This window comes from Camelus bactrianus, chromosome 12 (genome assembly GCF_048773025.1).
Source record: "Camelus bactrianus isolate YW-2024 breed Bactrian camel chromosome 12, ASM4877302v1, whole genome shotgun sequence".
Taxonomy (NCBI): Eukaryota; Metazoa; Chordata; class Mammalia; order Artiodactyla; family Camelidae; genus Camelus; species Camelus bactrianus.
In genome coordinates, this window is record NC_133550.1 from 60,663,379 (window position 1) to 60,733,080 (window position 69,702).

The following is a 69,702-nucleotide window of genomic DNA, read 5'->3' on the forward strand; positions in this document are numbered from 1 at the left end:
TTGCAGTGTGATGTTTCAATGGCTCTTCGATGTTTATAGATGCTTGTAAGTAGCAGATGGGGCTATTGAGCCTTGGTGAAGTTATATGCGTGGAATTTGCACAAGGTTACACTCTGAGCAGCAGTGGAGGTGGGAGCCCAGCCAGGTCCGTGTGGCTCTGGGTTCTCACCTGCTCTGGTGTTGCAGCCTCCTCCCCCTACTTCCCCCCGGGGGGTCAGGGACGGCTGCGTAGGGGGTACTTTGCATTGCCCTGACAGAGGATGCATGATTTCCAGGGAGACAAAGTGTAGAAGGGAGGCGTACTTCTGGCAGAAGGAATAACATTCGCAAAGTCACATCTCAGGAGAAAAAAATGATATCTCGGCGTCCACAGTTCTAAGAAGCTGGGCAATCTCGTGAAGAGTCGCTTGTGCAGAAACAGGCCAGGGCCGGCATCGCTTCCTCTTTCTGCTTTTCTGTTTCCTAACGACGTCAGCATAAATAGGAAGCCGGAGAGACTCCGGGCTGCCTGGAGACTCCAGCAGGAGGTTGGTCTGTCCTGGCACAAAGAGGTATGGCTGGTTTCAGGGGCAGGCTGAAGGGTGGGGTGGGGAGCAGGGCAGGGTGGGAGTCTGGGATGGAGAGGACAGGGAGAGCTGGGGGGTGTGGAGTGGGCAGGTGTGTTCTGGGGACTTGGGCGGTTAGGGCTTGGCCTCTTGGGAAGAGGCGAACCCAGACTCCTCGGGCAGCCCGTGGGCGAGGAGACAGCGGGTGCCGGCTGGCCTGGTGTTGTGTGAAGAGCTCTTGGGGGGCTGGGCCTCACAGGCAGATCTGCCTGTCCTGGCAGAGGGGTGGGGGTTGCCTGGGGTGGTGGAGTGCTCAGGCCTGGGAGTCAGTCACCTGTGTACTGTCCTCTTTGCTTTGTCACTAAAGTGTCACTAAGGTGTTGGTGGCAGTGAGAATATCCTGTCCAGGGCTTCTGTCTCATCTTTGGAACGGGGAGGGAGCGCCAATATTCTCTGACATCCTGGTTTAGAAAGTGTGTATGTGTGTGGTGTGTGTATGGTGTGTGTTTGTGTGTGTGTGTACATACGTGGGTGTCCATGGGGATGCAGAGAAACTAGGAGGCTGAGGATGAAGCGAGAACCTTGCTGCGCTGGAGCCCAGAGCTTGGTGCTCCTTGAGAAGCTCACTTTGGAAGATAAGAAGGGGCCCAGTCCCTTCCACAGAGACATATTGTCCCCTCTCAAAGAATGGTTTCTTTACTGTCGTGCTCCACTCTGAGCCGCAGTTGCCTCGTTGGGTTTGGGCCCAGGTGCGTAGTCCTGTACTGATGTGTGTTGGCTGCTGGTGGGCATCTGGGGGTGTCTGCATCAGGATGTGTGCACTTGCCCTGTGGATGGGTGGGCAGGTGTTTCTGTGGGTCCCCTCTGGGGTATGAACCCATGGGGACTCGCCAGACAGGCTCCAGCGACAAGTTGCAAATATGCGATGTTTAAGTTTTCAAAGGCTCTGCTGTTATATTTTTGCATAACTAGATTCTAATTTTCTCTACTTATCATCTTCCCTGCTTTCTGATAGTTTTATAACGAGTAAAACCTTTCCTATTAATTTTTGGTCACTCCTTTTCCATCCATCCATTTTCCTTATGTTGTGCTGTATCTACCAACACTATGGGATAACTAATGAGTTCTTCAATCAACGCATTTAATATTAAACAAGTAAGGGTGGAGGGGATGTCTCAAGTAGTAGAGCGCATGCTTAGCATGCATGAGGTCCTGGGTTCAATCCCCAGTACCTCCTCTAAAAATAAATAAACTGCCCTCTCATCTGCCAAAATAAGATAATTAAATAATAGAATAATAAATATTAAACAAGTAAATACATGGATATATGCTTTGTTAAAAATTAAAATGATGCAGAATTATGTAGTTTAAAAGACAAAATCCCAATCATTTCAAACCCCTAGTTGTCTCATATCCATTCTTTTACAACATGTATTCTTTCAAAACATTTTCTAAGCATGCTGCAACTATGTAGGTTTTGTGTGAGTGTGGTTCATAAATGAGATTATCACATACATATTATTCTGTGACTTGATTTTCCACTTAATATTACATTTTGGACAACTCCCCAGAATAATACATATAGACTTAACCCATTAATTCGCCCCAAGAAACACGTGGCATTTATTAGTATAGGCATGCCACAATTTACCCAGTCCCATGTTGCTAGACACTTAGGTTGTTTTCAATTTTTCCACCATTGAGAGTATTTCTCCAGCTCAGATTCCTAGAAGCAGAATTGCTGGGCAAGAGATTTTACCTTTAAAATAGTAATAGATATTGTCAAATCATCCTCAAAATAGCTGAATTAACATAACCTCCACCGCTGTATGTAAAAAGGCTGATTTCTCTTTAGGGAAGCGATTCATCTTTTAATTGTTTCATCCAGTGCAATGGATGAAAATTATCTGGTTCTGGCTTGGATTTTTCCCTTCCCTGATTATAGGTGAAACTATGCATCTTCCATACGTTTATTGGCCATGTGAATTCCTTTTACGATGTGCATGGAAATGTCCTGTGTCCATTTCTTGATGGGTTCTTTGTCTTTTATGTATTATTTTTGGAGTGATTCATCTATTATTTGTATTAACCATTTATTTGCATATGTTGAAAATCGACTCTTCCAGATTACCACTTGTTTTTATTTTTTATTTTTTTTGACATGTTTAAGTTATCTTGCATCACATGAAGATGTGTTAGTTGCATTTAAGTCAAATCTGTCAATTTTTACTTCATGCTTTCTGGATCTGGTGTCTTGTTCAACCCCTAAGATTAAAGAAATAATCTTAATGCTTTTATCATTTTAGTTTTGACTTTTAGATCTTTAATCCATCTAGAATTTGGAGGTGTGGATAATAGGTAAAGTAATAATCTAACTTAAAAAAATGATTAACTAATTGTCTGAATATCATTAATTGTGAGGATACAGCCCATGCTTTCCTCAGTGACTTGAAATGCCATGATTTCTTCCTAAATTCCTACTTGGTTATTTTCCTTACTGTTTCCTGTTCCATCTGTCTACTCTTATATTCCTTATTATTTTTCTAGCTAACAGAGCAAGTCTCTCATGTTTGATTTTTTATAATCTAGACTCTGATGTTGCCACAGGTTTCCAGTAGACCCAGAAATGCCAGCCTTCCCCTCACTTCCTCATTTACTAAGGTTCATTCTTCTATTTGATCAGGAATGGCTTTTGTATCATCAAATATTTAGGAGCATCTGTCGAGATAAACTTATTCTTCTTTTCCTTTTAATCAGTTGATTTTTTTTTTTTTTTTTGGTGTGTGTGTGTGAAGGTAATTAAGTTTGTTTATTTGGTTATTTAAGTTTTTAAATGGAGGTACTGGGGGTTGAACCCAGGACCTCGTGCATGCTAAGCATGTGCTCTACCACTGAGCAATGATCTACTTCTTTTTATCATGAATAGATTTGATGCATTCTTCTTTTAAAAGTCCTTGTCAGATTGTCCTAGGAAATTGTTTTTGTCCAGAGTGAATGTGCTTTGATTTATTTTTTTCCTTTTCCAGTTTTTATTTTTAGCATTAAATTGCTTGATGAATTGGGGGTTATTTTGAGTGAAAAGGTGTTTGGCTCTTCCCTTCTCTAGCTCCCTCTTTCTTTTGCCTTTCCCCCACTCTGTCATCCTCTTGCTTCCATGCTTACCCCTCACTCTTAGTGATTTTTACTCCTTACATTTTAAACACACATATTTAACTTATATTTTCCATCAGCATTTGGGCTTAATGAGTGTATGTACACTCCTCTAAAATGAGACAAGATCTTTAAACAAGCTTTCAGTTCTCCTCCGCTTTCCCCCTCTCACCTCACAGCCAACTTCCACGTTACAATTATGAGTTTTACTTCAATATTGTTATCATGTATTTATTTTCACTTTATATGGTAACGATTCTCTACTTAGCTATAAGCCCTGTTGGTTTTCTTCTCTCAACACTGATTCCGGTATCACAGGCTGTCTCACCTTCTTGGACTTTTTTTTTTCTTTCTGGAAAAGCACCCTAATTCTTTTTTTTTTTTTTTCATAAATGATCTGAAAAGCTTTCTCTGTTTATGCATTTCCAAAATGTTGTGGTTTTCTGCCCTTGGCTTTTGGTAATTTGAGTTTCCAGCATATTTTCCTCTCAGTCTTTTCAAGACATTGCTATCTATTTAGAGTTCAGGGTCACTTATGTGAAAATCTTGCCAACCTGATCTTTGTTTCACTGAAAATAACCTGTTTGTTTCCTTCTGGAAGCTTCTAGGCTTACCCTTTTATTCTTGAAAGACAAAGTTCATTAGCATGTGACTGAGCATGGCACTATTAAAAATGAATCTTGCTTTTCACTTAGTGGACTATCGTCTCCTTTAAAGCCCTGTGAAGCTTTCTTCTATTTCCAATTGTATCTCTTTGGTTATATAAGGAAAATCCCCAAATAACAGTGGCTTAACAACAAAGAAGTTTATTTTTCCCTCGCATAAAAGATGTCCAGAGGTAGACAGTCTTGGGCTAGTGTGATTGCTCCACAGTGAAAAGAGGGATCCAGGTTCCTCTTTTTCTGTTGCATATGAGTTCCATTCTCAAGGTAACCTTATAATTCAAAATGGCTGCTGGAGCTCCAGCCATCACTTCCAAGTTGCAGGCTGGAAGAAGAATGAAAAGCAGGGAGGCAAAAATGGACTCCTCCTGCCTTAGCCAACTACCTTTCAGTAGCCTTTTTTGGAAGGCACACCCAATGACTCCACTCACATCTTCAGGGATAACGTTGAGTTACATGATCATAACTAGCAATAGGAAAATGTAGGAAATACACTATTCTATCATATACTCTTCTGTCTATACAGCAATAAGCCCAGCCAAAACCTGAGCTTCTGTTATCAAGGAGGAAAGGAACTGCTAAGTAGCTGACACTGCTATTCCTGAACTCAGTTCTGTCTGTCCTCTGCTTCTAGATGTTGGAATTCCTGGATTTCTTTCCCAGGTCTCAGCTTTTCTCTAAAACTTTCCATTTCCTTGCCTATTTGCTCTGTCTTCAATACCTACCTTTGTGACACGATTATTTTATATGGTTAATTCTATGATTTAGCCTTATTGAGTTTTGGGGGTTTTGTTCGTTTGTTTTTTATGGATTTCATACCTCCAAATTCCAAGAACTCTGTTTATTTGCTCTTTGCATAGCAGTTTGTTCTTAAATGGCTATGATTTCTCAAATCTCCCTGAGGTCGCTAATTAAAAATTTTTTAAAAATCTTTATACAATATTTAGGGGTTACTTCCCATTTACAGTTATTACAAAATCATTGGCTATATTCCTTGTGTTGTACAAGACATCCTTGAGCCTATGTTGCACCCAATAGTTTGTACCTCCCAGCCCCCACCCCTGTACAGGCCCTCGTCCCTCCCACCTCACCCATTGGTAATCATTACTTTGCTCTCTGTAGCTGAGTCTGCTTCTTTTTTGTTATATTCACTAGTTTGTTGTATTTTTAAGGTTCCACACATAAATGATATCATACAATTGTCTTTCTCTGTCTGATTATTTCACTTAGCATAATGCCCTCCAGGTCCATCCATGTTGCTGCAAACGGCAAAATTTCATTCTTTTTTATGGTTAAGTAGTATTCCATTGTGTGTATTACATCTTCTTGATCCATTCACCTGTTGATGGACATTTAGGTTGTTTCCATGCCTTGGCGATTGTAAAAAATGCTGCTGTGAACACTGGGGTGCATGTATCTTTTCAAATTAGTGCTTTTGTTTGTTTGTTTTTGGATATATACCCAGGAATGGAATTGCTGGGCCATATGGTGGTTCTAATTTTAGTTTTTTGAGAAACCTCCATCCTGTTTCCCACAGTGGTTGCACCAATTTAATCAAGACGTTTTAAAGTTTTGTTTTGTTTTTGCTGTATCTGTGCAAGTCTGTGGAAGTGTCTGTTGGATCAGCAGATGTCAGAAAAGACACGTATGATGCCAGAAATTGGGAAATAGAACCACCATTGGCATAATGGTTAAGGGTACAAACTCTAAAGCCAGTCTGCTGTGGGCTTCAGTCCCAGCCTCTTCCTAACTAGCTGCGTGATCATGGACCTTATATCTTTATCCTCATCTACAAACCAGGGATTTTAACCCACACACTGAGGTATCAATATCTGGATAGCCCTTTGAACAATGCCTGGCTCATGGTAAACATTTCAAAATTGTTAGCCACTAATAGGAATTCCCTACATGTATGTGACTTTTATGCTCATATCCTTTGATGACATTAGCTTGTTTGAACTATGTACAATGTAAAGATAATCACCTGTCCTCCTTGCTTCTGGAACAAACTTTTTTTTTTGTACTTTGTCCTTTGCTTTCTGGTTCTGTCATTTTTATAAAATACAGAAGATTTCACTTTTGTGCACTTCTATGTCAGCCTTTGTCCTGATTTCTTCTGGTGCTTTGATGCTTAAGGAGTTCAAAGATATTCACTTCTATGGTTTGCAAGTTTAATATGATTTCCTGCCTACATCTAAATTTTTAATTGACCTTGTATTTGGGGAATGGTGGGAGATAGGGATGTAGGCTGATATGTTTTATGTTGTTATTCAATTATCTCAGCACTTTTTATCATTCCATCACTTCACAGTGATATGTGGTTCGTCCTTCATAACATAGTACATTCTCCAGTGAAACAGAGTTTGTGTGGTCAGTATGTCCATTAATCTATTGTGTGTGTGTGTGTGTGTGTGTGTGAGCAACCCATTGCTTTCCTTATCAGATCTTTGTATCAATTTTGCTATTGGATAGAGACTCCTTATTTTTAAAAACCTCATTAACTGTCCTCACATATATATTTTTCTTCTAAGTTCTTGCAAAAAGCATCATGTTAATTGTTGATTAGAACTGTGTTAAACCTGTAACTTATTTTGGGATGAATTGCCCCCTTAAGGTAAGACCCAAAGAGGAGCCCTGAGGTTTTAGGCTCATCCCAGGTATGCAGAGGAAGCTGCATCAGCTCTCCAGACTCTCCCACGCCTGCCCCACGGCATTGCCCCCACCTGCGGGAACTAACAAGGACCAATACTCTCCCCTAGCCCCAGACACACCTGCTCTTTTCTCCTGAGCTTTCCTGAGCTAGTTACCCTGTTACATCATCGTGTGTGGTTCTCCTCACCACCGCCATGTGAGATTCACCAGGTTGTGCCCATTTTACAGATACAGAGAGCAAGGTTCAGGGAGCATTGGTGAGTTAGCCCAGGCCATCACCATGGGAGGGGCAGAGCCTGTGCTGAAAGTCCGTTTGGCTGAGCTCAGAGCCACGCTTTTCCCAGCAAGACAGCTGCTGGTGTGCATGCATGTATTTGTGTGTGTGTGTGTGTGTGTGTGTGTGTGTGCGTGCGCATGTGCAGTTTGAACGAAATCTTGGACAATCTTACGGGCAGTAAAGGAACCACGGTCTCTGTTCTGCTCTCCTGGGTACTTCCCGGAGCTGGATGAAATGAAAAAAGGAAATCCCCAGGCTTCTGCGGAGAAAAGGGAACTGGCCTGTCACAGAGTGGTGTGGGAGGAGTGAGGTAAATGGAGGAGGGCGGGGAGAGCATGAGGCTCCTGTGAATGTGAGTGTGTGCATGAGTCTGCGTGTGCTCATGCCCATGGAAGGATCACACCCCCCATAGTCAGTGACCCTCCACCAAGAATCCGCAGGGAGCTGGAGACTAACCCAATACCAAGCCTCCCTCTCAGGGGCAGTGCACAGGGGTACCTGATGTGCGACCCCATGGGAACCACCATCTTCAGAGGCTGTTAAGTGTATCCCCCTCAGCCTCATCCCAGGCACTGAGGCTAAGGAGCAGGGACTGTCCCGGGTGCTGGGCTGAGGCAGCGCTGAGGGCTGGAGTCCATATACCAGGGCCCCTCCTGTGTTCATCTCACCATGTGGGCCAAGTCCCATGGGCTGATGCCTCCTTCAGCAGGCCTAGAGGAGGCAGGGTCCTGGAGAGAGGATTCACGAAAGCCAACGACATGGGTCTGCCCTGGCCTCCAGCCAAGGAGGAACGCAAGATTCCAGGACACTGAGGAGCCCAGACCCCACCTATACCTGGACCCACTGGAGCACCCTGCTTATCAGAGCTGACCCCGGAGATGGCACAGACCCTCCAGCTGCTCCCCATCGCCCTGCTGGCGCTCTGCTGGGGGCCCAGCATGGCAGGGGCCCAAGGTGAGCCGATGGCTTCCCCCCTCCCCATCCCCCTCCTCACTGCTGGGCCCCAGCCCCTAGGACGCTCCCAGACCCCAGGGCTCCAGTATGCCCTCCCCCCTCCCCGCCCCTCCCCTCCTCATTTCTTCTCTCTCCTGATCTTCCCTTGGTCTTCCCTCTTCCCTCCTCCCTCACTCCCGCTCATTCTTCTCTGGCTTCCTGTAAACTCCATCTCCAGCTGTGTGGCTTCTCTGCCCACACTTCTCAGTGAGGCATTCAAGGCCTCTAACCTCCAGGCAGCCAGTCCAGTCTTTTCTCTGCCCCTCCTTCCCTGCAAAACATTCTGCTCCCCTGAAGGTCTTGACCTGTTTCCACCCCTGTGCCTTTGCTTCTGGGGACCCTCAGCCTGGGGGGGTCTCTCCTCCTGCCTGGAGGCTCCTTGGGCTCCTCAGGCCAGTGAACCCCACTCCCCAGGGGCTCCCAGAGAACTTGGCTCCTCTGATGACTGGGGGAACCACACTCCCTTTCCCAGCGCTGACCAAGAGAGCAGGCACCGAGGTCCCAGAGGAGGCCCTGCCCCTGGGTGCGGGGTCTGAGGGGTGGGTCTGTGCCTCCGCTCCCAGGCTGCACCGAGGGGTCCCGGGGCAGGGCCTGTGCCTGAGGCCCGTCTCCATCCCGGGGTTGGGGGACCCTGTTCCAGGGGCAGGGCAAGGCAGGGGCTCAGAAATGTGCTGTGAATCAACTAGAATATTGTGTTTCTGTCCAGCCAGGAGGGCCCACAACTGGCACCCTCCCACCTGCAGGGCCCCAGGGACCTCTGTCTGGAAGTCAGGAGCCTCCACGGGACTCTGGGAGACCCCGTGGGAGGCACCCAGGAGGTGCTGGGAGGGGCGGTGACAAGGGGCATCTGGAGGGGGTGTGACCGCCTTCCTGCCTCTCCCCCGTCAGGGACGGTCCCACTGCAGACCCTGCGCTGCCATAACGACTACACCAGCCGCATCATCTGCAGGTGGGCGGACACCCAGGATGCCCAGCGGCTCGTCAACGTGACCCTCTACCGCAGGCTGGACGAGTGGGTGATGTGGGGCCCCGGGCGCAGGGCGGGCGGGGCGCTGCTGCGGGGGGCTGTGCCTGGGCCGGGGCTGGACGGAGGGCACTGTGGGGAGGCCCCTGGAGGCCGCCCTGGGGAAGGAGCCGCTCTCACCTCACAGCATCATCATGGTTCTGCTCTCTGTCCTGCTCTCCTGGGAGCCTCCATCTTCCTTGTCCACTGTCCTCAGCCCCCACCCCTACCTCCCCCCTCCAGCTGTTACCACTCCTTCCTGCACTGGGACAACAGACACCCCCAGAAGAGAAGGTCCCCACCCCACCCCCACTGTCCCCACCCATAGTCTGCCACCTCCCTGAATCCGTCCAGCAGTGACGACCTGTCCCAGGCCTGTCTGAGTCCACCACGGGGTCCCACCTGGTCTTGCTGACCAAGGACATCCCTGCCACCACAGTCCCCAATCTTCTTGCCATTGACGGGCCCTCTTCTGGGATCCAGTTACAGATGCCAACCACCTGCAGTCCTGGGGCCTCCTGAACCCCGTCTCCTCAAGCCAGCCCTTCCCCTTCTTCCCTCTGAGGCGACCCCCTCTGAAGTGTTGTCTAGACCCCTGTATCCAATGCCTTTCCAGTTACCTTCTCCTGTACCCACTCCCCCAGGACTCTGCTGCCCCCACCAGGTCACCCGAACTCTTCTGGCCAAAGAACTCAGCAATGCCCTTTGGTGCTAAGTCAGTGATCAGTCCTGGCCTTCTCCCAGGGAAACCATGGACAGCACCTGACTCGGACTGACCAGTCCTGAGCCTGGCATCCTGCTGCGGCACCCCAGACCCTGACCCTGGCCAGTACACCTGGCTTTCCCTTGTGTCTCCCCGGCTTGCCCTTTCCTGTCTCCTTGTCTGCTCTCTTCTTGTGTCTCCTAGTCAGAAGGGTAAGATGCCCCAGGGCTCTTAGACTTCCTCTCCTTTGTATCTGGACCCAATGGCAGAGATGCAGCCTCAGGCTTAGTTGATGACGCCCACATGCTCTTTCCAGCCCAGACCATCCCCCAAGTTCCAGACCAACATATGCACTTGCCTCTCCACATCTTCCCTTAGATAATGGGTATCTTCAACCCCAAACATCCTAAACCAAATTCCTGCTCTGTCCCCCAAAGACGCCTCCTGTTCCAAGTCTCCATCTAAATGGGAGCTCCAAGTGGCTCAAGCCAAACAAGTGGGAGGGGTTTTTCTTTAATTTCTGGTTTTTGTTTTTCACTCTCCTTTCCTTCCTTTTCGTCCCCACTGCAAAATCCAATCCATCAGCAAATGCCGTCAACTTTATCTTCAAATAGAATGTGAACCTGGCTAACACTAACACCGCCACCCTGATTCAAACACCTCCAAGCACTGAGATATTCTAGAAGCCCCAACCCAATCTAGCCACAGCCCAGCAGCCAGAGGAGTCCTTTCAAAGCACGTGTCAGACTATGTCACTCCTTTGCTCAAAATTCTAAATTTCCCCCACTTACAGTAAAATCAAAATTCCTTAAATTCCTTTTAAGTGCTGGTCTCCTGTCACCTCACTCAATGAGGCTCCTAGACTTCCCACCCTTCACATTTCTACTCTTTGCACACTGGTTAACTACCTAGTCATACAACACTACAATCCTGTGCCTACCCCAGGACCTTTGCACTTGCTGCTCCCTTTACTCGAAATCCTCTTTCTCCAGAATTTGTATACTCCCTGCCTCACTTCCTTCAAGTTTCTGCTCAAATGTCACCTATTCCATGAAGCCTTTCCTGCCTCTCTTATTTCAAGTCGTATCCCCAACCCAGCCTTTCTGGTCTCCTCATACCTCATTTCTGCTTGATTTATCTATGTAAATCTTTCTCCGCTTGACATGTGACATAGTTTATTCAGTTGCTTTGTGTGTCTCTCTATATTAGGATGTTGATTCTGTGGACAGGATCTGAGTGTTTCATTCCCTGCCAGGCCCCTAGTCCTGGACAAAGCCTTACACATAGAAACTACTCAATAATTTTGGTGAATAAGTGATTCTTCTTCACTCTGAGCTAACCTGTGTCCTCTCCTGGCAGGGACCTTCCACAGCCAGTGTCCTGCGATCTTAGTGAAGACATGCCCTCATTAGACGGCCCTTGTCCTGGCTGTGTGCCCAGAAGATGCGTCATTCCCCATCAGGTTTTTGTCATTGCCAACTCTGACTACTTCTCATTCCGACCAGACCGGCCTCTGGGCACCCATCTTACTGTCACTCTGACCCAGCACGGTAAGGCTTGGGGCCCCTGGCCAAGGGTGGTACCCTGTGTGGAAAGTGGGCCCCAGGGTTGTCCAGGCTACAAGAGGTGGGCCAGGGAGTGAGCACTTTCAAGGGGTGGAGACAACGGCTTGAGTTGGGTTTGGTTCTTGGGAGTAGAGGATATGGTCTCTTTGGTCTCCGTGGAGGCTTGGGGGCGGGTACAACTGGAGGCAGTCAGGCCAATGCCTAATGCTCCACCCCCTCCCCTGATGTTCCACCCTCTGCCCTGATGCTCCACCCCCTCCCCTGATGCTCCACCCTCTGCCAAGCCGTGGCTTCCCAGCACTGAAAGAAGAACCGTCCTTCCTATTCAGATACAAACTTTGTAGCTTGAAGATTCTTTCATCAATACGGTCTCATGCAATGTCTGTGACAATCCATTTTATGGATGAGGCACTCGAGACCCAGCGCAGTTACGTAACTTTTCCAAAGTGCCGCCATGAGCATTCCTGATAGTGATGGGCCGGACTTGCCGAGTGTTTCCTGCACGTTGGAGCCGGAGGTCATCCCCGAACTGCCCCCGCTGCGTGTTACTTAATCATTACAATAATGTGTGGCGTCCTGTACTACTTTTGACCCCATTTTACTGATGATGAAACAGGCTGAGAGGGCAGGAGCTTTCCCAAGGCCAGTTACTCAGACGCTGGTGTCTTTAACATCCGGGATCCCAAACACGGAGCCACCTGCTGCTCCTTGCAGATGTGAGATGGGGAGGGGGCTCCGGCCTGAGAGGGTGGATTAGGCCGTGGTGAATTCACTCCAAACAATGTCTCAGCACATGCGTTTGATGGATAAGAAGGAGTCCCGTCCTGCACGAAGCTCAGAGCTTACAGAGCAGGAAACATCAGATGTTGTGTGGTGTGATCACTTACTGAAGGCGGGTGTGTGCCACGTGCCACGGGGTAGTGGACAAGGAGCCCCCGGGAGGTCAGGGCAGGCTTCCCCGAAGAGAGAGCTCTGCAGGGAGATCCGAAGAGAGAGTGGGAGGAGAGAGCAGAAAGAGCATCCCTGGCAGAGGAAACAGTGCGTGCAAAGGCTGGGAGACTCGGGAGCGTGAGGCAAGATCAGGAAAAACGCTAGTAACTGTGTCCCAGGAGCATCAACATCAAGAAGGCTGGACAGCAGGAGGAACGAGAGGGGCAGGGAAGCCAGGGGCTTGACCTGGAGGGGCTTCTGTGTCCTGCAACAGAGTTTAGGGGTCAACATCTAGGCAATGGAGTGGAGAGCCACTGAAAGGGCATGTCATGATCAGATGTGGGTTTGAGGATGCTGGCGGTAGGTGATGTATGAGGTAGATAGGGGACAGGAAGTAGTGGGAGGATGAAGCCCAGACTGTGACCTAAGACATTGTCCCACAGACATGATGGGGATTCAACTGGAGTGTGGCGAAGGGATGGGAAACTGGAGGGATACAAATCAAAGTTGGGGTATGCATGCAATTCATTCATTAATCTGTTCTTCAGTTGAACACCTGCACATACCAGGAAAACAGTAAACAAGCCATCAGTATCCCTGGTCCTTTGAAACTTACCCGGCGACGACAGAACTTGTTATTATGAAGATGGAGCCCACTAAGAAATGGGGAGGGGAGTGTGGTATTTGCTTGCTGGAGCGTATGTTAAGTGGGAAGTTCGGTTCTAGCCCAAACCATTTTGGCAACGAATCAGGGAGGCTCTGAGGTACTGGGAAGGGACAGATGTGCATCTGATCTGCTCTGAAGCTCCCACGTGTGGTGATCTGGATGTCACTTCCTCTGTCAGGGTCTCTATCTGTGACATGAACTGGTAGGCTAAATCTCTCTGGTTGAATGAATAGGTCTTCCAATGGGTTCCCATTCTGTTCAGTTGGTAGCAGCTTCCTAGAGCTCCATGTTGAGAAGGACCCCCACTCCATGTCCGGCTCAGGGGCTAGGAGTGCAACAATGGATTAGTAATGCCTGCTGTGGCTGTGGGTGGGGCAGGGGTGCCCTGGATCTGCCATTCAGGACTTAAGATTTTCTGAAGGCTCCAGCCCTGACATGCTCTACCATGCCCTGTTCTGAGTCCAGCAAAGAACATTTACAACTCTTTTGGGCTCTTACCAAATTTTTGTGTTGGGAAGTCACCTCAGTATTCAGACACAGACGCTTCGGGAAGCCAGGAGTCATGCTATTCATGGATGAATCCGCTCAACTGACCCTGTAGGTCCCGGCAGGTGTCTGCTTGCTGTTGGTCATGGGTGTTTCCATAAAAAGCCTCTGAAGGTGGCCCACATGTGTTCATTCATTGATTCCTTCACTTTGTCCCCCACAGTCACAGAACCACTGATCTCAGGACCCAACCCCTGCAACCCACAAGCTTGTGAACTCCATGGGGAGGCAGACCTGGAAATACCTAAATCCTCCAGGGTCATAAGGACCGTTCACAGGGCTGTAGTGGGACAGGAAAAGGAGCAAGGGGCTCTGCCTAGGGGAGGGAGATCCAAGAAGGTCCTAGAGGAGGAGCACGTGTGCTGGGCACTGAGAGGTGCAGGAGGACACTGGGCGGTGCAAACAAGGAAGGGGCTGGACAGCAGAGGAAGCAACATGAGTCACAGCACCCTCTTTTGGGAAGGAGGCCACACAGCCTCCACATGGTCACTGGGGACAGAGGGAAGTTCCCTTGGGATTTAATCACTAGCATCTTTTATGGGGCTTCTGTTCTCTGTGAACAACAACCTGCAGAACCTTCATTCCCATTGACTCCCCACGATTTAGCAGATGAAGGTCTGAGGTCCACAGAGGAGAGGGGTCTTGTTCAAGGTGCTGGGCCTGGAACCCAGGTCTGTCCACACACGAGCCACGCAGGCCCTTAACCTCCCGCATGGTCGTCCAGCCCCTTACGGACCCTTGACTTCCTCTCCTTCCAGTGCAGCCCCCCGCGCCCAAGGACCTCCGCGTCAGCCCTGACGGGGACCGTTTCCTGCTGTCCTGGAATGTGACCCATGGGGGTTCTGAGAGCCACTGGCTGTCCAGCCTGGAGTTTGAGGTGGTCTACAGGCGGCTTCAGGACTCCTGGGAGGTAGGGACCCCCACCAGCTCTGCCCTGAGCCCACAGGGACCCGGCCCAGCCGGCCCTTCTCTAGCAGCCCCTGTCTCCCACAGGACGCCCCCACCATCTACTCCAACTCCTCCCGGGCCATCCTGAGGCCGGAGCACCTCACCCCCAGCAGCACCTACGTGGCCCGAGTGCGCACCAGGCTGGCCCCAGGCTCGGGGCTCTCAGGACGGCCCAGCCAGTGGAGCCCGGAGGTTCGCTGGGCCTCCCAGCCAGGTAACAGAGTCGGACTCGGGGGGCAGTGCCGCCCCGTGGGGAGGGCGGCTCATTGCAGTTCCCGGCCAGAAGGAGGCCACGGTCACACCACAGGATTCACGGTGGCCCTGCACCATGTGTTTAGAGAGGCTCCCCTGGGCCCACCCCGTCCCTGCTGTGACTCTGCAGAGGCAGCGGCTGCATCTTACTCACTTCTGAGCCCCAGTTGGCTGCCCACTTTCTGGGGAGGAGCAACTGCAATTAAATCACAGTGGCGCATGAGCAGCTGCGCTTTGGGGAGAGCGGCGCCACGTGCGGACAGACAAGCGTGATCGTGTTTCCTCCCCGAACGCCGGGGCTGAGATGCCCTCCCCGTCTTGCACAGGGGGCGCAAAGTCTCACAGAAGTCCCTCCCTGACTGCGGCCGCACAGCGGGCGGGTCAGGCTGAGTCAGCCCCTGGGTTTTGGCCCCGACGCCCGCGGTCCCTCTGTGATGAGACTCATGGTGGGCCCACTGAGAGGGACGGAATGAATGAGCGAGGACTGAATGAGGGGCTGTCTCCTCCCTCCCAGGGGACGAGGCCCAGCCCCAGAACCTCCAGTGCTTTTTCGACGGGGCTGCCCTGCTCAGCTGCTCCTGGGAAGTGAGGTCCGAGGTGACCAGCTCGCTCTCCTTCACCCTCTTCTACAAGCCCGGGCCCCATGCAGGGTGAGTGTCCCCTGCCTCTGGCCCCTCCCCTCCTCTAGGCCTTGCCCTCTCCAAGCCTCCTCCTGCCCCTGGGGGCCCAGCCGAAGCCACAGATCATCCCGAGGCCTCATTCCCCGTGTGGCCCTGCCTCCCGATGCACTCACCTCTGCCGTGCTCCCCAGGGAGGAGGAATGCGCCCCGGTGCTGAGGGAGGCAACCAGTAGCCCCTACGTCCAGCACCGGTGCCGGATTCCCGTGCCCGACCCCAGGAGCCACAGCCAGTACGTCGTCTCTGTTCGACCCAAGGAGGAAGAGAAACTCATCAAGAGCTCCGATAACAGTGAGTCTGTGCCCAGCCTTCTGTGTAGAGTGTCTTGTGTCAGCACAGTTTTGTTTGTAACCCATATAAACTCAGGGTTCCTCATGGCCCAGTCTTCATATTTGTCACTTTCAATGAAAGGCAGTCAAGGGAGCAAATTGAACAAAAATAATTCCAATCTTTTTCCAGTCAAAGTGCTCAAGCAGCAATAATACAACAATGACAATGGCAAATAACGTGAAGGAAGATGCAATCGATATTCTTTAAGAACATGCCTTTGAAATCTTTTTACCTCATTATTTTAGCTCTAATTCCCCCTCCAATTCTGCCGCTGCTGTGAAACTCCACTGCCTACCATGGCCTCCTGGTCCTTCCATCAAACTTTCCCTTTCATCTCCTGTTTGGGTTTTTTCTCTCTCAGGTTTCCAAAGTCCTCCCCTGACTGATGTTTTCAGTCTTCAAAGTAATCGATCTATGATTTACTTCTTCAACTGGGGACGAGTGCATTTGCAAATAGACTAGTTTCTTGCAGGTTAAGATCCCTGATTCCTGTTATGCAGCAAGTACCTCATGCAAAGGAATCTCCTACATCGCTTCATGATGGCCAAGTTCTTCCCTCCGCTCTAGTGTGTGTCAGAGGCAGCAGCCAATCTGTCTTAATCGCCTGGGTTTGAATGCACTACTTACTATCTGGGATCGTCCAGATTGCAATCTTTGTCCCTGCCACTTGTTACTGACCTGTCCTTGTCAACCTATTTTCATTCCGGGGCTCAGTTCTTTGTCTGAAAAATTCATTAAGTGTACCTACTACATAGTGTTTTTGTTGAAATGGAGTGAAATTGCTCATGTAGATTTAGTATGTATAATAGTGCCTAGAACATTGTCAATACTCTAGAATGGAATAAATTAATAGTAGTTTTATTTCTACTTAAATACTAGGAGTAAATCGTGCTTTGGGTCACCTCACTACAAAACAAGTGTATCTCAGCATCTCCCGAGAGAAGGGGGTCTTGGGTCAAAATGGATGACATGATGAAGTGGGGGTGCAAATACCATGAGATGAGTGGGACCTGGGGTCCTGTGTCAGTGGAGAGAGCGTCTGTCACCAGCATGGAACACAAGGAACGTTCCATGGGAGGAATATTAGGAGCGATGTTCCCTAAAAGTTCCCCTTCCTCCAGTCCAGATGGCTCCCCCGACCCTCAACGTGACCAAGGGCAGAGATGGCTACATTCTGCACTGGAAAGAAGAAGAAATGCACTATTCACACATAGGTTGCATCTTCCAGGTCCAGTACAAGAAAGATGAAGAGACATGGGAGGTGAGGGCCTGTGCCTGGGGAGGGACCGGGATGGGGGGAAGGGACATTGAGACAACACTGGGGACAGTGCCACCTGCTGGATGCCTGGCTCCCAGCAGGCGACCAGTCAGAGGGAACCACTGAGACTTGGTGGTCATGTCCCTGTGCGGTCAGCCAGTCAATGTCCCATCCCTTGGTGAAGGAGCTGAGACTCACAGAGCTGATGTGACTTGGCCAAGGTGAACATGTGACCCTGACTGCAAAGGGGACGTAGCTGTCAGGACGGGGAGGGCGGAAAGGCAGCTGGATGAAAGGATTTCAAAAGTCATCAAGGGGGCGTTTCTTCATAAGAATCTCATGGAGAATGCAAATGTGCAGCTGTTAAGGGGAGAGCGGCTCCTGGTAAGACAGGCAGGGCCCCAGGCCAGGGTTCAGCATCCGGCCCCCACCCCAGGCAGCCCTCAGGCCTGTATGTAGAACCTGGGGCTCGACAGAACCCAGATCAGAAACCTCAGAGCCAGCTTCAGACTTTCAGGCTGGAAATGGGGAAACTGAAGCCAGGAGTGGGTGGGTCAGTGGTGGAGCTGGGAGTGGTCCCCAAGCTCCTGAACATTTGTCTAAGGGTCCAGAGCCCAGTCATCCTGCACCACACTCCTGGGAAGGCCATAATTGGGGTCCAGGCTGCCCCAAGAGGAACTGGGAGATTGAGGGGATCCCAAAGTGGCAGGGGAGGGTGGCATGGTGACTCCTCAGAGTTTCTGCACCTCGGTGTTGTCATATGTCACAGAGATGCAGTGCAGGAGGGGCTGTCTCTGTGCCCATCCCGGTGCTGTCCCTCTTTGGCCCTGGAGTGCGGTCCTCCATGGTGGGAGTCATGTTGCCTCAGATTGGGGGACATGACTACAAGCTGGGGGACTGATGGGGAGCAGGAAAGCTGGGGCGATGAGGTGGGAGGGCTCTGTAGCTGTGCCCACGTGCGCCAGGCACGTTGCCTCAGCCTCAGCACACCTGCTCCCACACCTGCACCCACAGGAGACCAAGACGGAGCTCTTCCAGAATGCCCACAACATGCCCCTGCCACCTCTGGAGCCGTCCACCAGGTACCAGGCCAGAGTGAGAGTGAAACCCAACCCCAGCGGCTACAACGGGATCTGGAGCGAGTGGAGTGAGGAGCGCTCCTGGGACACTGAGTGGGGTACGTCTCCACAGCCCCCATCCGCCCCTCCTGGTACAGCCCCGCTGGGCAGAGGATGGAGGCGATATGGACACAGAGATGCGGCTTCACCCCACACCAGCATCCTTCCCTCCCAGATGTCATTAGCATTTAGAAGTGACACCTTGTATGCAACACAGACTGCAGGTGAGGTCTTGAGAGGGCAGAGGAAAGCATGTCACATCCACACTTCTCCCTCAGACTGGACCTTAGCCCTCTATTAATGTGACCCATGCTTTCATTAGCCTTTGTGGCAGCTACCACCCAGGGACCACTCAGCCTGAGTTTTTCTGTTGCCATGACAGCAAGCATGAGGAGCTACAGACTGGGGCTTGGGATTGGAAGGCTCTGTACTTGCTACTTTCATTTATCCTTCACCATCACCATAGTGACCACCAGGAGGCAGTACAAGACTAAGTCCGAGAGGTGGTTGCAGAGAGGGGGTGAAGCGTTGGCTGCAAGGTCCTCTGTCCCAGCCACCTTAACAGGGAAAGAGCCCCCAGGAAGAGGGCCACAATCAAATAGAAAGGAGGGCTGGACCACTGGACCTAAGGGAAAGAGACCAGGGGAGTCCAGGAGGGGCCTCCTTGTGAGGGGCTAGAAGCTGCCAAGCAGAAAGTTGTGGGGGCCCCTGATGGGCCTTTGCACCTTCAGGTTCCTCCACCATCACTGTTTCCCCATCTCTGGCTCTCCAGTCCTCCCTGTCCTTGATGACCACCTTGTATGCTACCTCCTTCAGGAAGTCCCCTGTGATTGCCACTGGTGGCAGTCGTTGACCTCATGCAGCAACTCCTGCTACTGAACAGGATCTAACCCTCTGTGTCCTGCCAGCAATTGAACTTTGTGGGTGGTTCAGACAAAGGCCCTCTTCTTCTTAGCATGTTTCTGGTCTCCTCTTCTCCTCTGCACCCCACGATGGTGATGTCACCCAAACTCCTGAGCCTCCAGCCCTTTCCCTCCCCAGATGCTAATGTGCCTTCTTCCTTCCTGTCTTCCCTAAAGTGCTGCCCACCTGGTTCCTGGCCCTCATCCTAGTGGTCATCACCCTCATCCTGCTCATGGCCCTGCGCTTCTGTGGCATCTACGGGTACAGGTAAGGGGACTCCTTCATGTGTAGGGGGAGGGACCACTCAGGACCCCAGGGGTCACCAGGGACCCCACAGCTGACTTACTCCAGTCTCTGCTCTGCAATCCACACCCTGTGGGGCCTTGGACAAATCCCGTCCTCTCACTGAGCTCAGTTTCACATCTGTACGTGAGCACGAGGCAGCTTCCTAAGGTCTAGGGCAGCTGTCACCTCCCTGCTGTCTTTCCAGGCTGAACCGGAAGTGGGAAGAGAAAATCCCCAACCCCAGCAAGAGCCACCTGTTCCAGGTAGGAGCGGTTGTGAGGGCGGCAGAGGTGCTGGGGGCCAGTGCTCCTGTGACCATGTCCTCAGACAATGTTCTCCTCACCTGCCTTTGAAGAAACTGGACTCTGAGTGCTTTGAGGCAGGGGTGTAGGAGGCAGGGAAGTGCTGGGAACCGCTGAGGGTTGGGCCAGCCCCTGCAAGCCCAGCGCGGCAACGCCCCAGGTCCCACAGATGCACGAGGCGCCCTGCCCGGGGGACTCCCGTGGAGCAGGAGAGATGGCTGGTGTGGGGATGCCAGGACCCAGGGGGCCCAAGGAGGGGCTTAGTCTTGCCAGGGGGCAGGTGCGGTGGTGCGAGGCAGAATGGCTTCCCGAGGGCAGGATAGTGGATCTGAGTTTTGAAGGATCCAGGGTGGTGGCAGGAGGGAGAGGTCGCTGCACGCAGAAGGGAAGCATGTGGAGGGTGGAGACAAGACTCCCACAGGAAGGGAACTGAGGGGGCTGGGCAGTGAGGCTGGGGGCGCATCTCAGGAGGCAGGAACGGGAGCAAAAGGGGAACCAGAGCCCTTGGGTCAGGCAGGCAGGGCGGGAACTGCCTTGGGAGCGTCTGGTGACCAGTGTGGAGAAGGTGAGGTTGCAGGCAGAGATATTCCAGACTAGCCTACTCATGGGAACAGGGTCCCTGTCCTTGGATACCCCATGACCCCAGGGGAGTCCCAGCCCCTCACTGGCCTCATCTTCCTGGTGTTACGAGGCTGTGGCCGGTCTTGCTCATGCTGAGATTCTGCTGTGTCTGGGGGCCCCATGAATTCCCGCGAACTTCATGGCCCTTCCCACACCTGCACCTTCTCCATCACCCCCAACACCACAGACACAAATGTCCTTTCTCTTGCCAGAACGGGACTGCAGGACTCCGGCTCCCAGACAGCATGTCCATCCTCACCAGCGGGAGCTGCCCACACAAAGGGCCGTGGAGCAGCAGCTACCCTGAGCTGGATGGGTGAGTGTGGGGCCTGGGATCCCTAGGAGGTGGGACGGTGGCCTCACCCTGCACATCAGGGGCTCAGAGGAGGTGGCCTTGGACTGGGGCTCAGGATGAGGAGATCCATGGAGGCTGGTGGCTCAAAAGCAAGAGGTATCCCAGTTAGACATCGAGAAGAACTTCTTGATTCCCAAGTTAGCAAGGGCTTGACCTCACACTTGACCAGAGGCAGGAGACTGGACCAGATGACCTCCCCTCTTCCTGCTGCCCAGGCAGACCCCACCCTGCCTTGGCCCCATTGGTGGTGGAGGCTCTGGGAACCCCGTGGCCTCAGCACCTGAGCCATCAGCTCACCACTAACCTCAGGGGAGGGAGGTGAAGGACGTGGAAATGGCTGAGCCCAGGTTGGGCACTGACCTGGGCCCTGAAGCTGGGTGATGTCAAGGAGCAGAGGGTGAGCAGGGCCACACCTGGTGGAGGCCGGCTTTGAGCAAGAGCATGGGGGCTAGGGGGCAAGATCCTCGGGGGCTGCAGGAGCGCCTGGTTTCCTGCTCTGGGCCTGCTCCCCCCTTGCCCTGCCCTGTGTTTCCTGTGAGACCCCACTCCGGGCGGGGGCGGGGGCAGGGCATGAGCTGAGGCATCTGCCAGGGATGGTCCCAACATCTCTGCCCCTGTTCACCCCACAGGGTGTCCCCCGTGGACTACAGGCACAGTGAGGTGTCACCTCTCACCACAGAGGACCCTAAAGATGCTTGTGACTCATCATGTGAGCCTGCCATGACTCTGGCCACCTCGGATGTCCCCACGGAGCAGCCCCCCAGACCCCCACCAGGTCTGGCAGCCCCCTCAGGCCAGCCTGAGAGCCAGGTTTCCAGCTTTGACTTCAATGGTCCCTACCTGGGGCCGCCCCACAGCCGCTCCCTGCCTGACATCGTGGGCCAGCAGGTGCCCCCACAGACAGATGTGAGCAGGAGGCCACCGCCCCCAGGGTCCCTGGAGTACCTGTGTCTGCCCCCAGGGGGGCAGGTGCAGCTGGTCCCGCTGGCCCAGGTGATGGGGCAGGGCGAGGCCTGGGATGCAGAGAAGAGGTCCAGCCCCGGGGCCGAGGGGAGTCCCTCCCTCAAGTCAGGGGCAGGCCCCGCCCCTCCAGAGCCTGGGCGAATGGTGGGTGGTCAGGGCCCGGAGGACAGGGCCCCCGCAGTTCTGCCCACTGGCTCTCAGGGTCCTGAGGATGGTGTCGTGGCCTCTGGTTATGTCACCACTGCAGATCTGACATTCACCCGGCCCACAGGGACCCCATCTGCCTCCCATGCTCCCCCTCTGGGCCTCCCCTCAGACCAGAACCTCAACCTCTGTCCTGGACTGGCTGATGGGGCCCCTGCACCCACAGCCCTGCTGAAGCCAGAGTTTGAGGGCTATGTGGAGCTCCCTCCAAAGATGAGCCAGTTTCCCCAGCCCCCTGTGGCCAGTTCTGCCCCTCCTGTAGCCAGCAGCTCCTTCCTGAGCCCAGGGCAGCCCCGGGCAGATGTGTCCCCAGCCTCCCCAACCCCCGAGGGGCTCCTGGTCCTGCAGCAGGTGGGTGACTATTGCTTCCTCCCTGGCCCGGGATCTGGCCCTCTCTGCCCCCAGAGTAAGCCCACTTCCCCGGGACCCTGTCCTGAGATCAGAGACCACAACCAGGTGTTCCAGGCCAAGAAGCCGCCGTCTCAGGCCCCCCCGCAGGTGCCGGCCATTCAGCTCTTCAAAGCCCTGAAGCAGCAGGACTACCTGTCTCTGCCTCCCTGGGGTGTCAGCCGGCCCGGGGAGGTGTGCTGACGCCCTGCAGGCCCTGGGGGAGGGGAGTAAAAGGAGAAGGTCTGCCTTCCCTCCCGCCCTGCCTTTCTCTCCTTCCAGCCTCTGGTCCCTTCCACGGCCACTTCTGCAAAGCCAAGGAGAAGCTTCCATGTTGCACCACATGGAGACCAGAAAGACGAGTCAACCATCTACCTCCTCCCTTGACCTTCAGCATGGTCAAGCTTCTCTCCTCTCCCTCTCTGTCTCTCTATCTCACACACACACGCACACACCTTTCTTTCAAGTTAACGTATTTTACGTTCTGAATTATTCAAGCTTTCCACACAGATCCATTTCATTTGCCTTCATTTGCCTTTCTACCTGGTTTCCTTGCTTTTACTCTTCTTTCTCTCTTCACCAATTTATTATTCGAGTGAGTCTGAGGTCTGAGCTAAGCCTATTCTGAGATGTCCTGTCTCCACCAGAGCCTATTCTGATGCTGAAGTGCCTGGCTGTGTGGAGGGCTTCTGTCTGTCCCCAGGAGGCAGGAATGCGCAGGACAGGTTCCAGCCCAAGGGCAGGAGGCAGGAGGTTCGGGGTGGGGGCCTTAGGGGTTTAAGGCTTGGAAGAGCAGCCCAGGGCCGGGCATCCTTATGTCAGGCACCGTAGCCCCAGACACGGTGACAAAGCACCAGTCTTGAGCATCACTCCAAGAACTGGGAGTGGCTTGGGAAGGACTGTTCAGAGCTCCCGGGAAGCCCTGCTGGTCTCACCGAGGTGACGGTATCCTCAGGGACTGCAGGTCCTGCATCATGTGGAGACCACTGACCTGAGCAGTGGGCAGCTCTGGTTCTTGGCTGAAGTGCTCTCCCTCCTACACCCTGGGGCCTGGGGAAATTCGGGAGAGAGAAGGGTCCAGAACCCACGTCTACAGTAGAAAAGCTGGAAAATGATCCAAGGGCAGGGACTCTTTAAAGCGTATAGTCTGAATCACCTGACTCCTTCCAGAAAGATCTGACGACTCCCGCCCCCACCAGCCACATACGAGGGGCTTCACTGGGGGTCGTGGTCTTTTCACAGCTTTGCTTTTCTGACATGCAAAAAAAAAAAAAAGGCATTAGATTGTTCTAATTGGCATTATTTGATCACTCTCAAGTTTGCACATATTTTCGTATTTTTGGGGCGTTTGTATGTTTCTACTGGGCTAAGCCCGTGAAGGTCTTTGTCCTGTCAGATGTTCACCTTTTTCTGACTCAGTTTCAAAAACAATTTACCTGTCTATGGCTTTTCAGGTATGATGCAAATTTGTTTTCCTATTTTGTGGTTGGTCTGTGAATTTCGTCTGCAAAGCTTTGGGGTGTACAGAGTATAGGTTTGTCCGTGTGGTCCAATAGCTCTACGGGTGAATGGCTTCACGGCTCCTCTTTTGATGTGAGATTCATAAGGGTCTCCGCCACTTCAAAATCACATTTGTCCTAAGTTATGTTTTTTGGGTTCGTTTTGCTTTCAAGATTTTGATGTAAAAATTGTGATGATTTGGGGAGGTACGCATGTGGGATGGAGAGCTGGCTTGTCTGGTTCCCCAAAATCAGTAGCCCAGGTATTCTGGCATCATTGGTTGAATCACCCCTTCTTCGTCCATGTATCTGAAATGCCACTTGGCTTTACCATTTGTTTTAATAAGTGGCAGAGCAAAATGTTCTGGTTCCTTTTGTCCACAAATCCCTGTTCATTACAGCAATGTTGGTGGTGGGAGAAAATGATAAACAACTTAAATATTCACCAGTAATGAAATTAATCACATTTGAGACCCTAAGGTGGAATCCTGTGTTAAAAATGAATAAAGTGAACCCACATGCATTAGAAGGAAGTCCAAGATATTAATTGCCAATTGTTCAGACATTGTTAGCCGAAAAAAAAATTGCAATAAAATATTTTTTATTATAAAACAAAACCAAACCCTAAATGTGTGTATGTGTGTTGGGGTGGCTGGGGAGGGGTGCTGTTTGAAAGTACAGTTGCCTTAAAGAGGTTGAATCTGTTCAGCAGAAGGGCCTTTGGTCTTTGAGGTGCTACAGTGAGTTAGGGGCAATTTCAGTGAGAATAGAAATGCTGTGTCTAACAGAGTGAGAAGCAGGTGGCACTCCCAGGACAAGCCAGGAGGGAGTGAGGGAAGGAGAAAGGGGTTGGGGGAGAGGAATATAAAGGATACACTCACTTAAAAAAAAAAAAGTATTCTTTATTATCTGAAATTCAAATCTAACTGGACATCCTGTGTTTGGTCTCCAGTGAGAGTGGAGAAATAGAAAGAAAGAGACTGAATCCTCCGTAAAAATGGATGAGAATTATTAACAGCTTACTCTTGGCAGGTCCTGCTCAATTGATTTAAGGGATCACCACCCTCTGAGACAGATACTATATCTTTATCATACCCTTTTTGTAAGTGGGGAAACAAAAGCACAGAGAGGTTGTAGAACTTGCCCCAGGTCAACCAGCCGGTGGGGGACAGAGGTAGGCTTCGAACCCTGGTCCTGTGGTTTAGAGTCTGCCCTCGAAAGGGAGGTGTCTCACCGGAAGAGCCACACATGAATGTAAGGTGATCCATGTTGCTTGCAAGACAGAGAAATTTATAAACCGAGCTAGTATGGTGGCGGGAGGGAAGATTGAGCCAGAGGTGAGCGTAAAAAATGTTTTTATTTCTTTGAAGATAAGTAATGAGGGTGTGGGTTCTCACTCGCTGATGTCCTGAGAGACCTTGAGGGATCTGGTCTCCCTCACCTGTCTGCCCCTGAGGACCCAACCCACAGCCGTGCACATGGCAAGGGACAACTGAGGAATTGTCAGACCAACAGCATCAGTGTCACCTGGTAACTCCTGAGAAATACAACCTAGGGGGTGTCTCACCCCAAATCTACAGAATCAAAAGCTCTTTTGCTATAACCAGTTCTGCAGTTGACTCTGGTGCAGGATAAAGTTTGAGAACCACTGCTCTCTACCACAATGGTCTCTGGAACCACAGAAAGTTCTGGGGAAGAAGCCAGAGGACAGAACAAGGAAGGAGGCGGATGCAGAGCCCCAGCTGAGGCAGGGGAAGTGGCCACACCTCTCCAGGCCTGTTGTCACCCCTCAGTGGTGCTGGGTCCTGCAGTGGCTTCACACTTTGAAGACCCAAGCTTTACTTTGTCCATCACACTTGGACTGGCAAGAGCATCTTGGCCAGGGTCCCTTGGTCTGAGCCCCCAGTTCCAGGAGTGGAGGGTTGGCCCTGGGAGGAGCCTAGGGAGCTCTAAAGCTGGAGGGGAGGCAATAGTTACCCACACTCTGTGGGAGGAAAGCTCTTTGTGGGGTGGAGAGGCTGGGGACACATCTGCCTGGGGGTACACATGGCTCAGTTGGGGCTCCTGGCTGCAAGATGAGTAAAACTGACCAGAGGGCACTGGGGAAACTGGCTCATCTTTGGAGGGAGCTCCACATAGCCCTCATACTCTGGCTTCAGCCAGGCGGAGGATACAGGGGGCCCATCAGCCAATCTAGCACAGAAGCTGGGGTTCTGGTCGGAGGGGAGGCCCAGAGGGGGAGCCTGGGAGGCAGACGGGGTCCCTGTGGGCCGGGTGAATGTCAGATCTGCAGTGGTGACAAAACTAGAAGCCACAACACCACCCCTAGGACCCCGAGAGCCAGTGGGCAAAACTGTGGGGGCCCTGTCCTCTGGGCCCTGACCGCCCACCTTTCGTCCAGGGTCGGCAGGGGCGGGGCCTGCCCCTGACTTGAGGGAGGGACTCCCCTCGGCCCCGGGGCTGGACCTCCTCTCCGCATTCCCAGCCTCGCCCTGCCCCGTCACCTGGGCCAGCGGGACCAGCTGCACCTGCCCCCCTGGGGGCAGACACAGGTACTCCAGGGACCCTGGGGGCGGTGGCCTCCTGCTCACATCTGTCTGTGGGGGCACCTGCTGGCCCACGATGTCAGGCAAGGAGCGGCTGTGTGGCAGCCCCAGGTAGGGACCATTGAAGTCAAAGCAGGAAACCTGGCTCTCAGGCTGGCCTGAGGAGGCTGCCAGACCTGATGGAGGGCTGGGAGGCTGCTCCGTGGGGACATCCAAGGTGGCCAGAGTCATGGCAGGCTCACATGATGAGTCACAAGCATCTTTAGGGTCCTCTGTGGTGAGAGGTGACACCTCACTGTGCCTGTAGTCCACGGGGGACACCCTGTGGGGTGAACAGGGGCAGAGATGTTGGGACCATCCCTGGCAGATGCCTCAGCTCATGCCCTGCCCCCGCCCCCGCCCGGAGTGGGGTCTCACAGGAAACACAGGGCAGGGCAAGGGGGGAGCAGGCCCAGAGCAGGAAACCAGGCGCTCCTGCAGCCCCCGAGGATCTTGCCCCCTAGCCCCCATGCTCTTGCTCAAAGCCGGCCTCCACCAGGTGTGGCCCTGCTCACCCTCTGCTCCTTGACATCACCCAGCTTCAGGGCCCAGGTCAGTGCCCAACCTGGGCTCAGCCATTTCCACGTCCTTCACCTCCCTCCCCTGAGGTTAGTGGTGAGCTGATGGCTCAGGTGCTGAGGCCACGGGGTTCCCAGAGCCTCCACCACCAATGGGGCCAAGGCAGGGTGGGGTCTGCCTGGGCAGCAGGAAGAGGGGAGGTCATCTGGTCCAGTCTCCTGCCTCTGGTCAAGTGTGAGGTCAAGCCCTTGCTAACTTGGGAATCAAGAAGTTCTTCTCGATGTCTAACTGGGATACCTCTTGCTTTTGAGCCACCAGCCTCCATGGATCTCCTCATCCTGAGCCCCAGTCCAAGGCCACCTCCTCTGAGCCCCTGATGTGCAGGGTGAGGCCACCGTCCCACCTCCTAGGGATCCCAGGCCCCACACTCACCCATCCAGCTCAGGGTAGCTGCTGCTCCACGGCCCTTTGTGTGGGCAGCTCCCGCTGGTGAGGATGGACATGCTGTCTGGGAGCCGGAGTCCTGCAGTCCCGTTCTGGCAAGAGAAAGGACATTTGTGTCTGTGGTGTTGGGGGTGATGGAGAAGGTGCAGGTGTGGGAAGGGCCATGAAGTTCGCGGGAATTCATGGGGCCCCCAGACACAGCAGAATCTCAGCATGAGCAAGACCGGCCACAGCCTCGTAACACCAGGAAGATGAGGCCAGTGAGGGGCTGGGACTCCCCTGGGGTCATGGGGTATCCAAGGACAGGGACCCTGTTCCCATGAGTAGGCTAGTCTGGAATATCTCTGCCTGCAACCTCACCTTCTCCACACTGGTCACCAGACGCTCCCAAGGCAGTTCCCGCCCTGCCTGCCTGACCCAAGGGCTCTGGTTCCCCTTTTGCTCCCGTTCCTGCCTCCTGAGATGCGCCCCCAGCCTCACTGCCCAGCCCCCTCAGTTCCCTTCCTGTGGGAGTCTTGTCTCCACCCTCCACATGCTTCCCTTCTGCGTGCAGCGACCTCTCCCTCCTGCCACCACCCTGGATCCTTCAAAACTCAGATCCACTATCCTGCCCTCGGGAAGCCATTCTGCCTCGCACCACCGCACCTGCCCCCTGGCAAGACTAAGCCCCTCCTTGGGCCCCCTGGGTCCTGGCATCCCCACACCAGCCATCTCTCCTGCTCCACGGGAGTCCCCCGGGCAGGGCGCCTCGTGCATCCATGAGACCCACGGGATTGCAGCGCTGGAGCTGGGGCGCTGAAGAGCTTCCCAGCCCTGCCCTCAGCACCTGCTCCCCTGACTCAAAGCCCAGAGGATGGGGAGAAGAGCATACATGGGCGTGGGGATGTGGGCTCGGGGACACGAGTGCAGGAGCAGAGGCCCCCAGCACCTCTGCCGCCCTCACCACAGCTCCTACCTGGAACAGGTGGCTCTTGCTGGGGTTGGGGATGTTCTCTTCCCACTTCTGGTTCAGTCTGGAAAGACAGCAGGGAGGTGACAGCTGCCCTAGACCTTAGGAAGCTGCCTCGTGCTCATGAACAGAGGTGAAACAGAAGCCCAGGGAGAGGGCGGGATTTGTCCAAGGCCCCACAGAGTGTGGGTTGTAGAGCAGAGACCAGAGGAAATCTGCTGTAAGGTCCCTGGTGCCCCGTGGTGGTCCCTCCCCCTACGCATGAAGGAGTCCCCTTACCTGTACCCATAGATGCCACAGAAGCGCAGGGCCATGAGCAGGGTTAGGGTGATAAAGACCAGGATGAGTGCCAGGACCCACGTGGGCAGCTCTTCCAGGGAGCCAGGAGGAAAAAGGAGGTTAGATTCAGGGGAGGGTAAGGGCTGGAGGCTCAGGAGATCGGGGCAGGTGGGGCCAGGTCAGTGCTCTCCAGACCCTCTCTGTGCTTTAGAATTCATTTCCTTGAATGGGGCAGGACACAGAGGGTTAGATCCTGTTCAGTAGCAGGAGGTGCCTTGGTGGGGTAGGGGTGACAAGTACTGATTGCAGCCCACGGCAGTCATGGGAGACTTCTTGAAGGAGGCGCCATATAGACAGTTGTCTAGGTACAGGGAGAACTAGAGAGGCAGAGATGGGGACAGGCCTGCTGGCAGAGGAACCAGCAGGTACAAAGCCCATCACGAGCTCCCACACTTCCTGCTTAGCCGCCTCAAGCCCCTCACAGGCTGAGGCCCCCAAGGACTCCCCTCTTCTCCCTTTCTTGGGCCTGGTGGTCCAGCCCTCCTTGGTGGATCATAGCCCCCTTTCTGGGGCTCCGCCTCTAGCAAGACTGGCTGTGGACTGGAGTCCTTGCTGCCAGCTCCTCCTCCATCCCCTCTGAAAACACCTCCTAGACCTGGTCATGTACTTGTCCCTTGGTGGTCACTCTGGTAAAAGGTGAGAGATAAATGAAAATAGCAGTGCAGGGAAACAGGGAGATTAAGAAATCAGACGAGAACCTTTGAAACCCAGACCCCGGCCTGTAGCTCTTTTGCTGCCATGGTAACAGGAAGCTCAGGCTGAGTGTCTCTGGGGAGTGGCTGCCACAAAGGCTAATGAAACTGTGGGTCACATCAGTAGAGGCCTTTGCTCCAACTTGAGAGAGGTGAGACAGAAGAACCTGCTCTGCTCTGCTCTGCTCTGCTCTGCTCGTCTGAGAGGCCATGATGGGTCTGTGTTGCACATCAGGTGTGACTTCCCAAGGGTTGTCAATAAGTTAAGATGTATACAGAGACAAAAGCGGGTTCCCCACAGGTAGGTATGCAGGTTGTTCTCTGCACAGGGACACCATGTAAGTTCAAGTGGCAGGAATCCAACCTGAGGCTCATATGTTGTGGCCGTGGGTCTGTGGAAGATGCATTTTCTAATTCCCACTAGCTTTTAGTTAGCTAGAAGGAAGGGAGCGCAGAGGAGAATAGCACTTGGGCATGGGGTCTCCATGTCCAACACATCCCCGTCCTTTGCCCAGCGGGGCTGTACCAGGAGGGGCGGATGGGGGCCGCGGAGACGTACCCCACTCAGTGTCCCAGGAGCGCTCCTCACTCCACTCGCTCCAGATCCCGTTGTAGCCTCTGGGGTTGGGTTTCACTCTCACTCTGGCCTGGTACCTGGTGGACGGCTCCAGAGGTGGCAGGGGCAAGTTGTGGGCATTCTGGAAGAGCTCCGTCTTGGTCTCCTGTGGGTGCAGGTGTGGGAGCAGGTGTGCTGAGGCTGAGGCAACGTGCCTGGCGCACGTGGGCACAGCTACAGAGCCCTCCCACCTCATCGCCCCAGCTTTCCTGCTCCCCATCAGTCCCCCAGCTTGTAGTCATGTCCCCCAATCTGAGGCAACATGACTCCCACCATGGAGGACCACACTCCAGGGCCAAAGAGGGACAGCACCCGGATGGGCACAGAGACAGCCCCTCCTGCACTGCATCTCTGTGACATATGACAACACCGAGGTGCAGAAACTCTGAGGAGTCACCATGCCACCCTCCCCTGCCACTTTGGGATCCCCTCAATCTCCCAGTTCTTCTTGGGGCAGCCTGGACCCCAATTATGGCCTTCCCAGGAGTGTGGTGCAGGATGACTGACCCTTAGATTTTCATGAGCCAGGGGACCACTCCCAGCTTCACCACTGACCCACCCTCTCCTGGCCTCAGTTTCCCCATTTCCAGCCTGAAAGTCTGGAGCTGGCTCTGAAGTTTCTGATCCGGGTTCTGTCGAGCCCCAGGTTCTGCATGCAGGCCCTGAGGGTGGGGGCCGGATGCTGAACCCCAGGCTGAGCCCTGCCTGCCTCACCAGGAGCCTCTCTCCCCTCAGCAGCTGCACATTTGCTTTCTGTGAAGAAATGTCCCCTTTATGACTTTTGAAAACCCTTCATACAGCTGCCTCTCAGCCCTCCCAGTCCTGACATCTACGTCCCCTTTGCAGTCAGGGTCACATGTTCACCTTGGCCAAGTCACATCAGCTCTGTGAGTCTCAGCTCCTTCACCAAGGGATGGGACATTGACTGGCTGACCGCACAGGGACATGACCACCAAGTCTCAGTGGTTCCCTCTGACTGGTCGCCTGCTGGGAGCCAGGCATCCAGCAGGTGGCACTGTCCCCAGTGTTGTCTCAATGTCCCTTCCCCCCATCCCGGTCCCTCCCCAGGCACAGGCCCTCACCTCCCATGTCTCTTCATCTTTCTTGTACTGGACCTGGAAGATGTGACTTATGAGTCCACTGTGAATTTTTTCTTTTTTCAAGTGCAAGATGTAGCCATCTCTGCCCTTGGTCACGTTGAGGGTCGGGGGAGCCAACTGGACTAGAGGGAGAGAAATTTTAGGTAACAGCGCTCCTAACATTCCTCCCATGGAACGTTCCTAGTGTTGCATGCTGGTCACAGGTGTTCTCTCCACTGACCCAGGACCCCACATCCCACCATCACGGGTCACTGTGTGCCAACTTGGGGTAACAGCATCTACCACGGCCAGACCAGCTCCTCCCCGGGAGATGCAGGGATAAGCTGCTGTTCACTGATCAGTAATGAGGTGGCTGGGTTGCTGGTTACTCATGGTTGTGAAAGTAGCGATGTTGGGCAATTTGTGCCTTTTACCTGAAATTAACCTAGGCTGAGTCAAACTCGTCACTTTGATAGCACCTGTCCCAGGCACCTGCCTTGAGAAGGAGAGGTAGGCAGAGCTTCAGGCCCTGGAAAGGTGCCCTTCTCCACCCACGGCTCCAGCCTGTCTTCTCTTGGCTGCTGCTCATGTGGGTTTGCCAAGCATGGGACAGGCTCATGTCCACCAGAGACTGGACACAGGCGCAGACTGACCACCTTGAGGGAATTCAGAGGTGCTCGCTGGGGACACACCATCCGGGCTCTGAGAGGCCATGCCTTCATTAGCACTGGACACAGGCCGGGCTATTCCAATAGCTCTGTGCTCACCCCTCCCTGAGGCTGACCCTCGGGCAGGATTTGGAGCTGCCATGATGAAAAGACCAGAGAGAAGTTGTGGAAGGGTAAACAAAGGCCCCCGAAGGTACCCAGGTCCTGCCCCCGGAACTTGTTATTTTAAGTGGCAAAATGGACTCTCGCAGGTGTGACTGAGTTAAGGACCTTGTGATGGGGATGTTATATTTCATTATCCACTCCTTCCTTCTGCCCCGACCCTTCCCCACAGCATCCTCGGCCCCTCCCTTCCCCATCCCCACACAAGGAGGGTACATTGTGGTAGTGAGAGAGGGAGAAATTTGGGAGGAAGAGGAGGACGAAGGACAGAGAGCGGACAGGAGATGGGGAGAGGGCTGCTAATGTTGGGCAACGTCAGTACATTGATTCAACACATCTTGAGGGCCTACTGTGTGCCAGGTGCTGCTCTGGACACAGGAACAGAGAGGGGAACAAGGCAAGGTCCCTGCATTGACAAAGCTGACATGATAGATTAATACACGTCAGGTGGTGGTAAGTACCATGGGAAAGGAAAGTGGGGTAACTGGTAGACGTAGGATTTCAGCGTTGAGTGCTATTTTCAATAAGCTTTTCAGAGAAGATGTCACAGAGATTGTGACATTTGAGCAAAGGCCTGAAAGGGATGAGGGAAGGAGCCTTATAAACTTGAGAGGATCAAAGGAAGCAGGAGCAAAGGCCCTGAGGCAGGAGTGTGCCCAGGGAGTCCCCCAGTGTGGAGGAGGCCACGAGGCTGCAGTAGGGAAAGAGCGAGAAGCAGGCGAGAGAGGCCTGTGGGCTGTGGCAGGGCCGTTGGTAGCTCCTCTGTGCAGGCGGGAACTCGCAGAAGGTTTGGGGTGTTGGAGGGGCATAATTTGATTATGTGTTAACAAAATCACACAGGCTGCTGATGGGAAAAGACTTAAGGGACAGCAAGGATGAGAGAGGGAGACCTTACTGCACTTAGATGAGCAGTAGACACGTGGCCTAATTCTAGGTGTGTTAAAAAGATAACAGTGACAGAATTTGCTGGGGGACTGGATGTGGCATTTGAGAGAAAGCTAAGACAAGGATTTCTGGCTTAAGCAACTGAAAAAGACTTATCATTCAGGGAGATGGGGAAGAAATGGGAAAGCAGGTTAGGAGGGACAACAAACATTCACTTTGGAGCATGTTTAGGTGTGAAATGACATTGTTCATCCACTGTAGACGTTGAGAGGGCAAGTGATACCAAGTGGTTCAGATCAAAGTTCTCAAAACTCAGATTGAAAAAAGAACTCAGAGCAAAGAAGGGGGAAAGTATTTTCAGAACCGCAATGGTATGTTATCAACCTCATCATTTATATATATTTTTGAACACTTAAAATAAGTATTAGAATTACTCCTGTTCACATTGGGTTGCTGGATTGCACTTCATTGAAATGAGAAATATGAAGACTGGGCCATGAGGAACCCTGAGTTTATATGGGTTACAAACAAAACTGTGCTGACACAAGACACTCTACACAGAAGGCTGGGCACAGACTCACTGTTATCGGAGCTCTTGATGAGTTTCTCTTCCTCCTTGGGTCGAACAGAGACGACGTACTGGCTGTGGCTCCTGGGGTCGGGCACGGGAATCCGGCACCGGTGCCGGACGTAGGGGCTGCTGGTTGCCTCCCTCAGCACTGGGGCGCATTCCTCCTCCCTGGGGAGCACGGCAGAGGTGAGTGCATCGGGAGGCAGGGCCACACGGGGAATGAGGCCTCGGGATGATCTGTGGCTTCGGCTGGGCCCCCAGGGGCAGGAGGAGGCTTGGAGAGGGCAAGGCCTAGAGGAGGGGAGGGGCCAGAGGCAGGGGACACTCACCCTGCATGGGGCCCGGGCTTGTAGAAGAGGGTGAAGGAGAGCGAGCTGGTCACCTCGGACCTCACTTCCCAGGAGCAGCTGAGCAGGGCAGCCCCGTCGAAAAAGCACTGGAGGTTCTGGGGCTGGGCCTCGTCCCCTGGGAGGGAGGAGACAGCCCCTCATTCAGTCCTCGCTCATTCATTCCGTCCCTCTCAGTGGGCCCACCGTGAGTCTCATCACAGAGGGACCGCGGGCGTCGGGGCCAAAACCCAGGGGCTGACTCAGCCTGACCCGCCCGCTGTGCGGCCGCAGTCAGGGAGGGACTTCTGTGAGACTTTGCGCCCCCTGTGCAAGACGGGGAGGGCATCTCAGCCCCGGCGTTCGGGGAGGAAACACGATCACGCTTGTCTGTCCGCACGTGGCGCCGCTCTCCCCAAAGCGCAGCTGCTCATGCGCCACTGTGATTTAATTGCAGTTGCTCCTCCCCAGAAAGTGGCAGCCAACTGGGGCTCAGAAGTGAGTAAGATGCAGCCGCTGCCTCTGCAGAGTCACAGCAGGGACGGGGTGGGCCCAGGGGAGCCTCTCTAAACACATAGCGCAGGGCCACCGTGAATCCCGTGGTGTGACCGTGGCCTCCTTCTGGCCGGGAGCTGCAATGAGCCGCCCTCCCCACGGGGCGGCACTGCCCCCGAGTCCGACTCTGTTACCTGGCTGGGAGGCCCAGCGAACCTCCGGGCTCCACTGGCTGGGCCGTCCTGAGAGCCCCGAGCCTGGGGCCAGCCTGGTGCGCACTCGGGCCACGTAGGTGCTGCTGGGGGTGAGGTGCTCCGGCCTCAGGATGGCCCGGGAGGAGTTGGAGTAGATGGTGGGGGCGTCCTGTGGGAGACAGGGGCTGCTGGAGAAGGGCCGGCTGGGCCGGGTCCCTGTGGGCTCAGGGCAGAGCTGGTGGGGGTCCCTACCTCCCAGGAGTCCTGAAGCCGCCTGTAGACCACCTCAAACTCCAGGCTGGACAGCCAGTGGCTCTCAGAACCCCCATGGGTCACATTCCAGGACAGCAGGAAACGGTCCCCGTCAGGGCTGACGCGGAGGTCCTTGGGCGCAGGGGGCTGCACTGGAAGGAGAGGAAGTCAAGGGTCCATAAGGGGCTGGATGACCGTGCGGGAGTTTAAGGGCCTACGTGGCTCGTGTGTGGACAGACCTGGGTTCCAGGCCCAGCACCTTGGACAAGACCCCTCTCCTCTGTGGACCTCAGACCTTCATCTGCTAAATCGTGGGGAGTCAATGGGAATGAAGGTTCTGCAGGTTGTTGTTCACAGAGAACAGAAGCCCCATAAAAGATGCTAGCGATTAAATCCCAAGGGAACTTCCCTCTGTCTCCAGTGACCATGTGGAGGCTGTGTGGCCTCTTTCCCAGCAGAGGGTGCTGTGACTCATGTTGCTTCCTCTGCTGTCCAGCCCCTTCCTTGTTTGCACCGCCCAGTGTCCTCCTGCACCTCTCAGTGCCCAGCACACGTGCTCCTCCTCTAGGACCTTCTTGGATCTCCCTCCCCAAGGCAGAGCCCCTTGCTCCTTTTCCTGTCCCACTACAGCCCTGTGAACGGTCCTTATGACCCTGGAGGATTTAGGTGTTTCCACGTCTGCCTCCCCTTGTAGTCCAGGAGCTTGTGGGTGGCAGGGGTTGGGTCCTGAGATCAGTGGTTCTGTGAGTGTGGGGGACAAAGTGTGAAGTGTGAAGGAATCAATGAAGGAATCAATGAATGAACACATGTGGGCCACCTTCAGAGGCTTTTTATGGAAACATCCATGACCAACAGCAAGCAGACACCTGCCGGGACCTACAGGGTCAGGTGAGCAGATTCATCCATGAAGAGCATGACTCCTGGCTTCCTGAAGCGTCTGTGTCTGAATACTGAGAGGTGACTTCCCAACACAAAAAAAATCAATAAGAGCCCAAACGAGATGTAAATGTTCTTTGCTGGACTCAGAACAGGGCATGGTAGAGCATGTCAGGGCTGGAGCCTTCAGAAAATCTTAAGCCCTGAATGGCAGATCCAGGGGACCCCTGCCCCACCCACAGCCACAGCAGGCATCACTAATCAGTCATTGCCCTCCTAGCCCCTGAGCCTGCTTTCATGGCCTAGAACTGACATCCTGACTTAGGGAATGCTCTAGGAGCCCAAGTGCCACGTTGCCCCATCCCTAAGTTGTCTGATCTCCACCATGAAGCCTTCCCTGGTTGCCAGATCGTAAGCTCAGTTGGGACGGGGATACTGACTGACCACTTCAGTGCCCTCCGGGCCTCTGTAGGTTCTCAGTGAAGGAGCAAATTAATGAATGAATCCCTGACTGTGATCTTCTTTTCATGGTCCATCTTCTATCCATGGGCTGCTCACTGCAGCTTTGCCCTCACCTCCCACCTTGAACCTCAGCCCCGTGGCCCACTGACCCTCACCTCTGCTGGCTGCCTCACCCCTCTGACATGTGATGTTCTCTCCCCACTGTTATCCAGAGCAGAGATTGATACAGGGAACAAATCTGGCCCACATCTTGTCATATGGCCCAGGAGTTGAAAATGGACTTCATGTTTTTTTAGTTTTTTTTTTAAATCAGAAAAATATTTGCCACAGATGAAAATTAAATCAAATTCCAGTTTGTGTCTATGAATAAAGTTCCATCAGAACACAGCCAACATGTTCATTTATGCGTTTTCATGTCACAATGGTGGAGTTGAGAATTTGCCCCCAAGGTGTTTGCCGACCTTGGATGGAGGATGACCCCTAAATTCCTTTGCAGGACACACAAGCTTCTTCCAGGTCAGCCCCCAGCCTTCCCTGCCCTTCTCCTTCCTACCGCTGTCTAGCCCCCTTGAAGTTAAAGTTCCCCGGACACAGTTATTAATGTTTTTCCTAACCTTGCCTCGCGCTCCCGAGTCTCCCAGCCTTTGCACGCACTGTTTCCTCTGCCAGGGATGCTCTTTCTGCTCTCTCCTCCCACTCTCTCTTCTGATCTCCCTGCAGAGCTCTCTCCTCGGGGAAGCCTGCCCTGACCTCCAGGGGGCTCCTTGTCCACTGCCCCGTGGCACGTGGCACACACCCACCTTCAGTAAGTGATCACACCACACAACATCTGGTGTTTCCTGCTCTGTAAGCTCTGAGCTTCGTGCAGGACGGGACTCCTTATCCATCAGGCACATGTGCTTAGACATTGTCTGCAGTGAATTCACCACAGCCTAATCCATCCTCTCCTCCAGGCAACTATTTTGTGCTGCTGGGATGAAAAGAGGCAGGAAACAAAGGCCAGAGCCCCCTCCCCATCTGACACGTGCAAGGAGCAGCAGGTGGCCCTGAGGTTGGGACCCAACACACTAAAGTCAGACCTCCCTGGACTTGAATTTCAGCTCTGCCACCAGCTGCTGCGAGGCTCTGAGCTTTCACTTCCCTCTGCCTGTTTCATCCCCAAATGGCAGTAACAATGGTATTTAAGTTCATGTCGTCGTCTTGAGAGTTAAATAAGATTCAGCAGTGTCTCCTGAAAGCTGGGACAGGCGTGGTTTTTGCCAGGTCAGTGTAAACTTTTATAATATGACTCCCCTCCTCTGTTTAGCATCATTGTAAGAAATAACTGCCTTGAACACACAAGTTTGAAGCATTGGTTATACTTCTTTCTAATATATAGTTAAATAAAAATCTGACTATAGAAAACAGTCATTCAAAACCACCCAAGACCACTGACTTTCTCAGACGCACGCGGCACACACGCTGGGGGCCACGCGGCGGGGGCAGTGAGGGGATGACCTCTGGCTCCAACGTGCAGGCAGCACTCGGCAAGTCCGGCCCATCGCTGTCATGACTGCTCATGGCAGCACTTTGGAAAAGTTACATAACCGCTCTGGGCCTCGAGTGCCTCATCTATAAAATGGGTTGTCGCAGACAGTGCATGAGACCGTATTGACGAAAGAACCTTCAAGCTATAAAGTTTGTATCTGGACAGGAAGGATGGTTCTTCCTTCAGTGCTGGGAGGCTATGGTTTGGCAGGGGGTGGAGCATCAGGGAAGGAGTTGCCTTTGGCCAGGGCACCTCCAGCTGTACCCAACCCAGCACCTCCATGGAGACCAAAGAAAGCATATCCTCTACCCCCAAGGACTAAATCCAACTCAAGCTATTGTCTCCACCCCTTGAAGGCTCTCCCTCCCTGGCCCACCTCTTGCAGCCTGGACACCCTTGGGGCCCACTGTCCACACAGGGGGCCACCTTTGCCCAGGGACCCCAGGCCTCACCGTGCTGCATCAGAGTAACGATGAGCTGGGTGCCCAGAGGCCAGTCTGGTTGGAATGAGAAGTAGTCAGAGTCGGCAAGGGCAAAACTCCAGTAGGGAATGATGCATCTTCTGGGCACACAGCTGGGACAAGGGCCGTCTAATGAGGGCATGTCATCACTGAGATCGCAGGACACTGGCTGTGGAAGGTCCCTGCGGGGGGGGGGGGGTACAGATCAGCTCAGAGTGAAGGAGAATCACTCATTCATAAACACTGCTGAATGTCCCCCACGTGCCTGGTTTTGCCTGGGGCCAGGGTGGGGCTGGCAGCGAACAAAACACACAACTCCCTGCCTGCCCAGCTGACTTCCTGGTGGAGGGAGACACACAGGAAATAATGGAAAAAACTATGTCGTAGGTCAAATGGAGAAAGCTTTCTGTAGATAAGCCCAGCAGGGAAGGCGGAGACAGGGTGCAACTTGAAATGCACTGTCAGGGAAGGCGGCATCAGCCGGTGATGTGAGCACTGGAACATCCCACCGAGCTGAGTCAGGGGTATCAGGTGAGCAAGCAAAAGAGATCAATTCGGGGGCCAGAGTGGCACAAGGCACCCCTGGGAGCAACTGTCCCAAAGTCAACTGGCACAGGTGATGCAGATGGGTCAGGTAAAGGAGGCTGAGAAATGACCTTTACGCTCAGCAACGTGAGAACACAGGTAATCCTGACAAGGGAGGCTGACTGACGTGGTGGGAGTGAAATCCTTACTGGATGGGTTCTTGGAACCCCAAGGGAGAAGCCTTGATGTGAAGAGAAGCAGAGGACAAGGGTGGGGGGTGTGGCCAGGAGGACCCTGAGCTGCAGCCTGGTTGGCATCTGTAAGCAGATCCTGGGAGAGGGCCCGTCAATGGCAAGGAGACTGGGGACTGTGGTGGCTGCTATGTCCTTGGGCAGCAAAACCAGGTGGGACCCCGTGGTGGACTCAGACAGGCCTGGGACAGGTCGTCACTGCTGGACGGATTCAGGGAGGTGGCAGACTATGGGTGGGGGCAGTGGAGGTGGGGTGGGGACCTCTCTTCTGGGGGTGTCTGTTGTCCCAGTGCAGGAAGGAGTGGTAACAGCTGGAGCGGGGAGGTGGGTGTGGGGGCTGAGGACAGTGGACAAGGAAGATGGAGGCTCCCAGGAGAGCAGGACAGAGAGCAGAACCATGATGATGCTGTGAGGTGAGAGCGGCTCCTTCCCCAGGGCGGCCTCCAGGGGCCTCCCCACAGTGCCCTCCGTCCAGCCCCGGCCCAGGCACAGCCCCCCCGCAGCAGCGCCCCGCCCGCCCTGCGCCCGGGGCCCCACATCACCTACTCGTCCAGCCTGCGGTAGAGGGTCACGTTGACGAGCCGCTGGGCATCCTGGGTGTCCGCCCACCTGCAGATGATGCGGCTGGTGTAGTCGTTATGGCAGCGCAGGGTCTGCAGTGGGACCGTCCCTGACGGGGGAGAGGCAGGAAGGCGGTCACACCCCCTCCAGATGCCCCTTGTCACCGCCCCTCCCAGCACCTCCTGGGTGCCTCCCACGGGGTCTCCCAGAGTCCCGTGGAGGCTCCTGACTTCCAGACAGAGGTCCCTGGGGCCCTGCAGGTGGGAGGGTGCCAGTTGTGGGCCCTCCTGGCTGGACAGAAACACAATATTCTAGTTGATTCACAGCACGTTTCTGAGCCCCTGCCTTGCCCTGCCCCTGGAACAGGGTCCCCCCACCCCGGGATGGAGACGGGCCTCAGGCACAGGCTCTGCCCCGAGACCTCTCGGTGCAGCCTGGGAGCAGAGGCACAGACCCACCCCTCAGACCCCGCACCCAGGGGCAGGGCCTCCTCTGGGACCTCGGTGCCTGCTCTCTTGGTCAGCGCTGGGAAAGGGAGTGTGGTTCCCCCAGTCATCAGAGGAGCCAAGTTCTCTGGGAGCCCCTGGGGAGGGGGGTTCACTGGCCTGAGGAGCCCAAGGAGCCTCCAGGCAGGAGGAGAGACCCCCCCAGGCTGAGGGTCCCCAGAAGCAAAGGCACAGGGGTGGAAACAGGTCAAGACCTTCAGGGGAGCAGAATGTTTTGCAGGGAAGGAGGGGCAGAGAAAAGACTGGACTGGCTGGCCTGAAGGGGCCTCGAATGCCTCACTGAGAAGTGTGGGCAGAGAAGCCACACAGCTGGGGATGGAGTTTACAGGAAGCCAGAGAAGAATGAGTGGGAGTGAGGGAGGAGGGAAGAGGGGAGACCAAGGGAAGATCAGGAGAGAGAAGAAATGAGGGAGGGGAGGGGCGGGGAGGGGGAGGACAGGATGGAGCCCTGGGGTCTGGGAGCTTCCTGGGGGCTGGGGCTCAGCAGTGAGGAGGGGTCCGGGAGGGGGTAGCGATCAGCTCACCTTGGGCCCCTGCCATGCTGGGCCCCCAGCAGAGCGCCAGCAGGGCGATGGGGAGCAGCTGGCGGGTCAGCGCCATCTCCGGGGCCAGCTCTGATGAGCAGGGGCTGGCCAGCACGAGTGGGTTCTTCTGTGGCGGAGTTGAGGGTCAGACACTCTGTCCGGCTTCCCTCCCACGGGAGCCTCCGCCCCACAGTGGGGATGCTGTCCTTCCCTTTCCAGCCAGGTCTGTGAGTGCTTCTAGTCCTCCGAAATTAGATTCATAGCATCTTGTTTAGCAATACATGGCCAAACTTTAAGGAAAAACCAGGAAAACATTAACATAGAGTTTCGTATGAAAGTTATCTTTCACTTTGGAAAAGGGTGAGAAGGAGGACCTGATTGAGATGGAGTTTGCAAGGAGGCAGTGATGTTTATAGGTACAGAAAATGACCGTGTTTTATACTCCATCAGAATCCATCTTCAGCTCTCCCTTGGCCTGTCTTTCTCTGCGTCTAGGCTAATCCACAATCTTGGCTAACTCTGACTCTTGACCCAGCTGCTCCTGCACAGCTAAACAAAACCACACCAGTTGGTCTTACTTTAAATTCTTGACTATGGTCCAGAAGGGCCATCCATCCCACACTCACCCAGTCCATTCTCTCTCCCAATCTAGGAGGTTATTTCACACCTTCTCCACTCCCCTTACACCTACAATTCCAGTGCACCCATTTCCACTCCCAGCCTCTGCCTGCTTTCTCCCTGGTTGGGAAAATTGATCAGAAAAGGTCTCCACCCCCTACAGATCGCCATCACTAGCATCTGCACTCACACACTCTGTGCCCTGGCCTATTGCCACCAATAGACTCTCCGTGCTCCCATCCGAAGCCAAGTCCTCACCTAGCGCACAGGACCCAGCCATGCCTGCCTACTCAAAGACATGACTCCAAAAGTTCTCCGTCCCTCTCTCTCTCCCACAGCATCAGTCTGGGTCTCACTACTGGCTCACTCCCGTCACCTTACAACATGCTGTAACTTCTCCCATCTTTAACAAAAAAAAACACACTCTTTCTTGGTCCCACTTTCCCCCATCATCTCACACCTTATTTCTCTTCTCTTCTTTTCAATAAAACTCCTTCAAAGTTGTTTGCGTTCAGCATCTTAACTCTTCTCCATCCATTCTGTCTTTGTGCCTGCTCTAATCAGGATTTTGCCCACTCCAGCTACCACTTCTTACCACCCCCACTGCTGACGTCTTCGGCCAAGTCTCCATCGTATCTCATCTAGAATTACAGGGAAGCCTCCCAGCAGTTTCCTGTTTCCATTCTCGACATCATCTATTCACAATACGGAAGCCATAAGCAGATGTCAATCTTCAGACAAAAACTAGCCAATGATTTCCCCACTACAGTTAAAGTAAAGGCAAAGTCTTTCCGATGCTTATAAAACCTGGCCCCCTATTGCCTCTTTGATCTTGTTTATTACTCCCTCCTAGATCACTGCCTCCTGGGGATTCCTCAAACACTCCAGGCCTGCTCTTCCCTCAGAGTCTTTGCACTGGCTGTTCCCTCTGATTGGAATGCTCTTCCCTTACAGATCCACACACCTAACTGCCTCATCTCTTTCAGGTCTCTGTTCAAGTAGCACCTTCTCAATGAGACCTTCCTTAACCCACTTCCCTCCTCCTCCACACTCCGGTGTCCCGTACCCTGTACAGTACATTTCATTTTCTAACACACTATACGGTATATGAATTTTTGTGTGTTTATTGTTTCTCCCTCCCTACTAGCTCCATTTCTTTCGATTGTCTTTCTCTCCCCACATGATCTGTAAGGATAAAAATTTTTGTCTTCTCTTTTCATTGATGTATCTTAAGTACCTAGAATAGTGCTCAATACATATCTGTGGGATAAATAAATTTTTAGTATGAGTGATGGGTAAACTGTACGTGTAAGTTTTTATACTCATCTGTATGCACAAAATAAGATATTCAAATTAAACACAAATAAGTAAAAGGAGGAATAATAGATTAAGAGTAGAAATCACTGAAATGAGATACAAAAATAATTAGAGAAAATTTAAATGCTGTTTTCTTTTCTCAATAATAAAATTTATATACCTCTAGCTAGGCTAATCAAGAAAAAAAAAGAGAGAGAGATGACACAAATTACTGAAGTCAGGAAATAAGTAGTTATCATTAAAGATTCTACAGACGTTAAAAAGATAATAAGAAAATGTCATGAGAAATTTCATGCTTGGGGGAGTGTATAGCTCAAGTGGTAGAGTGCATGCTTAGCATGTACGAGGTCCTGGATTCAATCCCCAGTATCTCCTCAAAAAATAAAGAAATAAACCTAATTACCTCTCCCACCAAAAAAAAAAAAAAAAAAAGAAGAAGAAGAAATTTTATGCTAATACTTTTGTGAACTTAGATAAAAATGGGAAAAAATTCTAAAAGACAAAAATGGCCAAAACTAAATCAAAAAGAATTGTAAAGTTTGGATAAGCCTATATTTGTTTAAAATGTTGAATTTATAGGGAAAAACTTTCTCACAAATAAAATACCAGGCCCAGATGGCTTCACTGATGAGTTTTAATGAATAAAATCAATTCTATACAAACTTGAAGGAGGGGATATTTCTCAACTTATTTTATGAAGTCATCAATACACTTACAGCAAAATCAAAGATACCACAAGAATAGAAAATTACAGACCAATATTTCTCATGAACATAAATGCAAAAGTCCTTAACAAAATATTATCAAATTGGAAGCAACAATATATAAGGAAGATAACACACCATAATAACAGTGTAGGGTTTATGCCAGATATGCCAGATTGGCTTGACATTTGAAAATACATCAATATAATTTTACCACATTAACAGACTAAAGGAGAAAAGTCATATGATATCTCAAAGAGAAAAAGCATTTGACAAAATTCAACACCCATTTGTGATACAGTAAGAAAAACAAGAAGCCTGCCAGCAAAGTGGGAATACAAGAGAATTTCTTCAACCTGAAAAAGAGCACCTATGAAAAAGTTACAATCGCTTTCCCCCAAAGGTTAGTAACAAGGCAAGAATGTCCACGCTCATCATTGCTATTCAGCATTTCGCTGAAGGTCTTAGCCAATGTAGTAAGTCAAGAAAAAGAAGTAAAAAGCATACAGATTGGTAAGGAAGAAATGAAACTGTCTTTATTCATAGAGGACACTCATGTACCCAGATAATATTAAGAAAACTACCAAAAAAAAAAAAAGCTATTAGAACTGAGTGAATTTAACAAAGTTATGGGATGCAAGGTTAATGATACAACATTGGGGGAAATGAATGACTGATGCTCAAGAAGAGTCAATGCCCTTCTACAGCTCTGGAATAACCCTCTCAACTCCTAAATGGAGCTCACTAAGCCACAGTGAACGTTGAGCCTAAATAGGGCAGATCTCCAAGTTCCACCTTTTACATCCCTCTTCCTCTGTCCTCACAACCCCTCAACACACACACACACACACACACACACTTCTAAATGTTTGTGTCAGAGCTGGAAACGGTCTCAGAGGTTGTCAGCTACAATACCCTGATTATAAAGATGGGGAGACAGAAGCCCCAAGGTGGGGAGAGAATATTCTCACTGTCACCAAAGCCTTAGTGACAAAGCAAGGGACAGGAGACAGATACCTGATTTCAGAGCTCTCTCCTCCAACTCCTCATCCCAATGTCTGCCCAAGAGGTCAAGCCCTAACCGCCCAAGTCCCCAGAACACACCTGCCCACTCCACACCCCCCAGCTCTCCCTGTCCTCTCCATCCCAGACTCCCACCCTGCCCTACTCCCCACCCTACCCTACAGCCTGCCCCTGAAACCAGCCATACCTCTTTGTGCCAGGACAGACCAACCTCCTGCTGGAGTCTCCAGGCGGCCCGGAGTCTCTCCGGCTTCCTATTTATGCTGACGTCGTTAGGAAACAGAAAAGCAGAAAGAGGAAGCGATGCCGGCCCTGGCCTGTTTCTGCACAAGCGACTCTTCACGAGATTGCCCAGCTTCTTAGAACTGTGGACGCCGAGATATCATTTTTTTCTCCTGAGATGTGACTTTGCGAATGTTATTCCTTCTGCCAGAAGTACGCCTCCCTTCTACACTTTGTCTCCCTGGAAATCATGCATCCTCTGTCAGGGCAATGCAAAGTACCCCCTACGCAGCCGTCCCTGACCCCCCGGGGGGAAGTAGGGGGAGGCGGCTGCAACCCCAGAGCAGGAGAAAGCCCAGAGCCACACGGACCTGGCTGGACTCCCACCTCCACTGCTGCTCCGAGTGCAAGGACTATGGCCTGCACTGTGTCTCCCCTCCCCATTTATATGCAACTGCATTGGAGATGGGGCCTTATGGAGGTAATTAAGATTAAATGAGGTCATAAAGATGGGATTCTGATCTGATAGGATCATTGTCCTTGTAAGAAGCAGCACCAGAGCACCCTTAATCTCTCTCAATCTCTCTCTCTCTTTCTTTCCACCATGTGAGGACACAGAAAGAAAGCGGCCATCTCCAAACCAAGAAGAGAGTTCTCACCAGGAGGAACCTTGGCCAGCACCTTGATCTGGGACTTCTAGGCTCCAGGAAGATGAAAAAATTAACCTCCACGGTGTGATCCTCCTAGCCTACGGTATTTTGTTATGGCAGTCCGAGCAGATTGAGACAGGGACCTTATGCAAATACCTCCATGTCTCAAGATCCCCAGCTGTTACTTGGAAGTGATCATCTACAAACCTCAAAGGAGCTTTAAATGAATCACGTAAGGTGACACCTGGCACCTGATAACCCTCACTCCGTGGTGGCTGAAAGTACTTTCCCGCCCCTGAGTTCCTCCTCTTCCCTGCACCCTCCCACACTGTCCTATGGACCTCAGGTTTCATGTCCACCCCTCAGCCTGGTTAGTATCACTTTCCTGGGTTGTCTGCACATGGCCCGGCCTGGAGATGGCGCTCAGGACTCTGTGTGTGGAATGAATGAATGGACGAACAAATGAATGAATGACTCCCTGAGGACAGAGACTCCAGAGCCCACACGTCTCCCTTCTCTCTGGTTCTGTCCAACCAGGTCTGGGGGGGGCACATGAATTGGGAGCCTCATTTGGAGATAGAATGAGCTGGGTGTGGTGTATAGACCACAGGGATGGGCACGCTGAGTCCTGATGTTCAGAATTCAGACACTGGTATCCTGTTTTTTTTCCTAGGATGGGGAAAAGGGCAAGGAGGAGGAGAGGGAAAGAGTGGGCAACCACTGGCATTGTCTCCTTATGGTTCTTTGATTACTTTCCTCCAGGAAGGGCACATCTGGCCAGGAAGAATGTAGAGTACCCTTCCTGGTGGGGAAGTCCTGGCCCCAGGACAGCAGCTGGGGGTCAGCCGGGCACTCGGGGCACATCGAGGCCCCTCTTGGATCCAGCACGCTCTCTGGCACTCCTGCATGTATGTGATCACCATCCTGGCATGGAGAGAGCGTTCAGGGGTTCAGTGCAGGGCACAATGTGTCTGAGCTGGAATCCTGCCCCTAGCCTTCTTTTTCCACTGAGCTTCCTGGAACCCCTAGGCTGTGCTGGCCATAGGGGAGCTCAGTCTGGAGGTGTGTAGAGCAGAGGGAGGGAGATGCTCCTCAGAGGATCACAGTTCCTCCCTGTTCTCCACCTACAGCTATACCGGAAACATCAAGGCTTGGGGACACCAACACGGGTGCAGGGGCTGCCAGGGATTTCTGCTGCCTGGGAGCTTAGGAAGCTGCACTGCTAACCCCATAACTCACCAAGAGAGTGCTGAGAGATTCACATGGCTGGTGCCTTCCCTGGTGGGCAAAGGTGCCCCTTAGCTGTCTGGCACCCTGTGTGCCAGGAGCTGAGTCCCCTGGCCAGGCTGCAATGAGATGGGAACTGGGTAATGGAGCACAGGAAGTTATGGAAGCAGAAGCTTCCTAAGACAAACAACTACAAATTTTAAAACAACAAGTTTATACTTTGCAGCACAGGCAACTATATTCAATAGCTTGTAGTAACCTATGGTGAAAAATAATATGAAAACAAATATATGTATGTTCCTATATGACTGAAGTATTGTGCTGTCACCAGAAATTGACACATTATAAACTGACTGTACTTCAATAAAAATATATTTTTAAAAATAATGACAGATTTAAAAATATTACCACTTATGGATATACTAAAATATTAAACAACAAAACATCTAAAAATTAAATGATGAAAAGGGAGCTTTGAGGGATGTCCTGGGTCTAGTTATGAGAATCAACCATAAGGGTAAATTTGGGGCAATCATTTTCCACCACATAGTTCCGGGAGATGGTTCCGAGAGAAGCAATGTCCTTTCTTATATACAAAATAGATAAATAACAAGGACCTACTGTATAGCACAGGGAACTATGTTTAAAATCTTGTAATAACATATAAAGGAAAAGAATCTGAAAAGAAAAAAATATATATATTTGTATGTATATGCATAACTGAATCACTTTGCTGTACACCTGAAACCAACACTGTAAATCAATTACACTTCAATAAAAAAGTAAGAATCAAAACAAAACAAAAAACCAACAACAACAACACCACCAAAAAAAAAAAGAGAGAGAAGTGATGTCTTGTAATGAATAGTTAACTGCACAGTTGGAACTGACCTATCTGAGTTCAAATCTCAGCTCTACCACTTGCTGGCTGTGTGACCTTGGGCAAGTTACTTAGCCTCTCTGTGCTGTTTTCTAATGTGTAGAATGAGGATGATAATAGCTCCTCACTCACAAGGTTATTATAAGGATTGATCAGTAGGTGTGTATAAAGCACTTAGACACATAGTTGCTCACGCTATATGACAGTTGTTATCAGTGAAGGCACAGGTGGGCGTCCCGGCCAGTATCCGGAAGGCCTCATTTCTCAATCTCTGGACAACAGTCTCTTCAGCCTGGGCCCCAGTCATGCTTCTTCTTTCCATCCCCCTGTTATGGTTAAATAAAGTCTCTAATCCAAGGCCTCCTGGCTCCAGAATTTTTCCAAGCCTGCCCTGAGGGGAGAGATTTCCTGGCTATTCACCCTGATAAACACCATGAGGTGCACTTGGGATAGACCCCATTCCCCATGTGCAGTGGCTGAAGCTCTAACCCACCCTCATTCTCAAACCATTGGTCTTGGTGACTTTCCAAGTTCCTCCCACTCTCTTTCTGATGGCGAGTCCTGGGTCTCAGTCAGACAGAGGTGGGAAGAGGAGCTGCCCAGAGGCTGAGGGCGACAGAATACCTTGGTGGAACGTGGAACTTCAGGAAAGGGAACTGATTGTAAAGGGGGAGGAGGCTTGTGTGTTGGAACATTTAGACTCAAGATAGAGCTGTAGCAATTTTTCTACGTAAGAAGGTCAAACTGAGGTCTCCTTACACGGGGGCCATTGTGTGGAGGTGAATTCAGGTAAAAGTAAAATGGTGAGATTTATGTGGATTCACAACAGAAATGCTGAGCCCACAGAAAGATGGTTGGAAAGTCAAGATCTGAGAAGTTGCATGTAGGAGTGTGTTCTCTTTCCTGGGTCCCAGGGCTGGAGCATGAGCCTGGGCCCGGGACTGGCTACCGCCTCCGCACCGGGAAGCCCTCCTGGGATTGCAGCCAAAATCAGAGCCCCAGCCTGGACTTAGCATCTACCTGGCCATGTGACCTTGCACATGCCCCTCATTGTTTCTGAGCCTCACTTTGAGGTCTCTTCATCTGTAAAATGTGGGTATCAGATGGCATTCACCAGTCTGTGCCCCGAGCCCAGCCCCTGCTGCCCTGGGGACCCTCCAGCCTTCTCTGTTCTGCTGATAGCCCCACAAGCAGAGCCCAGGGCCCCGAGGAGACCCAAATCAATCATCACCATCCAAAAACACACTTCTAGGATCCAAGAACAAATCTGAAACGTTACCTGCCAGAAATGAAACATGTCTACAATTTTATTATTACAAATGTGAGTCTCCAAACTTTAAACGCTGACATTTTTCCGGGTAATAATAACAATTTTTCAGCACTGTCAGCACCAGATCCCTTCTGGATTTCCTCTCCTACACTCCTGCAATGTTTAATAAACACTCCTTTGGATAGTATCCAACCACTGGAAAATATCCCTAATTATCTGGTGCAACATCGTTCAGGTAAAAGTTTCAGGCAATATGTTTCTTGAAGGAGCTCTGTACCCAAGATGGATGGCTCAGACAGATCCCAAAGCCTTCCTCTTTAACTGCTGAAAATAGTTGGCCGTCTAGAGCAGTCATTTCTATGAGCATTTTTGTTTACATTTTAGCCGCCAAAGACTCAAAACTATGAGGAATGGCCTTCCTCAGGCATTTCTGTGAAGTCTGTAGTTTTGAGGTTTGAATAATGGGAATAAAACGTGCTTGGGTGCCTCGCTTCTCTGGTTTCTCTTCTTCATCGTCTTTAGCACGTCTGCTTCAAAGATGATTTATCGTGGATGTTGAGCTCAGTTTTGAACTTTTGTGAAATTCAGACACGGCAAAGATGACATTTTGCTTTTAATTTATTCACACAAGATGTCAACAATGCTCAAACCCGACCTTTTCTTAAAGGATCTATGGCCTATGTGGAACTAAATCACTAAAAAAATGAAACTGAAATTTTAAAGGGATTTTGTTCCATGTAAGGAACACTACCGATCTAAAATTTCTACAGCAACGAGAATTATCATTAAATTTTATTTTCTGCCTTTTATTGTTGTTTAAATTTTATAAGCTCAAACCATCTATCATAGTCTTCCTGAAATTATCAAGCAAATACACACTCTCTTGATACTTATATTAACCATCAATCTAGTTCCCTATTTGAATTTGATTTAAAGCCTTAATTATTGGCTTTCTTCATAAAATTAACAGTTTTCACCATCATTAATTAGCGCAGCATTTTACTCTTGAAATAATAAATATGTGTTTATACTTCAACTGACTGATTCAATTTCAGCTTAAAAAGTGCTTGTGTAAGCAAGCAAATTGTAAGGAGAAAAAAGAAGTAGATGGGGTACCAGCAGATTTAAAAAGGCAAAACTATGGTATAGTGTTCAAAGATGCACCTGGGGTGATAAAACAATAAAGTCAGGAAGCGATGGATGTTGCCATGGAAATGAGAAGTCAGGAAGTGATGGATGTTGCCATGGAAATCAGGATGCTGGTTTTGGGGGTGCTGAGAGGTTTCTTTGGGGGCAGCATGTGGAGGGCTCTGGGTGGCTAGCAATTGCTACCTCCTGACCTGCAGTAGGGGGGCGATTACAGGGACGCTGAACTTCTAACCATCCATTAAGCTACCCATGCTGCATGTGGTTTGGGGTGCTGTGTTGTATTTGATGATAAAGTGGATTTTCAAAGAGGATTAAATTCCAACCTGGAAATAAGGAAAACAAAAACCTGGGGCATAATATGTGACATCAAAGGCCTTCTTTTACAAATTACTTTTCCTACCTGCCTAAATTTATTCCTGTTTTTCCCTATTCCTTCTGGCCCTGGCATACCCCTGTTTATCTTTCAACCCCCACTCAGGGATCATGGTGAGAAACTAGTCCTATCTCTCCTCCTGTCTCCCCCTTCCCCCCTTCCCACCCAGCGGCTCGAGGCCTTCCCTGCACCCCTCTGCTGTAGCTCTCACCGCGATGAAGAAAAATTCTCTTTTCATTCATCTGTCTTTCCCATTCCACGGTGAGCAGCTTGAGAGCAGGAGCCTCGCCAACCCCCAGACATCCAATAAATCAGGTCTCAACCTAACACGCTTCTCTGTTCCACTAACTTTTCAGGCTCCACTTCATAATTTTTCATAATGATTAAAAGAGGGCAATACATCTTCTAAGAAGTTTAATCGTCAGAAGAAGGGTTTCCGGCTGAAGGTCTTACAGGTTGAACGTCAGTCCAAACTCGGCAGGATTATACACCTACTCTTCATTTTCTTTAAAGAATGGGGGCTTCCCTTTTTGTGAAACTATGTTGTCATTTTCCCATAATGAGTGCACATTTGTGCAATAGAACAATAAATATAATTAAGGTTCCTTTAAGATGATTTTTTTCATTTAATTTGCATTCACTGAGCCATTTTAAAAACACACACACGAGATACTTTCACTGCAGATTAAAACTCAAATGCTTGCCTGTGTGTGAAAATGAATGCTCAGGTAAAGCACTGAGTCCTGAGATGGGTGGTGGTCAGCTGTTTCCAAAGATGGCAGCAACAGCCCCCGCCCCCCCCCCCCAGCCCATCTAGGCTGTGACTTTGCAGCTCTTTTGTTAACAGGAGGATGCTATTTCTCCTCCCTTTGGATCTGAGCTGCCTCACACCAGCCAGTAGAAAGGAGTGGGACTGAAGCTGTGCGGCCTCCAGGACGAGGCCTTTCCAAGTCTTGCTAATTCTTTTGCTCTGTCAGAAATCAGCCGCCGGGCAAAGCAGCCCGGGCTCTCCTGCTGTAGAGGCCTCGGGGGACAGAGAAGGCCTGGAGGATGAGAGGCCACGTGGAGGGGAGGGAGACTCCCACTAACAGCCAGCGAGGCCATCCGCCACTTCCAGCCCCAGCCCAGCTCCCAGCGAGATGCTGCCATGCGAATGCGCCCAGCCTACCAACAGGATGGTGACACCCACCAAGTGCTTGCTGTTTTCAGCTGCCGCGTTTGGGAGTGGTCAGTTACACAGCAGTGGTGTTGGTTCTCAAGGCAGAGCAGTCTTGCTGGTCAGGTTCAGTGTAACTTCTGGGGTCCTGGGGTCACATGGTTGGTCCCACAGAAGCAATGCCAGAAGCATCTCCAAGGCAGGTGCTTAGTCATTTGGCCCTTCTGTGCCCAACTTCAGAGCATCCCTGTTTCCCAGTTCTCGTCTCCCTCTTCCCTGTGCTGTGTCAAGTGTGAGCTGGAGTCCTTCCCTCCGTCTCCCCCATCCCACCAGTCGATTCTCTCTTTGTCTTGTATTTCATAAATTTCTGGTGTGTTCCTCAGATCTGAAAACATAATCCACTCTTCTATCTTCAAAAAACCCTCCCTGCCCCTCCGCCCTACACCAGGCATCTGTGTAAGGCTTCCATACCATCTCTTTCCTCCCTTTCCAGCCAAGCTTTTCCAGAAAGCTGTGTTCATTTTCCTGCTTCATATTTACTATGATCTCACTCCCACCTCCACGCACCCCAGGGCTGTCTGTCATTGCTGTCATCCAGGAGCTTCATTCCCCTCATCCCGGGGGCTTGCTGCCACCCTGTCCTCTGAGACGCAGCATCCAACACCAACAGCTCCTAGTGCCACCCATATCTCTCCCACCTCCCTCTCTGAGGCCTCCCCCATGTCCCTAGGGGCCTAAGGCTCCATTTCTCACCGCACTGCCCATGAACCATCCTCCTGTTTTGTGCCCTGCCTTCACGGTCTTGGCTTTCTCAAGTTTTTCCCCGGATGTTTCTCTAAGTCAGTTCTCTCCTCCCAACTTAAGAGCCACAAATCCACCTACGTGTAGGGCACCTCGTCTTAGAAGTTCCAGAGTCGCCTCAAATTCAACATCCTAACCATGACCCCAAGTCCCCCCCAGCCACCTAACCTTTTATAAGTGACTTAGCCTTGGGCCACTGGCTCTGCTGAGGTCACATAAGTGCCGGACATATGACTACTCATGGGCCAAGGTGGCCTGAGCCAAAAATGGGGAACCAGAGAGGAGGCCCGAAAACCCTTCCCCAAGTCACATGCTTTTTATCAAGGGCGGATCAAAGAAGCAAAGGAGATACCAAGAACTACACTGTGGTCACAAGGAAGATAAACCTCTCAGCGCTCATTCCATCCAAAGACAGATAAGAAGCTTCTCCTATATGAGCACAGAGGGAAGAGTTCAGGGCTGAGAAACACGGCAGCCTTCCCTCTCCAGTGATGGAACAACATTTATGAAAATCCTTCACATGGGAGCTCCTGGCCAAGAAACACATGACAGGGTTCCAACCCAGACCGGTGGGAGGAGTGGCTTTGCAGTCACACCAGGGGTTGAATCCTGCTCTGCCACTAAGCTGTGTGACCTTGAACAAGTTACTTCATCTTTCTGAGTCTCAGTTTCCTCAACTGTAAAATGGGAACAATCATAGTTGTTCCTCTACTTCATAAAGTTCTTGTGGGAATTAGTGAGATTAGGATAATCATTCTTCCACGAGGCCTTGAACGGCTTCCTGGAGTCGAGGAGCCTCTTGAGAATAAGAAGAAGCTGAGGGAAAAAGTGGCTTTTGTGTCTGCAGACAGACCACAGAGGGTGCAGTGGGAGCCTGGGGGAAGAGGCCCTGTGTTGGGGTCTACATGCCTGGGCCTGTCCTTTGTCAATGAAAAATTAAACGTTGATCTGAGAAAGAAATAGACATTTTCATTCCAGCCAAGTTTGAGGATTTGCATCCTCAGAGAGCATCTCAGCCCTGAGAACGCTTCTGCCCATTAGAAGTCAAGGCACAGCTGTATAAGTGTTTTGAGACCGAGGGCTGCACATTAACTGACATATTACTGACAGTTTACACAGTCCAGATCTAAGCATTATACGTGATCAAGAAGGGATGTTGTCTTTTAAGGAGCTGTCTTGTTGGTGCTAGAATGTTGCTCCTTATGGCTGAGCAGGTACTCATGCCTATGCGGGAATTTTGGTCGATGCATAAGGCAGATACACAATGCACAGTATGGGGGAGAGAGGGCCAAAGGGCAGCGAAAAGGGCACCCTCTGAAACCGGAGCAGGTCCTTGCCAGTGGTGACTGGGGGTTGGGGGGATTCCCAGGACGGGGATGAGCCAGCATTCGCCTCGAGCTTCCTCCCAGCTCTCTGCCAGCTCCCCTAACCAGGGCTACTAGTTTCCTATGGTTGTGCAGGTCCCCAACCTCAGCCCGGCCTCTCTAAACCCAGCTCTGCACACCCATTTTTCTCTTGCCTTCTGCCTCCTTCATTGTCATGTCAGCCCACTGGCCCTGCGTCAGAGGCAACTCCATGCCTTGAGCTACATTCACAGGATTTGTCCATCCAGGTCTCTCTGTGCTCTCTTGGGTCCTCTTCTCCCATTGACTGAGCCACCTGTGCCCTGCCCTCTCACCCCCCCCCCCTCCTTACTGCCAGGCTGGAGGAAGAGGCCCATCCTCAGTCCTAGGACCAGCCCTGGCCCTAGGCAGCAAGCATGCTGAGAGTCAGAGCAGTTTCTGACCCCTGTGCACCTCTGTTCGCATCCTTGGGTCCAATCTTACTCCTGAGAGCCACGGCAGCCCTGTGCCAGCCTTTGACGGCTGACTCCCTGCCTCCCCAGCTCCCAGATGCACTTGGGGCCCCACCCCCTGGGTCCTGCAGGTAAGACCCCCTTCCTACTGGAGGTTTCCTCTTGCCCCACCCTCCCCCGCCCCCAGCGATTAACAAATGAGGACATCCCCACCCCCACTCCCACCCCCACCCAATTACTGCTCACTTTGTCTCTTCTCTGCTTCCCTACCTCTGTCTACATACATGGTTTCCAGGCTTTGAGTTTTCATTGATATTCGTGAGTAAAAAAAGAACAGGAGAAGCAGTACCAACTTTTTATTTGTAAATCAGACCAATTAAAAAGAAACTGTCATTTACTAAACCTTAGAGTGGCTTCTCAACCTGAAACTCTAACTTCCCTTTTCTTAAAGCATTTTCTTTAGAAAACTTGTCAACTCTTTCTCTGCCCCTTTGAGAGACACGGAAGTCATGTCTCTTCCCAGTGTTTCAACCCAGAACCTTCTCTGGGGGCTGGGTGCCACCCCTTAGAAGTGTAACCATCAAAGAAGATGGGTCTCTCTCTCTCTCCCAGCGCCTGTGGGGAGGTAGGTGCCTGGCTGCGCTGAACACCTTGCTCCGAGTTGTAAAACCCTCTCCTGTCTTAAGATAGAAGAAACTTTACTTCTTCTTTGGGTGAAGCCTATTAGTAAGCACATATGGCCCATGATTTCCCTCTCATGTGAGCACTTAAAAACCCTCCTGCTTTCAGGGGAAGCTATAGCTCAGTGGTAGGCTGCATGCTTAGCATGTACAAGGTCATGGGTTCAATCCTCAGTACCTCCAGTTTAATAAAACAATAATAATAAATAAACTTAACTGCCTCCCCCCAAAAAAACAAACACACAAAAAAACCCTCCTACGCTTTTTGTTTTGGGCAAGTTAAATTCAGATGTGGATCTAGTCTTTCTCTCCCTTCAATATTCTTAAATAAAGTCTTCCTTATCGGTTTAATTTTGCTGGATACAATTTTGCTTTGGCAATTCCTAGCTTGGTGACATGGAAGCAACAGTGATGGGACAGTCCCTATGAACCCCAAACCCACCAGGGAGACAACTGCCCTGGGTTATGGAGAGGTTCCTAATGTCATGGGACTTACATGTAGGGTCTCCCCTTTAATTTATGGTGCTGATTGATTTCCTAAATTGGCGCTGTCCTTGCATTGTTGGAATGAATTCTACTCCGTCAGATATTCCTTTAAAACCCTGCTGGATTTGACTGGCTAATATTTTACTGACGATTTTGCATCTGCATTTGTAAGTCAGGTTATTCTATAAATCTCTTTTTATGCCAGCTTTCTCAAATTTGGGAAACATGGAAGAAAAAGCTAAAAAGGGTAATAAGTGAAAAAGTATTGCTTTCACATTTGGATTTCAGGCTAAAAAAGCTGTCAAATATCATATATTTCAAAATTCTATTACAGGAGAAAGAGAACCGAGGGCTGTCTCTCTCAATGCTGCAATCATCCCATTGAGACCTCATGTTCTCTGAATATCACGCTTATTTAAGAAATTTGCTAAGCTCGCTGTTGAATCATTCATGTCTACTGACATAATTTTTGAACCATCATCAATTTTCATGAATTATATAATTTAGCCTGAGCAATGTTTCACAAGCATTTGAAACAACTAAATTATTCAAAGAGTCTTAATATGAGCAATAAAAAGTAAATGAACATATGTATTAGCATCAGAGGAATTCATTTTTTCCCCCCTAGGAGGCAAGTTTGAGTTCAGGTGAAGCAGGTAAAGCAGAAATGCGTTGGTTTTAAGGCTTTTTCTGTAATTTTAAACTCTAGCCGGCAAGCCCGTTTCTGATTAGCAGCTGGCCGACCTCCATTCTAAAAACGACCTTCGTCTTCCCGATCTTCTGTTTTCTAAATTTATAAAGAGAGGCTTGAGTGCATTCTCCCCACAGTTTAAGGATGTGGCAGTTGCACTGAACTAACTGGGAAGATTTCCTTCCATCTGTCACTTAAAAGTAACTTGTCTTTCACAAGCTCCCCAATGTTCATAGCAGCACTATTTACAATAGCCAAGACAAGGAAGCAACCTAAATGTCCATCAGTGGATGACTAGATAAAGAAGATGTGGTGTATATATATACAATGGAATATTACTCAACCATAAAAAAGAATGAAATAATGCCATTTGCAGCAACATGGGTGGATCTAGAGATTATCCTTTAAGCGGAGTAAGTCAGACAACGACAAATATCATATGATATCACTTAATGTGGAATCTTTTAAAAAATGTTACAAATTCTGTTTACAAACCCAAAACAGACTCACTGACATAGATAACATTCTATGGTTACCAAAGGGGAAAAGGCAGGGAAGGATAAATTAGGGTTTGGGGATTAACAGACACACATTACTATATATAAAATAGATGAACAACAAGGACCTACTGTATAGTACAGGGAACTATATTCAATTTCTTGTAATAACACATATGGGAAAGAATTTGAAAAGAAAATAGATACATGTATGTATATGTATAACTGAGTCATTTGCTGTACACCTGAAACTAACATCGTAAATCAACTACACTTCAATAAAAAATTTAAAAATTAAAATTAAAAAAAAAAGGAACTTGTCTTAAAAGAACTTAAAAACTTAAATGAACTTAAAATTTTGAAAGAACTTGTTTGTTAAACTGTCTGGACCCGATACATTTATAAGTGGTTAATTATTCAAAATGCTTTCCACTTGTGTCTATGATTATTCTGTTTTTCAGTATTTCACAACTTAAAAGGAAACCTGTTGTTGGTGTCTGTAAACTACTCTTTCTACATGACAGCAAACATTCACCTCTCAAGGATCTGTGTCCGAGCAAAAGCGCCCCCTGAGAACTGTATCTTTGATTTCTGTGGCATAGTATTAATTTAATATGCTTCTTTAATAATATTATTAAATTGAGAATCAGACTAAAACCAACATCAGAAAGACTCTCATCTTTTTTCTCTTTCGTTAGCATTTCTACTTCTCTTTGAATTGGTTTTTGGTGCATTAATATTTCACAGGATAATTGGACATTTCATCTCAACTTTCCAAATCATTGGCACAAAGTTGCACATAACATTTTCTTAGACTTTTATTAATTTTCTCTATCTCTATGACAGTATCTACTCTTCTTATTTGTACATGACATGCTTTTATTTTCTCTTTTAAAAGTTAGATGTAGACCAGGGCAGCATTAAGTCTTCTAAAACACTCAAAATAAAACTATTGGTAAAATCTACATGCCATGAATAAGCTCACTGATGCCCTTAGTGCAAAATGTTTTCTAACCTGGAAGCAGAAAAGGTCCTGGTTATGACTTTATCAGTATTAACATTCCACCTTTGGTGTGTCATTGTCAGGTTCTTTCTGGAAAATTCTCTACAAGAAACCTAAGACCTCGTGGTATCAAAGTATCAGGACTTCTTTCTTCTGGTGGAAAGAGGGGAATTATTCCTTCTTCTTCCTCCCTCTCTGCCTCCCTCTCTTATTTACTTCCTTCCTTCCTTCCATCCATCCTTCCTTCCTTCCATCCTTCCTTCCTTCCATCCTTCCTTCCTCCCTCCCTTCCCTCCTGTTAGCTGTTGCCTACTTCCCTTCAGCAGGCTATGTCAAGGGCTTCATGTCCTTCCAAGTAAAGCTTGCTTATCTCTAAAATGAAGGAATTACACCATGCCTGCAATTTCTTCATTTGCCTTCTCAAAATTATGTTTAAAAATAATTCAGAGCTGTGGTTGGAATTCTACTTGCTTGCTGTCTATATATGTATATGCTTTTCTTAAAAATTAGAGAAAAGTGAGTGATTGCATCATTATCCCAAGTGAGATAAAAGGAACTTGTAATTGGACATCACATGGGTCCTGGTAACTTCTCCATCTGGCCACTGCAGGAGGTCTCTTGGGCCAAGAGCAAACCCCCCTGGTGTTACCACCATCGGAAAGAGAACTGGTATAAAGCCAGACTCTAAGACTGCCCTGAAGGCTGCAGAAACCCACCTTCGAGCAGAGGACTGGGAAGAGTGTCAGGGTGCCCAGCTTAAAACAGCATGATTTATTATCTCACAGTCTCTGCGTCAGACCAGATGTGGCTCAGCTGGATCCTCCAGCTCAGGGTCTCTGGCGAGGATACAGTCAAGGTGTCAGCCTGGGCCACAGTCATCCCAAGGTTCAGCTGAGCCAGGATTCGCTGCCAGGGTAGCTCAGTGATTGTTGGGGGTCTCAGTGCCTCATGTACCGTGGGAATAAGAGACTCGGTTCATTTCTGACTATTGGCCGGAGCCTGACATGCTCAGTTTCTTAACAGATGAGCCCTTCCATCAGACAGTTCACAGCATGGCAGCTAGTTTTACCAAAGTTAACAAAAGAGAGACCAAGAGAGGGCCAATAGGAGGAAGTCACGGTCCTTTATAACCTACCCTCGGAAGTGATGTCACAGTGCTTGTGTGGTATTCTGTTGATTAGAAGCAATGACTAGGTCCAGCCCATACACAGGGGGAGGAGACACAAGGGCATGACTACCAGGAGGCAGAGATCATTGGGAACCATTTTTGAAGGCTGCCTACCACAAGAGTCTGAAATAAAACCAGGTACATGTGGAATTTACTAAGACAAGGGGTCATTTCAAATCATGGTGAAAGTGTGGATGACATACCCCGAAAGTTTTGAGATAATTAGCTCTCATTTGGAAATTATGTTCCCTAACTCACGCTATTGGCAAAAATAATTTCCAAATTGGCTAAAAATCTAAAAATAAAACAATACAATACCATAAAAGTACTAGAAGAAAAGATAGGCAACTGCTTTTATGATCTTCAGATGGGACTGTCCTTCTAAATGTGACTAGTGCGAACGGTTCAAGAGGGAAGGAAGCCCTCGGGCATTGTTATAATTGTTACATTCCCAGGACTAGACACTGTATCTGGCATGTTATAAATGCTTAAATAATATTTGGTGAGTGACGGCAGAAGGAATGAAACCCAAAAGCTCTAGCAGAAAATATTGACAGATTTGACTATATACAACTTTTAAATGTGTAGGTGGTGGTGGACACTCAAAATAAAGTTAAAAACAAAACCACCAAGCAATCACCTAGGAGGGGACATTTGTGCAAGACATTTGGAACTTCAGTCACACTCCTTGCTCCTACCCACCCTTCCAGATCCTTCTCACTAGCAAATGTAAAGAACTGAGGCAAGTGGAGAAAAAAATGTTAGCTTTATTAGTCGCTGAAAACTATTCAACACCCCCAATTTCCAAAACTTCTGGTAAAACATGTTAGGCTCTGTGACCTATGAATAAACCCATGGGAATGTGGTGGGCTTGTCCCAAGAAGAGAGGAAGGAGAGGAAGGGTCTGCTGTAACTGATTTTAGGTGAGTTAAGAGAACTTGAGGTAGACATGGACGTGTCTGAGCAGCGTCTTCCCCAGGGTGGGGGAAGGAAAAAATGGAGGAAGAGGGTGAGAGAGGGGTCAGAATTCCTCTCCTCTACGGAGATCATTGAGTGAGTGTGTGCACCTGTGTGTGTGTGTGTGTGTGTGTGTGTGTGTGTGTGTGTGTGTGTGTTTTGGGGGAGGAGAGATATTCCCTCTTCTCAACACTTCATGACAGATGCAGCCACAGAGGGTCACTACATACAAAGGGTTCCCTCAAGAAAATGAAGGAGCAATATAAAATTGAAGGAGAAAGATGGGTGAGGAATTTACAGAAGAAATACAAATGGCCGATGAAGATGTAGCAGAATGAGAATATCTTCCCCTCACCTTTCCTGGACCATCTCACTCCTCGTGGGGAGAAGGCTTCTGGCCATTCAAAGATTATTTGTAGCATAAAAGCACATCAAAGCTAATCTACAATAGGTGTTCATTATGAGCAAGTTTATCAAGATTCAGTCAGAAAACCAGAACTCATTCTATGCATTCCATGTGTGAAGGACTAAATACAAGAACTGAGGGCTTACACCGTTTACGGAAGCACAGAGAAAGCCAAGATCAGAGAAGCTAAGAACAGAAGATCCCAGCCTCAAGCAAGCAGTTGGTTCTTGGAAGTTCTCCAGGAAGCTGTGCCTCACATACACTCCCAGGACTGGCTGCACCTGCTTCCAGTGAATAATGCCTTGTCATCTCTTAAGCTTCCCACTTCTCACAGAGGGTCTCTCACAAACAAGCTTTAATCGTGGACCACAGGGGAAAGGGATTCTGGGAACTCTAGTTTCCGCTTCTCCTTTGTAATGTACAAGAGACCTCAGGTGGCAATGGTGGTTATGCCAAGGTGATTCAAAGAGTTCAGCCCCTTCCACTGGGATCCACACACACTCCTACACTCACATTTGATTGCCAAATACAGGCAGTGAGAGCATCATTCTTCTGCATAACATGATCCAACTCTCTCAGTCAAGTGAAGAGACTTACATCTCTCTCCAAAGTCCTATTTATCTTTTATCCTTTCCTGTCTCAGTCACAACTCCCCTTTAATATTTTATAATGTAAGTGTTGAATCAAACATACCTTGTACTAGATAGAAATGGAAAGGGAGAAAGTTTAAAAAAAGGAAAAATGTCAAAGAAGAGGTAGGCAAAATTTTGGGAGACTTTTTATGAGCCATTTAATGATGTATTTCAAACCGGAATTTGTATTTCAAACTTCGGGGAATTCCTTAAAAGAAATTTACATCAATCATGTATCAGAGCCTATAACACCGACTTAACTTTGTGGATGCCGATGCATCAGGATACTCTTAGTAATTCAATAAATAATAAAATGGAGCATGGGTTTCTTCTTTTTTCAAAAACAAAGGAGAAAAAACTGAATAGTCCCTACACAGTCCTCATTTTTGCAACTGGCAGCATGGACACAGCTAGTATTAATCACTTTTCCTTCTGCCTCCATTCTGTTTTCCTTGCCCTCAACCAGCACTTCCACACTCCTGGTTCTTTACCTGGCAGGGCAACCCCCACCATCCTTGAAGGTGGTACTGCCTCTGGTGGGTCTCTGTAGTTTTGAACTAGCTTTTACCACTGAACGTGTAATATTAAGAGGCACTGCAAACAGGGTCCTGGGTTCCAGAGGTGCTCTTCCTTCTGCATTATGAAATAACAATCTCCTTCCTGCTTGAGAGTCACAACCCATCACCCCAACAGGACAGTGACTCCTTTCTTACCTGTTGATTCAGCCATATGAGAAACCCCAAATGGCCAGGTGACAGCCACTTTAAGGGGCTCTGGGTCTGTGAGCTGGCCTGGTTCTAGGACCTGGACGAGGTTGGAAAAGCTCCCTCGCGTGGTGATTCAAATCACATCTCTGTCCGCTAAGAGTTTTTTCACACGCACAGATTAAAACTTTCATAGGCTGCCCAACTGTGTCTGTCCCACGTACACTATGATGGCTTAACTTCTGTTAAGCTCTCTCAGGACGTGCTGCGCTGTAACTACTTCAGCCCTGCTTCCCATGATGCTAACCACATCCACCTTCCAATTGCTTTCTCTTAGCCTCCACCGCAGATGGTTCCCATCCTGCCCCACTGAATTCAGGGCATCTATCTCCAAAGTGGCATCTCCCACTATCATCCTGGTCTGCAAAGAAAAACCACTGCAGAGCCTTTCAGGGAGAGCTGGTGTCCCTCTCACCACTGAAACAGGGATTATCACATTTGCAAAAGTCTCTAGGAGCACGTGGTGTGTTTGATAGAAAATGACGCAAATAGACTTAAGAGAAGAAGGAGATACAGTGATGCTAACGGTCTCTCAGGTAAGCATTTGGTTTTCCAACCTTCTAACAGGAAATTACACCTTCCTTCAGTGTCTCTACAGAGGTTGCAGGGGGCGCGGAGGTCACACCTGAAAGACCCAGCTAGTTTAATCGGTTACCAAGTGTTTGTGCAACATCACAAATTATGTCCTGCTATGAACTTGTCCTGAGAATGATTCATTCTGGGCAGGCGCTCTGCGTGCTCATTAGATATTTTTGTCTCGTACAGCTGCACATCTGCACTGCGGTGCAGCTCCGTGTCCCTGGATGACTGACGGCAACGAGGCTTCCCCATCTTCACCACACTCATCACCCCACTGAGGTACGACTGACAAATAAAAATTTACATATTCAGGGGGAGGGTATAGCTCAGTGGTAGAGCACATGCTTAGTTAGCATGCACGGGGTCCTGGGTTCAATCCCCAGTACTTCCATTAAAAAATAAATAAATAAAAGAGATGTCTATTTGTAAAAAAAATGTATATATTTAAGTTGTACAGTGTGATGTTTCTCATCCAACGTGATGATTTAATAGACATATACATGGTGAAATGATCACCACAATCAAGTTAACACATCGTCAGCTCACATAGTTCCCTTTTTTTTTTTTTTTTTTTGTGGGGAGAAAACTTGAGATCTAAACTCTTGGCAAATTTCAAGCATACAATAAAGTATTCATAACTACAGTCACCACGCTGTACATTATATCCCCAGAACTCATTCAGCTTATAACTGAAAGTTTGTACCTTTGCCCAGCATCTCCCTGCTTCCCCCACCCCCAGCTCCTGGCAATCACTATTCTAACTTTCTGTTTCTATGAGTCCCACTTTTCAGATTCCACATGTAAGTGAGATCATACAATATTTGTCTTTCTGGGTCTGGCTTATTTCACTGACAATGATGTCCTCCAGGTTCATCCATGTCATCACAAATGGTAGGGTTTCTTTCCTTTTTCGTGGCTGAAAATATTCCACCATGTCTATATACTGTATTTTCCTTATCCATTCATCTATTGATGGATACTTAGGTTGTTTCCATGTCTTGGCTATTGTGAATAATGCTACAATGAACACGGGAGGGCAGTTATCTCTTTGAGATACTGATTCCTTTCCTTTGGATAAATACCCTAAACTGGGATTGCTGAATCATATGGTAATTCTACTTTTAATTTTTTAAGGAACCTCCATACTGTTTTCCATAGTGGCTGCCCACCCCCAGTTTACAACTCCACCAACAGTGCACAAGGATTCCCTTTGCTCCATACCCTCTACCAACACTTGTTAGCACTTGTCTTTTTTTAGAACAGCTATTCTAACACGTGTAAGGTGATAGATAGCTCATGGTGGGTTTGATTTGTATTTCTCTGATGATTTGTGATGTTGAGCACCTTTTCAGGTACTTTTTGGCCATTTGTATATCTTCTTTGGACAAAATAATCTATTCAGCTCTTTTGCTCACTTTTAAATCAGGCTACTTGTCTTTTTGCTATTGAGTTGGAAGAGTTCCTTATATAGTTCAGATATTAACCCTTAATCAGATATATAGTTTGCAAATATTTTCTCCCGTTCATAGGTTGCCTTTTCATTTTGTTGATTGCTTCCTCCACTGTATGGAAGGTTTATAGTCTGATGTAGCCCTGCTTGTTTATTTTTGCTTTTGTTTCCCATGCTTTTGGTGTCATATCCAAGAAATCATTGCCAAGACCAACATCAAGGAGCTTTTTCCCTATGTTTTCTCCTAGGAGTTTTACAATTTTCAGACTTTAATCCATTTTAAGTTAACTTTGGTACATGGCATAAGATGAAGATGTAATTTCTTTTTTTTCCAAATTTAGACAAAGAGACATCAAAGGATCCCATAAATAATGAAGGTCAGATGCTCTCTCTGTGTTCTGTAACCCCAAATCATCTACAACACCCCTGACTCTCCCCCTCCCTCCATCCCAGAAGCCGGGTGGAGAGGAGGGAAGATTGGCAGAGAGGTGAGTGGCCACGTGGAAAAACTGTGTCTCTTCTTCTTCCTCATGGGAAGGGTGGGTGCTCCCTAGCACCCTAAGCCAGGAGAAGATGTCTCCAGGAGTCCCTCTAGTGGATACTGGGAGTACCTGCAGGAAAGAGAGACTGACATCTTATCCCATTAGATGACTTGGGCTTGCTGCTCTGCCTTCTGAACCTCTGATCAGGGAGGAAGGAGAGATGGAGACAGATGATGGGTGAAGAGGTGGGGCAAAGGATGCCTATCCCCCCCACCCCCACATCTGATGGCACAAGCATGAGGGAGCTTCTCAAAGTTCAAGTGGACTCTGAGGAAGGTACAGCCTCTCAATCTGCTTCCAATTCTGTAGATACAGAGAGGTGATGAGAGCATGTGATGGCTTTGTCTGAGAGCTGTTTCTGGGTATTTAATAAGAATCCTTTCCCAAGGAATGAACTGCCACCTGTTTACTGCCTCCATCAGAGAAGAACTCCTCTGGAAACCAGTTCGTCGCATTTGATCGTCTTCTGTTGTCATCTGTCTTAGGGCACCTACTGCAGGTAGCTTATTTATGGTCAACTTCGGAAAAGTTAAGGCAGGAGCTAGATGCTTTTCATGTGATCTTTTTCAAGCTTCAACTTAACTTCATTTTTCTGTATGATGTTATCTCTTATAGAAGAGATAACATCATACAGAAAAATGAAGTTAAGATAGGCTCCAAGAGCACCAAAGATGATTCATAAATCCGTACACGTGAGAACTGTTAATTAAAGTATCTGAGCAGATAAGCTTCTTAAGATTATGCTTTTCCAAGAATGTTGTCATTGCTAAAATGAATGCTATTAAAAAGTGGCCATGCAGAGGGGCCAAGTAGCGCCTACCCAAGAGGGCGGACCATCGGGTGAGGACACATAGGAGGCAGAGGCTGTGGGGTTCTCCATGGAGGAGGGCAGGACTGAAGGCAGAAATGGAAACTGGCTGAGCCCCTTGCACTGCCCTCATTAGGACACTGCAGTGGAGATGTCCTCAGGGGCATGCACCCCTTTTCCAACAGAGAACCCCAACATCTGGTCAGAGTTAGCTGACCAGAGAAACAGCAACAAGTAACAGAGCCCATCACAGAAGCACCAGAAAAGAGATACACCCTCTCCTCCAGCCTTCCCACCCTAAGACATCAGAGAAGCTGGAATCAAGAGAAAGGGTGAGAGGGACCAAGTACCAAGGACCCCCTCTTCTGGTTCTCTCAGCCAGGGGTCGTCTTCGCAGAAGAAGAGTGAGACTGAATAGAGATGGACTTTTTAAATGATTGGCAGCGGTCAGAAAGCTGGAGAACTTGCCCAAGATGTCATTAACGGATGTGAAAGGGAGAGTCCACAGAGCCGGGTGGGGACACCACACTGGGAGAAAACAAAATAGCCTCATGTTTGCACTCACTGAGTGCCGACTATTCAATGAACCGACTGCCTAAGTTACACGAAATCGAGACACAGGAATATTAGATTCCGAATGTTTAAAAGCTGAGGCATATCTATCTATACACGATGACTTGAAAACATGACGAAGCCATATCAAGTGAAAAAGTAAGCTGAAGAACGTGTATAGAACATGAGTCTATTTAGGAGGGAAATAGAACACTTACATGTATGTTTGTGACAAAAGAAACTGCGTGGAAGTAGAGTATGCCATTAGGGGAGGGGAGATACTGCCACTTGCTTTCATAACCTTAAAAAAATGCCAAGTGATGGATGATTTCCACTCTCTTGCATGTACTATCTTCTATCATACAATGTGTTGCACTTGTAATCAGAAAATTTTAAGAAACAAAAGAAGAAAAATATTGAAAGGGGCAAAAATGAATCGGTTGAAATTATAGGCACAGAACAATGGAACGAGTAATCCCTTGGAGGATCTGTGGCTTTGGGAAATCTCCGGGCTTTCTGGGAAAGGATAGATTCCGGGAGCAGCTCAGTGACACCCATTTCCTCCGCCCGCCCCGCCCCTCTTCTTTCCTTCCCGCCAGAGCTGAGGCTTGGCTCGGCTTGGTGCTGCCACCTAGAGGTCAGAGTCTGACAATACTCCAATCTTTCCACCAGCCGCTGGGGAAGAGCAAGGGGGATAGATAAGTTTTGCAACAAAGACCAGGCAATGGGGACATTAAAAGACTACTGTTAATTAAAGAAAGCCAGATATCTCAAGGAATTGAGCGCTTTTCTATGTATGGGGAGATGCAAGGGTCTGGGATCACTGACACTGTTCCTTTGCTGTGCACCTGGCTGTCTAGGGCCAGTACCCTGTTCTTCCCCATCCTGAGTTCCCTCAGGGGGCACCACAGGGGGCGGCTGCAGAGGCCGAGCTGCCTGCTGGTCTCCATCCTGAGTTCCCTCCGCTCACTGTCGCGGTGGCGGTAGAGGCAGGATGACTTGATGGCTGCAGCGTCCTTTGTTTACTGGTGTGGCAGGCAATATTTTTCATTCACACTCTGAGTGGAAAGGGTTTCTTCCTTTTTCTCCATTCTTTGCTTCCCTGTTTTGTTCATGATTTCTGGGGAGCAAGAGCACGGGGAAAATAGGAAGACTGCGCAGCATTTAGGAAGCACTTACCCTGTGCCAGGCACTGCCGCACTGCTTTTAGGGAGCCTGTTGATGCCATGGCCGCCCTATGTGGTGGGTCCTCTGACTTTCCTGCTACAGATGAGGACCCCGAGGCTCAGAGCAGCCTTAAGTAACCTGCCCGGGGGCTTACAGCTGTTTGGCACTGAATCTTGCATCCGGAGGGAGATTCCTGAGACCCAAGCCCCAGCTCTGCCCACCACCATGAGCTGAGTTAGCAAAGGTAAGGAGGTCACTGAGTGAGAGGTCGCCACGTCACTCAATGTCGTATGCCAAAGCTTCCCCATTTGTTAATTAAGGGGGGCTGGGGGTTCTCTAAAGTCCTTCCAGCCTTTGCCTTCATGCTCCTTTTTAGGGACGGAGCACGTGATCTGATGACCTCAGGCCACAGTCCAAGATGCCCTGTACACCTGGTCACCTGTATACGTTACTGGGTTAACTTTTCTTGTGGATGTTTCTTACTCAGATCAAATGCTCTGCAGCTTCCCTCCTCCTTCATCCAGCTTTGCAAGATCACTGGTATTTCATTATCAGGAAGAATTTAGACTAGCAGCCAACAGGAAAATCCCTGTGTGAACTTCCTCCTCTGGACTCTGATACAAATACTCTAGAAGTCTTGCCCCTGCCGGCACGAATTCCTGAGAAAATCATTGTTGACATTTCCTCAGAGCAATGTAAACCTAGCTGTTAAGGGTGTAGACTTCAGACCCTTGAAATTCCAGTCCCTTCTCTACACTCACTGGGGCCACACAACAAGGTCATGGGCAGGAAGAGAGAAACAGCACAGGAGGGCCTGGGGTTCTGCTTTTATTGGGTGTGGGGGGGTCTAGATTTCAAGGGGCTCACTCTTTATTGGTGAATTTAAAACATAAGAGGGGGAATTTAAAGCTTGGAAACAAGTGACACAAATGGTCAGTCAGAAATTGAAATCAACCAAAATCTCTAAATCAAAGAAGCCTCAGTGCGGGGGGTAGGGGTGGGTGTCACCATGAAATTCACCCCCTGGTCCTGAGGACAGGCTCACACCTTCTCTTATGACTTATCTGCTCCCCAGTGGGGATGCCTGCAGGCCTGGCCAGAGGGAGGGGGCTTTGACTTTGATAATGAGCATCTTGGTTTACACTGCCCCCAAAAAACAGAGCTACACTCCCCTGGATGACTTCTGAACTTGCTATTTTAATCAAATCATTTTTATTGTCACAGCTATTGGTGGCTTGCTCTGTCTGAGCAAGGTACAGTGGGGGCCAGTGAATACTGTGCAATAATTTGTAGTCACGCAATGAATCTTAGCTTACTTCAGGTCCTAGTGTGAAGGAAAAGCTGGGCTGGTCTAACAAGATAACTCACAGGTCTAGGAATGTGAAGGAGAGGCTGGGCTGGGCTAACAAGTCTAAGTATTGGAATACTGATCTGAGTTCTGCTGGACTAACTTGTAAATCTAAGCTAATTAGTGTTGGTTTGCTGTTCATGTTTTTTGCCAGCCAGCTGGATTTTCAAAGATACATATCTGGCTTTGGAATGTTGGTTTGCTGCCTCCCCGCCTCCACTTTTGTGATGATAATGCTGCTAAAGCTGTTCCATGCCTATTGGCCAAATACCCCAAGCTTGTACTTTACCCTATAAAACCTCATGCGCACATCTTGAAGGTGCTCAGAGCTTCGGAGCAGAAGCCCCTCTGAGCCCGCCGGCGTAATACATCTGAGTACTCCAACCCTCCGAGTGGTGCTTGTTTCTTGGCTGGCCTGTCATTTCCGTAACACTAGGAGGTCTTGCACAAAAGAAAACTGCTTCATGTTATTTAAATCAGCATACCCTGAATTCCTTTGACAATAGAGCAATTTCTTTTTTTTTTTCTTCTCCTAATACCTATTACCAAGTCCTAGAGTTCCCTGAAACATAGTTGGGAAACTTAGGACTGAAAGAAAAAAAGAAGCATTGATTACATCCCTGTAAGAGGGCTTCGCACTGTGCCTGGTCCTGGATGTGCATTTTTCTCGGGCAGTCTGTACAACAACCCTGAGAGAGATGTCATTACCCCTGCTGTGAGGGAGAACGAGGCTCTGACAAGGGAGGGGGTCTTCCCAGGGACTGAAACAGCAGGACCACGTGGGATCCTCCCTGTGCATTCTTTCCTTAGAATAACTTCTCCTTTTACCCCAGAGGTCTTGAAAGAAGGTCATGGTCTGATGACCTCAAGAAAATGGGCAGATCCTCCTAGATTCCCCCATAACAACAGCGAGTTGTTATCAAGATGAAAGGAATGTAGCCCCTGCTCACACCCTGATTGTTATCACCCTCCTGTTGCTATTTAAGATCCCAGGACCCTTATAGAAAGGGGGTCTTGGCCTGCAATTTAGAGACACTGACACCAGGGGGCGAGCTGGACTAAGATAACAGCCAAGTGGAGCTGGTCATCTGGGTGTTTAGGTTAGAGCATCCCAAATTGCATTTATAGATTCCTCCCTCAGGTGGTACTTGGATAGCACAGAAAATATGAAGATGGTTCTGAATCACTATGAGTCCATGAGCCCCTGCATGAATTGAAGGGTGAATAGCTGTTCCACTACATGCATTAATGCTACTTAAACCTGATCCCTGTACCTCCTTGAAACTTAAGAATTGCCAAGAATTCTACCATCTAAGTCCCTCAGAAGCAGGAAATACAAGGAATGCTGTTGGAAACAGCACCAGTGAAATAAAGGGCTTATTTAAGTTTTTTAAATCTGTACATGTTTTATCTATTTTGCCAAGATGACACCTTCTCCCTTTCCAAAATAGTCAATGTTTAATTTAAAAGAGCTTCCCTTAACGGCCAGAGATGTAATCTTTAACTGAGGCAAAGTCATAAAACGTATCAGATTTGTTCACTTATGTCAAAATTGAAACTGCTCGTTTAACTTTAAATCGGGTCCCTGCATTCCGTTACTTGGCCACTCTTTCTAGCATCCCAATTCTCTCGGAGGGCATGTTGCCAGCTCTCCCGGCCATTATAGGAAGCAAAGCAGCATCTGAAAAGGACTAAACTAAATACAATGTAAAGCTGAATTCCTGCAGTATCCTTCTAATCCACATTCCATACTCTCATGAGCAATGGAGTGATTGGGTATAAGCTTTTTGAAGGTTACATAAATGGCACATTTCATACCACAGGGTTCATTCTGCAGACTGTCATTTTCAGCTACTCTGATGTATTGTGAGATCTTCGAACGTTGGCGTAAGTAGACACGGTTCAGCCCTTTCTACGGTCATAGATTACCCACATTGTGAGTTCTTCTCCTAACAGAAAAGTACTTTGTTTTGCTGTTACAAAGACCGCAGCAATGAGTATCTTTGTGCAGAGTCCCATGTGTGTGTGTTTAAGAGTTTCTCTAGGCTACATAGAAATGGAAGCCCTAGGTTGTGGAGCTGAATTTCAACGCTGTGAAATTCTTCCTTACTGTTCTGTGCTCATAATTCATCGAGTGTATGAGAGTTCTCATTTCTCTCCTCACCTATACTTGCATTTTAATGTTTGCTAACCCAGTGAATTTATGGTTTTAATTTGCATAATAATCTCTCTGATTATTGGGGATATTGAGTATCTGTTCAACTCGGCAGTCATTATTAACCCTTTATGCTCCAGCCAGGCTGTCAGCTCCTGGAGGGAGTGCTGCGTCTCACATCTAAAACCCTCACAAGGCACAGTCACATCCAGGCATAATTCTCTTTCTGCTTACCTTTCCCACCTGTACCTCCATGCCCAGCAGTGGAGCCCCACCCTCCAAGCTTAGCAAGCCACTCCCACCTCTCCAAATGCTCGGCCTGTGCTCCCATAGTGCCTTTGATCTGGAGTGCTGTGCCTCTTCCAG

The 69,702-nt window shown here is 49.9% G+C and overlaps 2 protein-coding genes across 4 annotated transcripts; one reads left to right on the plus strand and one right to left on the minus strand.

Annotated features, from left to right (window-relative positions):
• The first annotated feature begins 293 nt into the window (after window positions 1-293).
• On the plus strand, window positions 294-24,418 carry CSF2RB (colony stimulating factor 2 receptor subunit beta). Of its 2 annotated transcripts, none has more exons than XM_074375485.1 (14): window positions 294-551; window positions 7,993-8,240; window positions 9,168-9,291; window positions 11,345-11,535; window positions 14,452-14,603; window positions 14,687-14,855; window positions 15,408-15,543; window positions 15,705-15,862; window positions 17,023-17,162; window positions 18,174-18,336; window positions 19,357-19,447; window positions 19,671-19,728; window positions 20,601-20,704; window positions 21,373-24,418. In XM_074375485.1, the coding sequence occupies exons 2-14, from the start codon at window positions 8,165-8,167 to the stop codon at window positions 22,499-22,501; spliced, it is 2,691 nt and encodes an 896-aa protein (XP_074231586.1). In that variant the 5' UTR covers window positions 294-551; window positions 7,993-8,164; the 3' UTR covers window positions 22,502-24,418. The 2 variants fall into 2 exon arrangements, with proteins under 2 accessions (XP_074231586.1, XP_074231587.1); XM_074375486.1 differs by having other exon boundaries at window positions 7,996-8,240.
• Window positions 24,419-25,134: 716 nt separating this feature from the next.
• On the minus strand, window positions 25,135-44,387 carry LOC105073162 (cytokine receptor common subunit beta). Of its 2 annotated transcripts, XM_074375487.1 has the most exons (14): window positions 44,116-44,387; window positions 40,267-40,556; window positions 39,222-39,345; window positions 37,891-38,081; window positions 34,573-34,724; window positions 34,321-34,489; window positions 33,635-33,770; window positions 33,316-33,473; window positions 31,023-31,162; window positions 29,884-30,046; window positions 28,573-28,663; window positions 28,300-28,357; window positions 27,333-27,436; window positions 25,135-26,664 (listed from the first exon to the last, which is right to left on the minus strand). In XM_074375487.1, exons 2-14 carry the CDS (start codon window positions 40,340-40,342, stop codon window positions 25,848-25,850), a joined length of 2,379 nt encoding a protein of 792 aa, XP_074231588.1. In that variant the 5' UTR covers window positions 40,343-40,556; window positions 44,116-44,387; the 3' UTR covers window positions 25,135-25,847. The 2 variants fall into 2 exon arrangements, with proteins under 2 accessions (XP_074231588.1, XP_074231589.1); XM_074375488.1 differs by lacking the exons at window positions 40,267-40,556; window positions 44,116-44,387 and having other exon boundaries at window positions 39,218-39,347.
• Between the last annotated feature and the right edge of the window lie 25,315 nt (window positions 44,388-69,702).

Bases quoted from the DNA above. Each gene is read 5' to 3' on its own strand.
- CSF2RB (XM_074375485.1), top strand. From the start codon at position 8,165: ATGGCACAGACCCTCCAGCTGCTCCCCATCGCCCTGCTGGCGCTCTGC. The intron at 8,241-9,167 runs GTGAGCCGATGG...CTCCCCCGTCAG, and splicing joins CAGCATGGCAGGGGCCCAAG to GGACGGTCCCACTGCAGACC. The intron at 15,544-15,704 runs GTGAGTGTCCCC...CGTGCTCCCCAG, and splicing joins AAGCCCGGGCCCCATGCAGG to GGAGGAGGAATGCGCCCCGG.
- LOC105073162 (XM_074375487.1), bottom strand. From the start codon at position 40,342: ATGGCGCTGACCCGCCAGCTGCTCCCCATCGCCCTGCTGGCGCTCTGC. The intron at 34,490-34,572 runs GTAGGGACCCCC...TGTCTCCCACAG, and splicing joins GGCTTCAGGACTCCTGGGAG to GACGCCCCCACCATCTACTC. The intron at 33,771-34,320 runs GTAACAGAGTCG...CCTCCCTCCCAG, and splicing joins TCGCTGGGCCTCCCAGCCAG to GGGACGAGGCCCAGCCCCAG.